We start from the raw sequence: 60,948 nt of genomic DNA, 5'->3' as shown, positions 1-60,948 counted from the left end.
TGATTCTCTTCCTAGAGCAAGGTTTTGAAGTCTCCATTCCATCTAGCATAGGTCTAGACTCATTACACCAGAGGCTAGGCGTTTGGATAGTGGGGGTGGGTGTTGTGTGTGAAGTGGGAGGTCCTGGACCCAGGGTCAATTGTTCAAATGAGTCCAAATCTCTTACATTGGGCCCTAACTCAATGGGTACATCACTGCCCAAATTCCCACCCTAAAGGCCTTCCTGTGTCACTCCTTAACCAGAATTTCTTATCTGTGTTGCCATCAGCCCAGGCCCATTACTTGAATCCCCCAATTCAAATCTAGACCTCCCTCTGTCTACCCGTTGAACTAGGTTTTCAATGTAGGAGTTAGGGGACTCAGGAATACATCCTTTCTCCTAACCATGGCACTGCATGACCTCTGGACGAGTCTCATTTAATCTATCCAGGTTGAACAGGATTGCAGTAGTATCACTACCTGATTCTAAGTCCATAAAATGTGGGTTAAAGCACTGTCCATTAGTGATGAAAGGATCACTGCCCTCTATCCAAGCCCATTGTAAATTAGAATTTGTAGGTGGTTGCCAGGATGTTTTGTTTGAGATGGGTGGTATGTTGGTGTCAACAGGGGTATTATGGTTACCCAGAATGTCATTTAAATGCTCTTGGTTGGATTCCATTATGGCAGGGGAGTTAACAGGGGTTTGGGGCACAGTGGGTGGTTCAATAGGTATATTCTGAGAAGGTTGGATATTTTGGTCCGTGATGTTAAGGTTCAGTACGTTAATTGCTGTCTGTATGATGGAAGTGGGATTGGCTTGAATCGGATTAGATGGTAAATTGGTTGCATGTTGGAAATGGGATGTGCTAGGTGTACTGGGATCAGGGTATTCATTAAAGAGATGATGATTATAAGCTTGATGAGGGTTTTAGGTTAACTGTCCGAAACGAACTTGAGTAGTCCATCTTCTCTGATGATTATGAAAAGCACGAAGTTCATTTGTGAATTGAGGTTGAAGCCCATCAAACCTGTACTGGACTTGATATAGTTCTTGTATTTGAAGCCTTTGTCTAAACAACATTACCTCCACATCATCCAAAATTGTGAGAGCAATGCCCCCTTGTATGCCTGATTAGCCCACATCTCGTACACGACTTGTGGAGACGCTTATAACAACACTGTATCCAGACCCTTGACCCATCATCCAAACGGAGCATGAACCCAGCAATCAATGGTAGCCACGGATTAATACGAACCTTGATCCTCATGAAACGAATATTCCTAGGAAGAGTATCTTCCCAATCCACGCGCTCTACTATGCCCATCATCTGCCCCATTCTTTCCACTAACTTAGGGTATTGGTACTCTAAAGGCAATCCGTGTAACTGAACCCACATGGAAATGAAGTTAATTTGCAAATTCCCTAATATTAGATTAGGTCTCCACCTTTCTACCACCAAAAGGGCACCATCCACAGCCCAAAGGTCCTTCATGGCAGATGTGGTGAAGATTCTCCAGAAACTCAAAATGGAAAATGTAGAAGTAAGAATCCCTACCAACAATAGTTACATTCCCTCTGATCCGCCATACATGGTTGATAATGTGTTGTAAATGATGAACGAAGAATTTTCTGCAGTCCATTATAAACCCAATGGCACAAAAGTTCTAGAATTCTCTTTGACTTGCAACATCCTCTGCATTAGGTATAACCAAAGGACCATGCCTTGCAAAAGGCACCTCATCTTCATCGCTTGATAGTAGATCAGACTCCATTTCTTCTTCAAACAAATCAGTACTGAAATTGGAGTCACTATTGTCAGTCCATCCATACTCTCTGACGTTGATGTTGTTGTCCATTAAAAGATGGTCACTTGGAGTTTTAGGAGGAAACTGGTTACATGCACAATCTCAAGACAGGAAGACACTGGTTACATGCGTAGTCTCAAGACAGAAGATAGTCATAGAATGATGCAGCTAGTGAGATATTAATACTTTAAATGAGTAGTAGTACGATTTAATTAATTTTAAATGAGTATTAATACATTTAATATATATATATATATATATATATAAAGAGAGTCACATTAATACTTATATATTTTGAGTAATGCTACAGACACAAACTATTTCACAACATTTTTACAAACTGCTGATGTGGCAAATTCTTACTCGTTCTAACATGGATCGATCCATCACTAACATCACATTTTTACTTATAATAACTATTTGGAAAATTCTAAAGCCATATTAGTAGTTTGTAATAATGTTGTAAAATAGTTTGTGTCTGTAGTATTACTCATATATTTTCATGAACATATGCTTTAAAAACTCATGAAATTAATGAGTTATATATGGTAGAATAAAAGTGAATATTATCATGAAAAAGATTAGACATTATTGTCTTGAGCTTTTAAACTTTTTTTTTAATATAAAAAAAAATGAGGTAGTCGATTTTTTTTTTTTTTTTTTTGAGAAAAAGGATGAAAATTCCATTCATATATGAGGTAAATATGCAAAAACAAAAAATTAATATTTTTTATATAAAATATGTGGGTGTTAATTGAGTAAAATTTAAACAAAATTTTAAATTTTTTATTAACAAATATAGGAGGGGGGGAGGGGGGATTTTTTAAAAAGGCCAAAGGGCCCTTTTTCTCTGCAATTTTATATATGAAAATAAACGGTTTTTTTTTTTCCCTTCCATTTTTTGAGAGAGTTTTAATAAAAAGATAGACGTATCTAAATGCACAAGAAAAAAAGAATAGCATGGTGAAAATTAGGAAACAAAGTGGCAACGTGTAATTAAAAATTTTGAGAGAAACCGTGTGTGTGGGACTGAATACAAATTTACCTTGCCACTTTTATGTTTTACTTTATACTGTATCATTGTGGTATGTCATGTGTGTGTTGTTGTTTTTTTTTTTTTTTTTTTTTTTTTTTTTTTTTTTTTTTAATTTTAAAATTTAGTTATTTTATATGAGAAGTAAAAAGAATAAATGATAAAGTTGTAAATGGAGTATGAAGTGGAATACAATTTTTTTTTTTTAAATTAAAGTGGAATACAAAAAGTGATACAAATAATTTGTATTATCATGACTGGTCAATCATAGAATGAAAATTCTCTATCCAATTTTTCATGTTCCACTTTTTTTAAAAAAATTTAATTTTTACTCTACTTTATATAATAAACTTGTTGCATACTATTTTTTCTTTCTTCATAAAATAAACAAAGAATAAAATGGAAAAAAAAAATGGGATACATATCATTATGCATTTTTTTTTTGGTTGAGAAAAATATCATTATACAATTAGTTTAGTATAAAGTAAAACATTAAATATTCAACAAAGTTATAGTTCAATAATAACGACATTCGTTATGGTGTCATAAGCATATGATTCAAACCTCACCCCCTCTCTTCCACTATCTATCCATCTGATAAATAAAGAGAAATTGAAAAAAAGGAATAAAAATTGTCTGCCCATAAAAGTTGGACCTATGGCATTTTACAATTGGTGGAGCACAACTTGATATAAATATATATGTATATATATATATATATATATATATATACCATGCTTGCTATATAAAAACTCCTATCCATAACTTCTCAACCCCTTGCATTTAAGTAAAGCAATTAAAGTAGAATACAAGAAATGAGTCGCTTTTGGAAATCATAATATTGTTTTATTTACTGTAACAAATATAAGACTACATACAAAATTAAATCTCTACCATATAGGCTAGTGCAAAATTTAAATATCTAACAAGGTTGCTATTTTTCTTTATAAGAATTTGATAGTTACAGAAATTATGATTAAAAAGAAAAGCAAAAAACATCACTAATTTGCAATAGACTTATCAATTAATAGGCTCTTACTTGGAGGATTTTAGAGCCCATAAATAAACTTGCTTTGAGAGCTTTCTCATTTCCATCAAAAGTCTTGTGTCCTGAAGCTTTAGATAGGTCAAAATATTGTGTTTTCGATTGGGATGGAGGATAGTGACTTCATAGAAGAAAGGTTGCACATTTTTTGACCCTTTAAAACAAAACCAGATTAACCTAGTCAATTAGCTAAGTGATTATTTAGTCAAATTATTCAAATCTAGGTTAACACAAATATATCATATCATTGTAAAGTGCGGAAAATAAATAACACAATGATATGATAACCCAGAAAAACCAAACCGGTAAAAAACCTGAGGAGGATTTAACCAAACTATCCTCAAGGTAAAACAGATCCACTATGAAAGAATTGAAGTTTACACAATAGCGACTTAGACCACTAACATCCTATTGCTACCTCAAGTAGGAAACTAACTACCACGACTACATGACAGCTTCGAGTCCACGGACTACTTCTTTCTTGGATTCACAACAAGTACAAGCACTCCCGCTTGTGTATCTTTGAGCTCTTTATGCAGCAACCGAACTAATCATCAAGTTCTTGACATAATCTTGATTCTTGATAACCCTAAGCATATGTGAAGGCAAACACCTCTAGATCTCATAAGAGATTCACATACACAGCATAAACAACAACTATAAAATGTGGCTAGGGTTTTTCTTTTTATACTTAAGGCAAAACATATAACCCTACATGTCAAATGGGCTTGGGCTGAGTTGGAAAATTTTGCAAAAAATCAATCAACACGAGCTTCGATTGATCGAGTTTAATTCTCGATCAATCGAGCCAGGTAGATTTACATAGTAAATCCTACAGTACACTCGATTCCAACTTTACACATAAATATACTTTTAACAAGTCTAAAACAAGACTAAATATTTTGATCATGGTTTGCCAACATTACAAAATGAAATTCTAATACATTTAAATCTACAATCTTAGAACCCAACAAAGGTCATAAGAAGAAAATAATGTAGAAGAAGAAGAACATGAACAAGAAGTTGATCAATTCATGGGACTGACAACAGTTTCAAATGTAGAAAACTTTCTAGGAAAAACCTTGTTAGACTTGACACTTCCGATCTGGAGGCTGATAGATTCACCTCCAATCAAGTCCCTAGATCTTCTCAGGTATTTTATTTCTCTCTCTCAAATTTTATTATTCTTACAATACACTACAAGAAAAAAGACTTAATACAATGAAAAAAGTCGTTGCAATAACAACTAATGTCGTTGTAATAGGTGTTATTGCAACAACAAAAAAGTCAATGCAAGTTGTTGTAATAAACTCCGAGGTAACATATTTATGCAACACTAGATTTTCATTGCAATAAATTCCATATATTGCAACGATTTACTTTGAAAATCTCGTTGCAATAGGTTCTTATTATTATTTTTTTTAAAAGCAATAAGTTTATGCAACACTAGATTTTCATTTGCAAAATTCCATATATTGCAACGATTTACTTTAAAAAATTCCGTCGCAATAGGGTATTTTTTTATTAAAAATGTTTTTTTCAATTTAAAAATAAATAAATCATTTATTTATTTGAAGTGTTTGAGCGCAGGCCTTGGATTGGGAAAGCATAATGAAGCTCGCATTTCAGAGCATTGGGGTTGTGTATAGTGATTTGGGCATGTTGCCTTTGTATGTGTTACCGGGCATTTTTCCTATTGGGGTTAAGCACAATGACGATATACTTGGTGTGTTGTCTCTAATCTTTAACTCACTCATGTTAATTACTTTGATCAAGTACGTTTTCATTGTGCTAACAGCCAACGATAACGGCAATGGTAATTGATAATCTTTTCTCATGCTTAGCAATTCGATTTAATAGATTAGTTATTGTAGTTCTTGGATTTTAATTTTTATTGCTAGATGATAATTAGAAATAAATTAATATTTCTTGATGATACCACTTGCACACAAAATAAAAATGACATTGGGTGATGCAATATTAGTGTGTCAATAATAATGCTTTGAACTTTGAATGGTGTTGATATGTTAAATATTGAATTGCTAGCAAGAAATACATTGTCATCAAACTATTCATTATTTTATAATGTAAATTATATTATTGCAGGAGGAACTTTCGCTCTATATTCTCTCATATGCCGCTATGCCAAGGTCAGCTTGTCACCCAACTAGCAAGTTGAAGACAAAAAAGTGTCTAACTACCGACTAGATGTGCCAAACCGACGGCTCAAGAGAGCATCCTTTATCAAATCTATGCTTGAGAGTAACCAAATACTAAATTATTTCATCTTGTTCATGACCACGCTTGGCACCTCCATGGTGATTGGAGAGATGGCATCCTCACACCATGTATATCAGGTATAATAGAGTGATATTCCTAAGTTCTACTTATCTCTTTACTGTTGGTTAAGATGGTGTAAAAATTAAGCTATTTATTCAATTCATTTAGCTTTGTTACAATTATTTATAACTTCACATTTCATGAACTCTTTGTATCTAATATTCTGAAAAAATAATTTACATTATGATTTCCTCCTTGGAGTAGTATTGTCAGCAATGAGGGGGAGTTAAGGAAACTACTAGTGCGCTTATTGATAATACGATCATGTGGATTTCAGTAGGAATCTTGATTATTTTGTTCCAAGTTCAAAGATTTGGGATAGATAAAATTGGCTAAAGTTTTGCTCCAGTACTAACAATTTGGTTTTTTTTTTTTCATCTAAACTATTGGCATGTACAACTTTGTGAAGCATGATCCAGGGGTTATAAAGGCAATCAATCCAATGTAGATTGTTGACTATTTCATTAGGAATAAGAAGAATGCATGGATTTCTGTTGGAGGAGTCATCCTATGCCTAACAGGTGTGTATCATAATCTCATCTCATTGTTTTAGCACTTTGAATGTACAGAAATGAGATGTAGTGACACAATTAGGCTGTTGCATAGCTATTCTCTTAGGATTTAGCTTTAGAAACCTTGTTAGACTTGACTATTTCGATTTGGAGGCTGATAGATTCACCTCCAATCAAGTCCTTAGATCTTCTCAAGTATTTTATTTCTCTCTCTCAAATTTTATTATTCTTACAATACACTACAAGAAAAAAGACCTAATATAACGAAAAAAGTCGTTGCAATAACAACTAATGTCGTTGTAATAGGTGTTATCGCAACGACAAAAAAGTCAACGCAAGTTGTTGTAATAAACTCCAAGGTAATATATTTATGCAAGACTAGATTTTCGTTGCAATAAATTCCATATATTGCAACTACTTATATATTGCAACAATTTACTTTGAAATTCTGGTTGCAATAGGTTTTTTTTTTTTTTTTTTTTTTTTTTTTTAAGCAATAAGTTTATGCAACACTAGATTTTTGTTGCAAAATTTCATATACTGCAACGATTTACTTTAAAAATTTCATTGCAATAGTTTTTTTTTTTATATTAAAAATGTTTTTTTTTAATTTAAAAATAAATAAATCATTTATTTATTTGAAGTGTTTGAGCGTAGGCCTTGGATTGGGGAAGCATAATGAAGCTAGCATTTCAGAGCATTGAGGTTGTGTATGGTGATTTGGGCATGTTGCCTTTGTATGTGTTACCGGGCATTTTTCCTACTGTGGTTAAGCACAATGATGATATACTTGGTGTGTTTTCTCTAATATTTTACTCACTCATGTTAATTACCTTGATCAAGTATGTTTTCATTGTGCTGACAGCGAACGATAACGACGATGGTAATTGATAATCTTCTCTCATGCTTAGCAATTTGTTTTAATAGATTAGTTATTGTAGTTCTTGGATTTTTATTTTTATTGCTAGATGATAATTAGAAAGAAATTAATATTTCTTGATGATAACACTTGCACACAAAATAAAAATGACATTGGGTGATGCTATATTAGTGGTCAATAATAATGCTTTGAACTAAGAATGGTGTTGATACGTTACATATTGAATTGCTAGCAAGGAATACATTGTCATCAAACTATTCATTATTTTATAATGTAAATTGTATTGTTGTAGGAGGAACTTTTGCTCTATATTCTCTCATATGCCGCTAGGCCAAGGTCAGCTTAACGCCCAACTAGCAGGCCGAAGACAAAGAAGTGTCTAACTACCAACTAGATGTGCCAAACCGACGGCTCAAGAGAGCATCCTTTATCAAATTTATGCTTGAGAGTAACCAAATACTAAAGTATTTCCATCTTGTTCGTGACCACGCTTGGCACCTCAATGGTGATTGGGGAGATGGCATCCTCACACCATGCATATCAGGTACAATAGAGTGATATTCCTAAGTCCTACTTATCTCTTTATTGTTGGTTGAGATGGTATAAAAATTAAGCTGTTTATTCAATTCATATAGCTTAGTTACAATTATTTATAACTTCACATTTCATGAACTCTTTGTATCTAATATTTTGAGTAATAATTTACATTATGATTTCCTCCTAAGTGTAGTATTGTCAGCAGTGGGGGGGAGTTAAGGAAGTTATAAGTGCGCTTGCTGATAATACGATCATGTGGATTTCAGTAGGAATCTTGATTATCTTTTTCCAAGTTCAGAGATTTGGGATAGATAAAATTGGCTTAAGTTTTGCTCTAATATACTAACAATTTGGTTTTTTTTTTTTTTTTCATCTGAACTATTGGCATGTACAACTTTGTGAAGCATGATCCAGTGGTTATCAAGGCAATCAATCCAATGTATATTGTTGACTATTTCATTAGGAATAACAAGAATGCATGGATATCTGTTGGAGGCATCATCCTATGCCTAACAGGTGTGTATCATAATCTCATCTCATTGTTCAAGCACTTTTAATGTACATAAATAAGATGTAGTGATAGACTTAGGCTGTTGCATAGCTACTGTCTTAGGTTTTAGCTTTAGAAACCTTGTTAGACTTGACTCTTTCGATTTGGAGGCAGATAGATTCACCTCCAATCAAGTCCCTAGATCTTCTCAGGTATTTTATTTCACTCCCTCAAATTTTATTATTCTTACAATACACTAAAAGAAAAAAGACTTAATACAACGAAAAAAGTCGTTGCAATTACAACTAATGTCGTTGTAATAGGTGTTATTGCAACAACAAAAAAGTCTATGCAAGTTGTTGTAATAAACTCCGAGGTAATATATTTTTGCAACACTAGATTTTCGTTGCAATAAATTCCATATATTGCAACTATTTATATATTGCAATGATTTACTTTGAAAATCTCGTTGCAATAGGTTTTTTTTTGTTTTTAATTTTTTTTTAATTTTTAAAAAGCAATAAGTTTATGCAACACTAGATTTTCATTGCAAAATTCTATATATTGCAACAATTTACTTTAAAATTTTCTTTGCAATAGGTTTTTTTTTTTTTTTTTTTTATTAAAAATGCTTTTTTTTTTTTTTAATTTTAAAAAAAATTAATCATTTATTTATTTGAAGTGTTTGATCACAGGCCTTGGATTGGGGAAGCATAATGAAGCTCGCATTTCAGAGCATTGGGGTTGTGTATGGTGATTTGGGCATGTCGCCCTTGTATGTGTTACCGGGCACTTTTCCTACTGGGGTTAAGCACAATGACGATATACTTGGTGTGTTGTCTCTAATCTTTTACTCACTCATGTTAATTACTTTGATCAAGTATGTTTTCATTGTGCTGACAGCCAACGATAACGGTCATGATAATTGATAATCTTCTCTCATGCTTAGCAATTTATTTTAAAAGATTAGCTATTGTAGTTCTTGGATTTTCATTTTTATTGCTGGATGATAATTAGAAAGAAATTAATATTTCTTGATGATAACACTTGCACACAAAATAAAAATGACATTTGGTGATGCCATATTAGTGTGTCAATAATAATGCTTTGAACTTTGAATGGCGTTGATATGTTACATATTGAATTGCTAGCAAGGAATACATTGTCATCAAACTATTCAATATTTTATAATGTAAATTGTATTGTTGTAGGAGGAACTTTCGCTCTATATTGTCCCATATGCCGCTATTCCATGGTCAGCTTGACGCCCAACGAGCAGGCCGAAGACAAAGAAGTGTCTAACTACCGACTAGATGTGCCAAACCGACGGCTTAAGAAAGCATCCCTTATCAAATCTATGCTTGGGAGTAACCAAATACTAAATTATTTCATCTTGTTCATGACCACGCTTGGCACCTCCATGGTGATTGGAGAGATGACATCCTCACACCATGCATATCAAGTACAATAGAGTGATATTCTTAAGTCCTATTTATCTCTTTACTGTTAGCTAAGATGGTGTAAAAATTAAGCTGTTTTCAATTCATTTAGTTTTGTTACAATTATTTATAACTTCACATTTCATGAACTCTTTGTATCTAATATTCTTAATAATAATTTACATTAGGATTTCCTCCATGGTTTAGTAATGTCAGCGGTGGGGGGGGGGGGGGGTTCAGGAAGTTACTAGTGCACTTACTGATAATAAGATCATGTGGATTTCGGTAGGAATCTTGATTATTTTGTTCCAAGTTCAAAGATTGGGGATAGATAAAATTGGCTAAAGTTTTGCTCCAATACTAACAATTTGGTTTTTTTCTTCTTCTTCTGAACTATTGGCATATACAACTTTGTGAAGCATGATCCAGGGGTTATCAAGGATATCAATCCAATGTATATTATTGACTATTTCAGTAGGAATAAGAAGAATGCAAGGATTTCTATTCGAGGCGTCATCCTATGCCAAACAGGTGTGTATCATAGTCTCATCTCATTGTTTAAACGCTTCGAATGTACAGAAATGAGATGTAGTGAAAGACTTAGGCTGTTGCATAACTACTGTTTCAGGTTTTAGTTTTAGAAACCTTGTTAGACTTGACTCTTTCGATTTGGAGGCTGTTAGATTCACGTCCAATCAAGTCCCTAGATCTTCTTAGGTATTTTATTTCTCTCTCTTAAATTTTAACAATACACTACAAGAAAAAAAGACTGAATACAACGAAAAAAGTCGTTGCAATAACAACTAATGTCGTTGTAATAGGTGTTATTGCAACGACAAAAAAGTCAATGCAAGTTGTTGTAATAAACTCCGAGGAAATATATTTATGCAACACTAGATTTTCGTTGCTATAAATTCCATATATTGCAACTATTTATATATTGCAACAAATTACTTTGAAAATCATGTTGCAATAGGTTTTTTTTTTTTTTTTTTTTTTTTTTTTAATTTTTATATAGCAATAAGTTTATGCAACACTAGATTTTCGTTGCTAAATTCCATATATTGCAATGATTTACTTTAAAATTTTCGTTGCAATAAGTAATTTTTTTATTAAAAATGTTTTTTTTTTAATTTAAAAATATTTAAATCATTCATTTATTAGAAGTTTTTGAGCGTAGGCCTTGGATTTTGGAAGCATAATGAAGCTAGCATTTCAGAGCCTTGGGGTTGTGTATGGTGATTTGGGCATGTCGCCTTTGTATGTGTTACAGGGCATCTTTCCTATTGGGGTTGAGCACAATGATGATATACTAGGTGTGTTGTCTCTAATCTTTTACTCACTCATGTTAATTACTTTGATCAAGTATGTTTTCATTGTGCTGAAAGCCAACGATAACGGCGATGGTAATTGATAATCTTCTCTCATGCTTAGCAATTTGTTTTAATAGATTAGTTATTGTAGTTCTTGGAATTTCATTTTTATTGCTAGATGATAATTAGAAAGAAATTTATATTTCTTGATGATAACACTTGCACACAAAATAAAAATGACATTTGGTGATGCTATATTAGTGTGTCAATAATAATGCTTTGAACTTTGAATGGTGTTGATATGTTACATATTGAATTGCTAGCAGGGAATACATTGTCATCAAACCATTCTTTATTTTATAATGTAAATTGTATTGTTGCAGGAGGAACTTTCGCTCTATATTCTCTCATATGTTGCTATGCTAAGGTCAGCTTGATGCCCAACTAGCAGGCTGAATACAAAGAAGTGTCTAGGTACCGACTAGATGTACCAAACCGACAACTCAAGAGAGCATCCTTTATCAAATCTATGCTTGGGCGTAACCAAATACTAAAGTATTTCATCTTGTTCATGACCACGCTTGGCACCTCCATGGTGATTGGAGAGATGGCATCCTCACACCATGCATATCAGGTACAATAGAGTGGTATTCTTAAGTCCTACTTATCTCTTTACTGTTAGTTAAGATGGTGTAAAAATTAAGCTATTTCTTCAATTCATTTAGCTTTGTTACAATTATTTATAACTTCACATTTCATGAACTCTTTGTATCTAATATTCTGAATAATAATTTACATTATGATTTCCTCCTTGGTGTAGTATTGTCAGTAGTGGGGGGGAGTTAAGGATGCTACTAGTGCGCTTACTGATAATACGATCATGTGGATTTTAGTAGGAATCTTGATTATTTTGTTCCAAGTTTAGAGATTTGGGATAGATAAAATTGGCTAAAGTTTTGCCCCAGTATTAACAATTTGGTTTTTTTTTTTTTCCATTTGAACTATTGGCATGTACAACTTTGTGAAGCATGATCCTGGGCTTATCAAGGCAATCAATCCAATGTATATTGTTGACTATTTCATTAGGAATAAGAAGAATGCATGGATTTCTCTTGGAGGCGTCATCCTATGCCTAACAAGTGTGTTTCATAATCTCATCTCATTGTTTAAACACTTTGAATGACAGAAATGAGATATAGTGACAGACTTAGGCTGTTGCATAGCTATTGTCTCAGGTTTTAGCTTTAGAAACCTTGTTAGAGTTGACTCTTTCGATTTGGAGGCTGATAGATTCACCTCCAATCAAGTCCCTAGATCTTCTCAGGTATTTTATTTCTCTCTCTCAAATTTTATTATTCTCCCAGTACACTACAAGAAAAAAGTCTTAATACAACGAAAAAAGTCGTTGCAATAACAACTAATCAATATATTACTAAAAGCTGAAGCGTGGCATTTATAGCTGCTGAGTTCCTGTTGCGCCACCTCATTACCACGTCATTTGCCACATAATTAATATTTATTCTTATTTTTTTTACAAATATATATATATATATATATATGTATAGATTATTGACTTTACATATTCATCTTTGTCGGTTTTAATATCTATATATAATTAATATTTATTCCTATTTTTTTTTACATATATATATATATATATAAATAGATTATTAACTTTACATATTCATCTTTGTCGATTTTAACATCTATATATATATATATATATTTCTTTTTTATTTCCAATTTTTCTATAATTTTTTTTTTTACATTCACTTATTTTTTTTAAATATTTACATTTTCTTCAACCTTTCTTCTTCCCTTACCTTTTCATCTCCCCACTACCCTCTACTTTAATATTGCTATTCATCCTTCTCTTCATCTTCCTTTATTTGTCTTTTCTTATCCCTTCCCTCTTACTATAAATTTGTCATTCTTTTCCATTCTTTGCATAGTTTTCTCTCACAAAAAGGTTCTCTCTCTCTCTCTCTCTCTCTCTCTCTCTCTCTCTCAAGCGTGGCATTTATAGCTGCTGAGTTCCTGTTGCGCCACCTCATTACCACGTCATTTGCCACATAATTAATATTTATTCTTTTTTTTTTATAAATATATATATATATATATGTATAGATTATTGACTTTACATATTCATCTTTGTCGGTTTTAATATCTATATATAATTAATATTTATTCCTATTTTTTTTTACAAATATATATATATATATATATAAATAGATTATTAACTTTACATATTCATCTTTGTCGATTTTAACATCTATATATATATATATATATATATATTTCTTTTTTATTTCCAATTTTTCTATAATTTTTTTTTTTACATTCACTTATTTTTTTTAAATATTTACATTTTCTTCAACCTTTCTTCTTCCCTTACCTTTTCATCTCCCCACTACCCTCTACTTTAATATTGCTATTCATCCTTCTCTTCATCTTCCTTTATTTGTCTTTTCTTATCCCTTCCCTCTTACTATAAATTTGTCATTCTTTTCCATTCTTTGCATAGTTTTCTCTCACAAAAAGGTTCTCTCTCTCTCTCTCTCTCTCTCTCTCTCTCTCTCTCTCTCTCTCTCAATGTTTTGGTGGATTTTTATTTTTTATTGTATCTCTGCTTTAGGTTGATAAAATTTTGTATTTTTAAGAACTCTAATTTATGTTGATACGATTTAGTTTTGTGTTTTAAGTTATTATTATTATTATTATTTTGCTCTTTGATTGTTAAATTTTATCCGATTACATTATAAAAAATTAAAGATAGTAGATAAAAATAAAATAGTATTCCATTACATAGCATAATTTGGATAATTTAGTGTTTATTGTTATATCTTTTAATTTTTCTTATTTTTTTCTTTTCTTCCATTTTACTCAATATTGAAATTCAACCACATCCTCCTTATCATTAAATTATTTATATTTTCTCTCTCTTTTTGTTTTAAAAAATAAAAAATGTAATATTTTACTTAAATTCAAATAAAAGAAAATTGTGCTCATCAAATTGTACTCATTTTTTTTTTTAACATTTACACTTTCTTCAACCTTTCTCATTCTCTTTACCTTTTCATCTCCCCAAAAATTCTACCTTGATATCACTCTTCCTCTTTCCTTTTATCTTCCTTTATTTTGTTTTTTTATATTATCATCCTCTTAATATAAATGTATCATTCACTCTTCTATTCTTTACATAATTTTATCTCACAAAAAAGTGGTTATTTCCCACTCTTTCTCCCTCAATTTTTTGGTAGATTTTTTATTTTTATTTTTCTTGCATCTCTATTTTAGCCTGATAAAGTTTTGTATTCTTTAGAGCTCTATTTTGGTTTATGGGATTTAGCTTTGTGTTTTAAGTTTATTTATTTATTTTTTATGTCTTTGATTGTTAAATATTATCATATTTCATTATAAATAATTAAAAATAGTATATAAGAATGTACTATTATTATATTACATAGAATTATTTGGATAAGTTAGTGTTTATTGTTATGTATTTTATTTTTATTTTTTTTCTCATATCATTTTATTTAACATTTAAATTCAACCACATCCCCCATATATATCATTAAATTATTTATATTTCCACTCCTTTTTTATTTTTAAAAATTTTAAATATAATATTTTGCCTAAATTAAATAAATAAAATTGTCCACATTAAGTGGAGTAATGATAGGGAAACACTCATTCTCACACCCAATGCATCAAAGGAAGAATGAAACACAAAACAAATCAAGTTAGAAACACTAAATAATAAATAAATAAAAATTAATAATGCATATTTAATGTCATAGAATCATCATCAAATTTTGGAAAACGATAGGTTGCCAGTGGAGAGAGAGAGAGAGATGGTATAGAAAAAAAAAACCAATACAAAGTAATAAAGAGTAGATAAAGAAAAAAAAAAAACCAAACGTCAATTAGTAATCGTTGATTGGAAAACAAAGAGGTTGTTAGGAGAAGTAAAAAATAAAATAGAGATTACCGTGTGGAGAACATTAAAAACTTTACAGTGTAGTAACATAAACTGTTTAATTCACTTAAAAAATTAAATCAACAATCAATAATTAAATACAATCATAGTACTAAATTTAAATTTAAAACTAATCAAATTCTAACTATGGAAACCATATTAATCATAACTAAAAAAGAGATGTTCTCTGATAGTAGTAGAAATTGAATAAGAAATAAATTTAGAAAATTTAAAAATCCATTTTTTGACATTTCATTGAACCTTATTTATAATATATATTTATATATATATAATTTTCATGCACTATTACTTTCGAAAATCTAATGAACAATGCTACCTCTCATTTATCGTTTTTGTTATGCAAATCATCAGTTAGTAAATAAATATATGATAATGGTAAGAAGCGTTACAAATGAGATCACTAAAAAAAATATAAAATTAATTAGCCACTATCATTATGGAGTAGTAGTCTATAATTTTACGCATCCAAAAAAGTGGAATATATAGAGTTTTTTTTTAAAGGTATGTGTAAAGATTCACTATGTGTGTGTGTGTAAAGGTAAAAAAAAAAAAAAAAGGGTATATTTAAGGTTTTTGTTAACTTAAAAACTAATGAAAATCAAATGGTTAATAACTAAAATTATAGTATTAATAAAATATTTAATGAGACCATCCTAAAAAAATTACCGCGCACAACGCGCAGGTATGCGACTAGTATTTTATAAACTTCGAACTTCAAGGTTGGACTATACATGCATAAAAAGAAGGGTTGCAGTAAGGTTCAATGAATGTGAACAAACAAACAAACGTGCCAAATTCACAATTCGCTTATGTAAAATGAAAGCAAAATTAACGGTCCTCTTCACATTCCCCACTCATGAAAAAAGAGACTAAGAATAGCTCCCATGAACACACACAATCTACTACTAGTACTAACACACTTGCTTGTCTTTTTCTTTCTTCCAATGGTTGCACTTTTTGGTTTGCTTTTGTCTTCAACAAATTATTTGTTTAATCATGTTGGGCAATCGCAATTTAAGCTTGTGAATTGAACCAATTTGCTGAGATCACCCTCAAACTCTAACCCCAAAGACAAACACAGAGCTATTATTGGAAAAAGATAGTTTGGAGGAAAGGGAGGTGAAGTTTTCTTTCCTCCAATAACTTGTGGTAATGACATTGGCAAGTAGGCATAGCAAGCAAAGCACACCTTTGCGTGAGCACTAGGTTTCTACTAGTGTCCTTTTAATAGCTGTTATTGCAACGACAAAAAAGTCTATGCAACTTGTTGTAATACACTCCAAGTTAATATATTTATGCAATAGTAGATTTTTGTTGCAATAATTCCATATAGTGCAACTATTTATATTCTGCAACGATTTACATTGAAATTCTCATTGCAATAGGTGTTATTGCAATGACAAAAAAGTCAGTGCAAGTTGTTGTAATAAACTCCGAGTAAATATATATATATATGCAAAACTAGATTTTTGTTGCAATAAATTCCATATCTTGCAACTATTTATATATTGCAACGATTTACTTTGAAAATCTTGTTGCAATAGTTTTTTTTTTTTTTTTTTTTTTTAAGCAATAAGTTTATGCAACACTAGATTTTCGTTGCAAAATTCCAAATATTGCTACAATTTACTTTAAAATTTTCGTTGCAATATGTTATTTTTTTATTAAAAATGTTTTTTTTTTAATTTAAAAAATAAATATATCATTTATTTATTTGATGTGTTTGAGCCCAGGCCTTGGATTGGGGAAGCATAATGAAGCTAGCATTTCAAAGCATTGGGGTTGTGTTTGGTGATTTGGGCATGTCGCCTTTGTATGTGTTACCGGGCATTTTTCCTACTGGGGTTAAGCACAATGATGATTTACTTGGTGTGTTTTCTCTAATCTTTTACTCACTCATGTTAATTACATTGATCAAGTATGTTTTCATTGTCCTGACAGCCAACGATAACGACGATGGTAATTGATAATCTTCTCCCATGCTTAGCAATTTGTTTTAATAGATAAGTTATTGTAGTTCGTGGATTTTCATTTTTATTGCTGGATGATAATTAGAAAGAAATTAATATTTCTTGATGATAACACTTGCACACAAAATAAAAATGACATTGGCTGATGCTATATTAGTGTGTCAAAAAAATGCTTCGAACATTGAATGGTGTTGAGATGTTACATATTGAGTTGCTTGCGAGGAATACATTGTCATCAAAATATTCATTATTTTAAAATGTAAATGGTATTGTTGCAGGAGGAACATTCGCTCTGTATTCTCTCATATGCCGCTATGCCAAGGTCAGCTTGATGCTCAACTAGCAGGTTGAAGACAAAGAAGTCTCTAACTACCTACTAGATGTGCCAAACCGACAGCTAAAGAGAGCATCCATTATAAAATCAATGCTTGAGAGTAACCAAATACTAAAGTATTTCATCTTGTTTAGGACCACGCTTGGCACCACCATGGTGATTGGAGAGATGGCATCCTCACACCATGCATATCAGGTAAAATAGAGTGATATTCCTAAGTCCTTCTTATCTCTTTACTGTTGGTTAAGATGGTGTAAAAATTAAGCTGTTTATTCAAGTCATTTAGCTTAGTTACAATTATTTATAACTTCACATTTCATGAACTATTTGGATCTAATAATCTAAATAAGAATTTTCATTATGATTTCCTCCTTGGTGTAGTATTGTCAGCAGTGGGGGGGAGTTAAGGAAGCTACTAGTGCACTTACTGATAATACGATCATCTGGATTTCAGTAGGAATCTTGATTATTTTGTTCCATGTTCAAAGATTTGGGATAGATAAAATTGGCTAAAGTTTTGCAGCAGTAATAACTATTTGGTTTTTTTTTTTTTTTTTTTTTTTTTTTTTTTTTTTAAATTTGAACTATTGGCATGTACAACTTTGTGAAGCATAAATCAGGGGTTATCAAGGCAATCAATCCAATGTATATTGTTGACTATTTCATTAGGAATAAGAAGAATGCATGGATTTCTATTGGAGGCGTCATACTATGCAACCACAAAAAAATCGTTGCAATAGGTGTTGTTGCAACGACAAAAAAATCAGTGCAAGTTGTTGTAATAAACTCTGAGGAAATATATTTATGCAACAATAGATTTTTTTGCAATAAATTCCATATCTTGAAACAATTTATATATTGCAACGATTCACTTTGAAAATCTCGTTGCGAAAGGGTTTTTTTTTTTTTTTTTTTTAAAGCAATAAGTTTATGTAATACTAGATTTTCGTTGCAAAATTCCAAATATTACAACGATTTCCTTTTAAAATTTCGTTGCAATAGGTTATTTTTTTATTAAAAATGTTTTTTTAATTTAAAAATAAATGAATCATTTATTTATTTGAATTGTTTGAGCGCAGGCCTTGGATTGGGGAAGCAGAATGAAGCTAGCATTTCAGAGAATTGGGGTTGTGTATGGTGATTTGGGCATATCGCCTTTGTATGTGTTATCGGGCATTTTTCCTACGAGGGTTAAGCACAATGGCGATTTACTTGGTGTGTTTTCTCTAATCTTTTACTCACTTATGTTAGTTACTTTCATCAAGTATGTTTTCATTGTGCTGACAGCCAACGATAACGACGATGGTAATTGATAATCTTCTCCCATGCTTTGCAATTTGTTTTAATAGATAAGTTATTGTAGTTTGTGGATTTTCATTTTTATTGCTGGATGATAATTACAAAGAAATTAATATTTCTTGATGGTAACACTTGCACACAAAATAAAAATGACATTGGCTGATGCAATATTAGTGTGTCAAAAATAATGCTTTGAACGTTGAATGGTGTTGATATGTAACATATTGAATTGCTAGCAAGGAATAAATTGTCATCAAACTATTCACTATTTTATAATGTAAATTGTATTGTTGCAGGTGAACTTTCGCTCTGTATTCTCTCATATGCCGCTATGCCAAGGTCAGCTTGACGCCTAACTAGCAGGCTAAAGACAAAGAAGTGTCTAACAACCGACAGTAACCAAATACTAAAGTCTTTCCATCTTTTTCTTGACCACGCTGGCACCTCCATGGTGATTGGAGAGATGGCATCCTCACACCTTGCATATCAGGTGCAATAGCTTCGTATTCCTAAGTCCTACTTATCTCTTTACTGTTGGTTAAGATGGTGTAAATATTAAGCTGTTTATTCAATTCATTTAGCTTAGTTACAATTATTTATAACTTCACATTTCATGAACTCTTTGTATCTAATAATCTAAATAAGAATTTTCATTATTTCCTCCTTGGTGTAGTATTGTCAGTAGTGGGGGGGAGTTAAGGAAGCTACTAGTGCGCTTACAGATAATACGATCATGTGGATTTCAGTAGGAATCTTGATTATTTTGTTCCATGTTCAGAGATTTGGGATAGCTAAATTGGCTAAAGTTTTGCACCAGTACCAACTATTTGGTTTTTTTTTTTTTTTTTTTTTTTTTTTTTTTTTTTTTTTCATCTGGATTATTGGTATGTAGAACTTTGTGAAGCATAATCCAGGGGTTATTAAGGCAATCAATCCAATGTATATTGTTGACTATTTCATTAGGAATAAGAAGAATGCATGGATTTCTATTGGAGGCGTCATACTATGCCAAATAGGTGTGTATCATAATCTCATCTCATTGTTTAAGCACTTTGAATGTACAGAAATGAGATGTAGTGACTGACTTAGGCTGTTGCATAGCTACTGTCTCAGGTTTTAGCTTTAGAAACATTCTTAGACAGGACTCTTTCGATTTGGAGGCCGATAGATTCACGTTCAATTAAGTCCCTAGATGTTCTCTGGCATTTTATTTCTCTTTCTCAAATTTTATTATTCTTACAATACACAACAAGAAAAAAGACTTAATACAACGAAAAAAGTCGTTGCTATAACAACTAATGTCGTTGTAATAGGTGTTATTGCAATGACAAAAAAGTCAGTGCAAGTTTTTGTAATAAACTCCAAGTAAATATATATATATGCAAAACTAGATTTTTGTTGCAATAAATTCCATATCTTGCAACTATTTATATATTGCAACGATTTACTTTGAAAATCTTGTTGCAATAGTTTTTTTTTTTTTTTTTAAGCAATAAGTTTATGCAACACTAGATTTTCGTTGCAAAATTCCAAATATTGCTACAATTTACTTTAAAATTTTCGTTGCAATATGTTATTTTTTTTATTAAAAATGTTTTTTTTTAATTTAAAAATAAATTTATCATTTATTTATTTGATGTGTTTGAGCCCAGGCCTTGGATTGGGGAAGCATAATGAAGCTAGCATTTCAGAGCATTGTGGTTGTGTTTGGTGATTTGGGCATGTCGCCTTTGTATGTGTTACCGGGCATTTTTCCTACTGGGGTTAAGCACAATGATGATTTACTTGGTGTGTTTTCTCTAATCTTTTACTCACTCATGTTAATTACATTGATCAAGTATGTTTTCACTGTGCTGGCAGCCAACGATAACGACGATGGTAATTGATAATCTTCTCCCATGCTTAGCAATTTGTTTTAATATATAAGTTATTGTAGTTCGTGGATTTTCATTTTTATTGCTGGATGATAATTAGAAAGAAATTAATATTTCTTGATGATAACACTTGCACACAATATAAAAATGACATTGGCTGATGCTATATTAGTGTGTCAAAAAAATGCTTCGAACATTGAATGGTGTTGAGATGTTACATATTGAGTTGCTTGCGAGGAATACATTGTCATCAAAATATTCATTATTTTAAAATGTAAATGGTATTGTTGCAGGAGGAACATTTGCTCTGTATTCTCTCATATGCCGCTATGCCAAGGTCAGCTTGACGCTCAACTAGCAAGTTGAAGACAAAGAGGTCTCTAACTACCTACTAGATGTGCCAAACCGACAGCTAAAGAGAGCATCCAGTATAAAATCAATGCTTGAGAGTAACCAAATACTAAAGTATTTCATCTTGTTTAGGACCTCGCTTGGCACCACCATGGTGATTGGAGAGATGGCATCCTCACACCATGCATATCAGGTAAAATATAGTGATATTCCTAAGTCCTTCTTACCTCTTTACTGTTGGTTAAGATGGTGTAAAAATTAAGCTGTTTATTCAAGTCATTTAGCTTTGTTACAATTATTTATAACTTCACATTTCATGAACTATTTGTATCTAATAATCTAAATAAGAATTTTCATTATGATTTCCTCCTTGGTGTAGTATTGTCAGCAGTGGGGGGGAGTTAAGGAAGCTACTAGTGCGCTTACTGATAATACGATAATACGATCATCTGGATTTCAGTAGGAATCTTGATTATTTTGTTCCATGTTCAGAGATTTGGGATAGATAAAATTGGCTAAAGTTTTGCACTAGTACCAACTATTTGGTTTTTTATTTTTTTTTATTTTTTTTATTTTTTTTTTTTTCATCTGGACTATTGGTATGTAGAATTTTGTGAAGCATAATCCAGGGTTATTAAGGCAATCAATCCAATGTATATTGTTGACTATTTCATTAGGAATAAGAAGAATGCATGGATTTCTATTGAATGCGTCATACTATGCCAAACATGTGTGTATCATAATCTCATCTTATTGTTTAAGCACTTTGAATGTACAGAAATGAGATGTAGTGACTGACTTAGGCTGTTGCATAGCTACTATCTCAGGTTCTAGCTTTAGAAACATTGTTAGACAGGACTCTTTCGATTTGGAGGCCGATAGATTCACGTTCAATCAACTCCCTAGATCTTCTCTTGCATTTTATTTCTCTCTCTAAAATTTTATTATTCTTACAATACACAACAAGAAAAAAGAATTAATACAACGATAAAGGTCGTTGCTATAACAACTAATGTCGTTGTAATAGGTGTTATTGCAACCACAAAAAAGTCAGTGCAAGTTGTTATAATAAACTCCGATGAAATATATATATGCAAAACTATATTTTTGCTGCAATAAATTCCATATCTTGCAACTATTTATATATTGCAACGATTTACTTTGAAAATCTTGTTGCAATAGTTTTTTTTTTTTTTTTTTTTTTTTTTTTTTTTTTTTTTTTTTTTTTTTTTAAGCAATAAGTTTATGCAACACTAGATTTTCGTTGCAAGATTCCAAATATTGCTACAATTTACTTTAAAATTTTCGTTACAATAGGTTATTTTTTTATTAAAAATGTTTTTTTTAATTTAAAAATAAATATATCATCTATTTATTTGAAGTGTTTGAGCCCAAGCCTTGGACTGGGGAAGCGTAATGAAGCTAGCGTTTCAGAGCATTGGGGTTGTGTATGGTGATTTGGGCATGTCGCCTTTGTATGTGTTACCGGGCATTTTTCCTACTGGGGTTAAGCACAATGACGATATACTTGGTGTGTTGTCTCTAATCTTTTCCTCACTCATGTTAATTACTTTGATCAAGTATGTTTTCATTATTATGACAGCCGACGATAACAGCGATGGTAATTGATAATCTTCTCTCATGCTTAGCAATTTGTTTTAATAGTTTAGTTATTGTGGTTCTTGGATTTTCATTTTTATTGCTAGATGATAATTAGAAAGAAATTAATATTTCTTGATGATAACACTTGCACACAAAATAAAAATGACATTGTGTGATGCTATATTTGTGTCAATAATATTGCTTTGAACATTGAATTGTGTAGATATGTTACATATTGAATTGCTAGCAAGGAATACATTGTCATCAAATCTATGCTTGAGAATTACCAAATACTAAAGTATTTCCATCTTGTTCATGACCACGCTTGGAACCTCCACAGTGATTGGAGAGATGGCATCGTCACACCATGCATATCAGGAACAATAGATTGATATTCCTAAGTCCTACTTATCTCTTTATTGTTGGTTAAAATGGTTTAAAAATTAAGTTGTTTATTCAATTCATTTAGCTTAGTTACAATTATTTACAACTTCACATTTCAGTTACTCTGTGTATCTAATAATCTGAATAAGAATTTACATTACGATTTCCTCCTTGGTGTAGTATTGTCAACAGTGGGGGGGAGTTAAGGAAGCTACTAGTGCGCTTACTAATAATATGGTTACGTTTTCAGTAGGAATCTTGATTATTTTGTCCCATGTTCAGAGATTTGGGATAGATAGAACTGGCTAAAGTTTTGCCCCAGTACTAGCTATTTGGTTTTTTTTTTTTTTTTTTTTTTTTTTTTTAAAACGAAAAAAGACTTTATACAACGAAAAATGTCGTTGCAATAACAACTAATGTCGTTGTAATAGTTGTTTTTGCAACGACTAAAAAGTCAATGCATGTTGTTGTAATAAACTCCAAGGTAATATATTTATGCAACACTAGATTTTCGTTGTAATAAATTCCATATATTGCAACTATTTATATATTGTAACGAATTACTTTGAAAATTTCGTTGCAATAGGTTTTTTTTTTTTTTTTTTTTTTAAAGCAATAAGTTTTTGCAACACTAGATTTTCGTTGCAAAATTCCATATATTGCAATGATTTACTTTAAAATTTTTGTTGCAATAGGTTATTTTTTTATTAAAAATGTTTTTCTTTTAATTTTAAAATAAGTAAATCATTTATTTATTTGAAGTGTTTGAGCGCAGGCCTTGGATTGGAGGAGCATAATGAAGCTAGCATTTCAGAGCACTGGGGTTGTGTATGGTGATTTGGGCGTGTCACCTTTGTATGTGTTACCGGGCATTTTTCCTACTGGGGTTAAGCACAATGATGATATACTTGGTGTGTTGTCTCTAGTCTTTTACTCACTCATGTTAATTACTTTGATCAAGTATGTTTTCATTGTGCTGACAGCCAACGATTACGGCGATGGTAATTGATAATCTTCTCTCATTCTTAGCAATTTGTTTTAATAGATTAGTTATTGTAGTTTTTGGATTTTCATTTTTATTGCTAGATGATAATTAGAATGAAATTATTATTTCATGATGATAACACTTGCACACAAAATAAAATTGACATTGGGTGATGCTATATTAGTGTGTCATTAATAGTGCTTTGAACTTTGAATGGTGTTGATATGTTACATATTGAATTGCTAGCAAGGAATACATTGTCATCAAACTATTCATTATTTTATAATGTAAATTGTATTGTTGCAAGAGGAACTTTCGCTCTATATTCTCTCATATGCCGCTATGCCAAGGTAACCTTGACGCCCAACTAGCCAGCTAAAGACAAAGAAGTGTCTAACTACCGACTAGATGTGCCAAACCGACGGCTCAAGAGAGCATCCTTTATAAAATCTATGCTTGAAAGTAACCAAATACTAAAGTATTTCATCTTGCTCATGACCACGCTTGGGACCTCCATGGTGATTGGAGATATGGTATCCTCACACCATGCATATCAGGTAAAATAGAGTGATATTCTTAAGTCCTTCTTATCTTTTTACTGTTGGTTAAGATGGTGTAAAAATTAAGCGGTTTATTCAATTCATTTACCTTTGTTACAATTATTTATAACTTCACATTTCATGAACTCTTTGTATCTAATATTCTGAATAATAATTTACATTATGATTTCCTCGTTGGTGTAGTATTCTCAGCAGTGGGGGGGAGTTATGGAAGCTACTAGTGCGCTTGCTGATAATATGATTATGTGGATTTCAGTAGGAATCTTGATTATTTTGTTCCAAGTTCAAAGATTTGGGATAGATAAAATTGGCTAAAGTTTTGCTCCAATACTAACCATTTGGTTTTTTTTCATCTGAACTATGACATGTACAACTTTGTGAAGCATGATCCAGGGGTTATCAAGGCAATCAATCCAATGTATATGGTTGACTATTTCATTAGAAATAAGAAGAATGCATGGATTTCTATTGGAGGCGTCATCCTATGCCTAAAAGGTGTGTATCATAATCTCATCTCTTTGTTTAAGCACTTTGAATGTACAGAAATGAGATGTAGTGACAGACTTAGGCTGTTGCATAGCTACTGTCTCAGGTTTTAGCTTTAGAAACCTTGTTAGACTTGACTCTTTCGATCTGGAGGCTGATAGATTGACCTCCAATCAAGTCCCTAGATCTTCTCAAGTATTTTATTTCTCTGTCTCAAATTTTATTATTCTTTCAATACAATACAAGAAAAAGGACATAATGCAACGAAAAAGTCGTTGCAATAACAACTAATGTCGTTATAATAGGTGTTATTGCAACGACAAAAAAGTCAATGCAACTTGTTATAATAAACTCCAAGGTAATATATTTATGCAACACTAGATTTTCATTGCAATAAATTCCACATATTGAAAAAATTTATATACTGCAACAATTTAGTTTGAAAATCTCGTTGCAATAGGTTTTTTTTTTTTTTAAACAATAAGTTTATGCAACACTAGATTTTCGTTGCAAAATTCCATATATTGCAACGATTTACTTTAAAATTTTCATTGCAATATGTTATTTTTTTTATTAAAAATGTTTTTTTTTTTAATTTAAAAAGAAATAAATCATTTATTTATTTTAAGTTTTTGTTTGCAAGCCTTGTATTGGGGAAGCATAATGAAGCTAGCGTTTCAGAGCATTGGGGTTGTGTATGGTGATTTGGGCATGTCGCCTTTGTATGTGTTACCGGGCATTTTTCCTACTGGGGTTAAGCACAATGACGATATACTTGGTTTGTTGTCTGTAATCTTTTCCTCACTCATGTTAATTACTTTGATCAAGTATGTTTTCATTATTTTGACAGCCAACGATAACGGCGATGGTAATTGACAATCTTCTCTCATGCTTAGCAATTTGTTTTAATAGTTTAGTTATTGTAGTTCTTGGATTTTCATTTTTATTGCTAGATGATAATTAGAAAGAAATTAATATTTCTTGATGATAACACTTGCACACAAAATAAAAATGACATTGTGCGATGCTATATTAGTGTCAATAATATTGCTTTGAACATTGAATTGTGTAGATATGTTACATATTGAATTGCTAGCAAGGAATACATTGTCATCAAACCATTCATTATTTTATAATGAAAATTTTATTGTTGCAGAATGAACTTTCGCTCTATATTCTCTCATATGCCGTTAGGCCAAGGTCAGCTTGACGCCCAACTAGCAGGCTGAAGACAAAGAAGTGTCTAACTACTGACCTGATGTGCCAAACTGACGGCTCAAGAGAGAATCCTTTATCAAATCTATGCTTAAGTGTAACCAAATACTAAAGTATTTCCATCTTGTTCATGACCACACTTGGCACCTCCATGGTGATTAGAGGGATGGCATCCTCACACCATGCATATCAGGTACAATAGAGTGATATTCCTAAGTCTTACTTCTCTCTTTACCGTTGGTTAAGATGGTGTAAAAATTAAGCAATTTATTCAATTCATTTAGCTTAGTTACAATTATTTATAACTTCACATTTCACAAACTCTTTGTATCTAATAATCTGAATAATAGTTTACATTATTATTTCCTCCTTGGTGTAGTATTATCAGCAGTGGGGGGAGTTAGGGAAGCTACTAGTGCACTTACTAATAATACTATCATATGGATTTCAGTAGGAATCTCGATTATTTTGTTCCATGTTCAAAGATTTGGGATAGATAAAATTGGCTAAAGTTTTGCTCCAGTACTAACAATTTGGTTTTTTTTTTTTTTCATCTGAACTTTTGGCATGTACAACTTTGTGAAGCATGATCCAAGGGTTATCAAGGCAATCAATCCAATGTATATTGTTGACTATTTCATTAAGAATGAGAAGAATGCATGGATTTCTATTGGAGGCATCATCCTATGCCTAATAGGTGTGTATCATAATCTCATCTCATTGTTTTAACAAATTGAATGTACAGAAATGAGTCAAAGTGACAGACTTAGGCTGTTACATAGCTACTGTCTCAGGTTTTAGCTTTAGAAACCTTGCTAGACTTAACTCTATCAATTTGGAGGCTGATAGATTCACCTCCAATCAAGTCCCCAGATCTTCTCTGGTATTTTATTTCACTCTCTCAAATTTTATTATTCTTACAATACACTACAAGAAAAAAGACTTAATACAACGTAAAAAGTTGTTGCAATAACAACTAATGTCGTTGTAATAGGTGTTATTGCAACAACAAAATAGTCAATGCAAGTTGTTATAATAAACACCGAGGTAATATATTTATGCAACACTAGATATTCGTTGTAATAAATTCCATATATTGCAACTATTTATATATTGCAACAATTTACTTTGAAAATCTCGTTGCAATAGGTTTTTTTTTTTTTTTTAAGCAATAAGTTTACGCAACACAAGATTTTCGTTGCAAAGTTCCATTTATTGTAACGATTTACTTTAAAATTTTCGTTGCAATAGGTTTTTTTTAATTAAAAATGATATTTTTTTAATTTAAAAATAAATAAATCATTTATTTATTTAAAGTGTTTGAGCACAGGCCTTGGATTGGGGAAGCATAATAAAGCTAGCATTTCAGAGCATTGGGGTTGTGTGTGGTGATTTGGGCATGTCGCCTTTGTATGTGTTACCAGGCATTTTTCCTACTGGGGGTTAAGCACAATGACGATATACTTGGTGTGCTGTCTCTAATCTTTTACTCACTCATGTTAATTACTTTGATCAAGTATGTTTTTATTATTCTGACTGCCAACGATAACGGCGATGGTAATTGATAATCTTCTCTCATGCTTAGCAATTTGTATTAATAGTTTAGTTATTGTAGTTCTTTGATTTTCATTTTTATTGCTAGATGATAATTAGAATGAAATTAATATTTCTTGATGATAACACTTGCACACAAAATAAAAATGACATTGGGTGATGCTATATTAGTGTGTCAATAATAATGCTTTGAACTTTGAATGGTGTTGATATGTTACATATTGAATTGCTAGCTAGAAATACATTGTCATCAAACCATTTATTATTTTATAATGTAAATTGTATTGTTGTAGGAGGAACTTTCACTCTATATTCTCTCATATGCCGCTATGCCAAGGTCAACTTGACGCCCAACTAGCAGGCTGAAGACAAAGAACTTTCTAACTACCGACTAGATATGCCAAACCGACGGCTCAAGAGAGCATCCTTTATCAAATCTATGCTTGAGAATTACCAAATACTAAAGTATTTCCATCTTGTTCATGACCACGCTTGGCACCTCCATGGTGATTGGATAGATGGCATCCTCACACCACGCATATCAAGTACAATAGATTGATATTCCTAAGTCCTACTTATCTCTTTATTGTTGGTTAAAATGGTTTAAAAATTAAGCTGTTTATTCAATTCATTTAGCTTAGTTACAATTATTTTCAACTTCACATTTCAATTACTCTGTGTATCTAATAATCTGAATAAGAATTTACATTATGATTTCCTCCTTGGTGTAGTATTGTCAACAGTGGGAGGGAGTTAAGGAAGCTACTAGTGCGCTTACTGATAATATGGTCATGTGGATTTTAGTAGGAATCTTGATTATTTTGTTCCATGTTCAGAGATTTGGGATAGATAGGACTGGCTAAAGTTTTGCCCCAGTACTAACTATTTGGTTTTTTTTTTTTTTTTTTTTTTTTTTTTTAACGAAAAAAGACTTAATACAATGAAAAATGTCGTTGCAATAACAACTAATGTCATTGTAATAGGTGTTTTTGCAACGACTAAAAAATCAATGCAAGTTGTTCTAATAAACTCCGAGGTAATATATTTATGCAACACTAGATTTTCGTTGCAATAATTTCCATATATTGCAACTATTTATATATTGTAACGAATTACTTTGAAAATCTCATTACAATAGGGTTTTTTTTTTTTTTTTTTTTTTTTTTTTTTAAAGCAATAAGTTTTTGCAACACTAGATTTTCATTGCAAAATTCCATATATTGCAACAATTTACTTTAAAATTTTTGTTGCAATAGGTTATTTTTTTATTAAAAAATTTTTTCTTTTAATTTTAAAATAAATAAATCATTTATTTATTTGAAGTGTTTGAGCGCAGGCCTTGGATTGGAGAAGCATAATGAAGCTAGCATTTCAGAGCATTGGGGTTGTGTATGGTGATTTGGGCATGTCACCTTTGTATGTGTTACCGGGCATTTTTCCTACTAGGGTTAAGCACAATGATGATATACTTGGTGTGTTGTCTCTAGTCTTTTACTCACTCATGTTAATTACTTTGATCAAGTATGTTTTCATTGTGCTGATAGCCAACGATTACAGCGATGGTAATTGATAATCTTCTCTCATTCTTAGCATTTTGTTTTAATAGATTAGTTATTGTAGTTTTTGGATTTTCATTTTTATTGCTAGATGATAATTAGAAAGAAATTATTATTTCATGATGATAACACTTGCACACAAAATAAAATTGACATTTGGTGATGCAATATTAGTGTGTCATTAATATTGCTTTGAACTTTGAATGGTGTTGATATATTACATATTGAATTGCTAACAAGGAATACATTGTCATCAAACTATTCATTATTTTATAATGTAAATTGTATTGTTGCAGGAAGAACTTTCGCTCTATATTCTCTCATATGCCGCTATGCCAAGGTAACCATGACGCCCAACTAGCCGGCTGAAGACAAAGAAGTTTCTAACTACCGACTAGATGTGCCAAACCGACGGCTCAAGAGAGCATCCTTTATAAAATCTATGCTTGAAAGTAACCAAATACTAAAGTATTTCATCTTGCTCATGACCACGCTTGGGACCTCCATGGTGATTGGAGATATGGTATCCTCACACCATGCATATCTGGTAAAATAGAGTGATATTCCTAAACCCTTCTTTTCTCTTTACTGTTGGTTAAGATGGTGTAAAAATTAAGCAGTTTATTCAATTCATTTAGCTTTGTTACAATTATTTATAACTTCACATTTCATGAACTCTTTGTATCTAATATTCTGAATAATAATTTACATTATGATTTCCTCGTTGGTGCTGTATTCTCAGCAGTGGGGGGGAGTTATGGAAGCTACTAGTGCCCTTACTAATAATATGATTATGTGGATTTCAGTACGAATCTTGATTATTTTGTTCCAAGTTCAAAGATTTGGGATAGATAAAATTAGCTAAAGTTTTGCTCCAATACTAACAATTTGGTTTTTTTTCAACTGAATTATTGGCGTGTACAACTTTGTGAAGCATGATCCAGGGGTTATCAAAGCAATCAATCCAATGTATATTGTTGACTATTTCATTCGGAATAAGCAGAATGCATGGATTTCTGTTGGAGGCGTCATCCTATGCCTAAAAGGTGTGTATCATAATCTCATCTCATTGTTTAAGCAGCTTGAATGTACAGAAATGAGATGTTGTGACAGACTTAGGCTATTGTATAGCTACTGTCTCAGGTTTTAGCTTTAGAAACCTTTTTGGACTTGACTTTTTCGATTTGGAGGTTGATAGATTCACCTCCAATCAAGTCCCTAGATCTTCTCTGGTATTTTATTTCTCTGTCTCAAATTTTATTATTCTTACAATACAATACAAGAAAAAAGACTTAATACAATGAAAAAAGTCGTTGCAATAACAACTAATGTCATTGTAATAGGTGCTATTGCAACGACAAAAAAGTCAATGCAAGTTGTTGTAATAAACTCCGAGTTAATATATTTATGCAACACTAGATTATCGTTGCAATAAATTCCATGTATTGCAACTATTTAAATATTGCAACGATTTACTTTGAAAATCTCGTTGAAATAGGTTTTTTTTTTTTTTTTTTTTTTTTTTTTTAAAGCAATAAGTTTTTGCATCACTAGATTTTCGTTGCAAAATTTCATATCTTGCAACGATTTATTTTAAAATTTTCATTGCAATCGGATATTTTTTTTATTAAGTTTTTTTTTAATTTAAAAATAAATAAATCATTTATTTATTTGAATTGTTTGAGAGCAGGCCTTGGATTGGGGAAGCATAACGAAGCTAGCATTTCAGAGCATTGGGGTTGTGTATGGTGATTTGGGCATCTCGTCTTTGTATGTTTTACCGGGCATTTTTCCTTTTGGGGTTAAGCACAATGACGATATACTTGGTATGTTGTCTCTAATCTTTTACTCACTCATGTTAATTACTTTCATCAAGTATGTTTTCATTGTGCTGGCAGCCAACGATAACGACAATTGTAATTGATAATCTTCTCTCTTGCTCAATTTTTTATAATAGATTCGTTATTGTAGTTCTTGGATTTTCATTTTTATTGCTAGATGATAATTAGAAAGAAATTAATATTTCTTTTTGACAACACTTGCACATAAAATAAAAATGACATTGGGTGATGCTATATTAGTGTGTCAATAATAATGCTTTAAACTTTGAATGGTGTTGATATGTTACATATTGAATTGCGAGCAAGGAATACATTGTCATCAAACTATTCATTATTTTATAATATAAATTGTATTGTTGCAAAAGGAACTTTCACTCTATATTCTCTCATATGCCACTATGCCAAGGTCAGCTTGATGCCCAAGTAGTAGGCTGAAGATAAAGAAATGTCTAACTACCGACTAGATGTGCCAAACCGATGCCTCAAGAGAGCATCCTTTATCAAATCTATGCTTGAGAGTAACCAAATACTAAATTATTTCCATCTTGTTCATGACCACGCTTGGCACCTCCTTCGTGATTAGAGAAATGGCATCCTCACACCATGCATATCAGGTACAATAGAGTGATATTCCAAATTCCTACTCATCTGTTTACTGTTGGTGAAGATGGTGTAAAAATTAAGCTGTTTATTCAATTCATTTAGCCTAGTTACAATTATTTATAACTTCACATGTCATGAACTCTTTGTATCTAATATTTTGAATAATAATTTACATTATGATTTCCCCCTTGGTGTAGTATTGTCAGCAGTGGGGGGGAGTTAAGGTAGCATCTAGTGCGCTTACTGATAATACGATCATGTGGATTTCAGTTGGAATCTTGATTATTTTGTTCCAAGTTCAGAGATTTGGGATTGATAAAATTGGCTAAAGTTTTGCCCCAGTACTAACAATTTGGTTTTTTTTTTTTTTTTTCATTTGAACTATTGGCATGTACAACTTTGTGAAGCATGATCTAGGGGTTATCGAGGCAATCAATCTAATGTATATTGTTGACTATTTCATTAGGAATAAGAAGATTGCAAGGATTTCACTTGGAAGCGTCATCCTATGCCTAACAGGTGTGTATCATAATCTCATCTCATTGTTTAAACACTTTGAATGTACAGAAATTAGATATAGTGAAAGACTTAGGCTATTGCATAGCTACTGTCTCAGGTTTTAGCTTTAGAAACCTTGTTAGACTTGACTCTTTCGATTTGGAGGCTGATAGATTCACCTCCAATCAAGTCCCTAGATCTTCTCAGGTATTTTATTTCTCTCTCTCAAATTTTATTATTCTTACAATACACTACAAGAAAAAAGACTTAATTGAACGAAAAAAGTCGTTGCAATAACAACTAATGTCGTTGTAATAGGTGTTATTGCAACGACAAAAAAGTCAATGCAAGTTGTTGTAATAAACTCCGAGGTAATATATTTATGCAACACTAGATTTTCATTGCAATAAATTCCATATATTGCAACGATTTACTTTAAAAATTTCATTGCAATAGTTTTTTTTTTATATTAAAAATGTTTTTTTTAATTTAAAAATAAATAAATCATTTATTTATTTGAAGTGTTTGAGCGTAGGCCTTGGATTGGGGAAGCATAATGAAGCTAGCATTTCAGAGCATTGAGGTTGTGTATGGTGATTTGGGCATGTCGCCTTTGTATGTGTTACTGGGCATTTTTCCTACTAGGGTTAAGCACAATGACGATATACTTGGTGTGTTGTCTCTAGTATTTTACTCACTCATGTTAATTACTTTGATCAAGTATGTTTTCATTGTGCTGACAGCCAAAGATAACGGCGATGGTAATTGATAATCTTCTCTCATGCTTACAAATTATTTTTTATAGATTAGTTATTGTAGTTCTTGGATTTTCATTTTTATTGCTAGATGATAATTAGAAAGAAATTAATATTTCTTGATGATAACACTTGCACACAAAATAAAATTGACATTGGGTGATGCTATATTAGTGTGTCAATAATAATGCTTTGAACTTTGAATGGTGTTGATATGTTATATATTGAATTGCTAGCAAGGAATACATTGTCATCAAACTATTCATTATTTTATAATGTAAATTGTATTGTTGCGGTAGTAACTTTCGCTCTATATTCTCTCTTATGCCACTATGCCAAGGTCAGCTTGACGCCCGACTAGCCGACTGAAGACAAAGAAGTGTCTAACTACCGACTAGATGTGCCAAACCGACGGCTCAAGAGAGCATCCTTTATCAAATCTATGCTTGAGAGTAACCAAATACTAAAGAATTTCATCTTGTTCATGACTACGCTTGGCACCTCCATGGTGATTGGAGAGATGGCATCCTCACATTATGCATATCAGGTACGATAGAGTGATATTCCTAAGTCCTACTTATCTCTTTACTGTTTGTTATAATGGTGTAAAAATTAAGCTGTTTATTCAATTCATTTGGCTTTGTTACAATTATTTATAACTCCACATTTCATGAACTCTTTGTATCTAATATTCTGAATAATAATTTACATTACGATTTCCTCGTTGGTGTAGTATTGTCAGCAGTGGAGGGGAGTTAGGGAAGCTACTTGTGCGCTTACTGATAATACGATCATATGGATTTCAGTAGGAATCTTGATTATTTTGTTTCAAGTTCAAAGATTTGGGATAGATAAAATTGGTTAAAGTTTTGCTCTAGTACTATCAATTTGGTTTTTTTTCATTTGAACTATTGGCATGTACAACTTTGTGAAGCATGATCCGAGGGTTATCAAGGCAATCATTCCAATGTATATTGTTGACTATTTCATTAGGAATACAAAGAATGCATGGATTTTTGTTGGAGTCATCATCCTATGCCTAACAGGTGTGTATCATAATCTCATCTCATTGTTTAAGCACTTTAAATGTACAGAAAATGAGATGTAGTGACTAATTTAGGCTGTTGCATAGCTACTGTCTCAGGTTTTAGCTTTAGAAACCTTATTAGACTTGACTCTTTTGATTTGGAGGCTAATAGATTCTTCTCCAATCAAGTCCCTAGATCTTCTCAGGTATTTTATTTCTCTCTCTCAAATTTTATTATTCTTACAATACACTGCAAGAAAAAAGACTTAATACAACGAAAAATGTCGTTGCAATAACAACTAATGTCGTTGTAATATGTGTTATTGCAATGACAAAAAAGGCGATGCAAGCTGTTGGAATAAACTCCGAGGTAATAGATTTATGCCACACTAGATTTTCATTGCAATAAATTTCATATATTGCAACGATTTATTTTGAAAATCTCATTGCAATAGGTTATTTTTTTATTAAAAAAAAGTAGTAAATTTATGCAACACTAGATTTTCGTTGCAAAATTCCATATATTGCAACGGTTTACTTTGAAAATCTCGTTTCAATCGGTTATTTTTTTATTAAAAATGTTTTTTTTTAATTTAAAAATAAATAAATCATTTTTTAAATAATAATTTTTTATTAACCTGTGTTGCAATTCAAACACCATATTTAGGTACTATTCTAACAAATTAAAGATATGCATAAAAGATGAAAATTTTGAAATACTTCATTTCAATACATATGTCAAAAAAGACAAATATATACATAACTTGTTGAATTTATATTCAAACACATAGTTTAGTGGCATTGTGTTGTGTGGATTAAGAAACCAAGAATGAATTAAAATTATGTGTGGAAACTGTGTGTGTGACCCTAGTAATTCAATGTGGCTTATCACAAATGTACTACTTGATATCATCATGCAAGCCATAAATAAAAACTTCTATCTTTAACCAGGCCTTTCTTGTCAGTCCCTTCCACGAAGTAAAGCAAATACAACTAAAAGAAACTGGATAAGCCTTAAACTTAAATAATAAATAAATAAAAAAATACGAAATTCAATCCTCTACATTAGAGAGAGAAAAAAAAACTTTTAATTATTCTTTTGTAATTTTCGAAAATATTTGATTGTAATATTTATCCTTCTGTTTAGATAGTTGATGCATGTTCAATAGTAGATTTTTTAGGCAAAGATTACTAGTAGTAGTAGGACTAGAAGTCTAGGACTTACCAGTTACTTGTAGGATATATATTTAAGCTTTCAACGGTATAGAGATTTTAATTTTAATTAAAAATTTTTTTTTGGTGGAAACTAATCAGCAATTAGAGCCTGTAAATTATCTTGCTTAATTAAAGGCTTTCTCATTTCAATTTTAACTCCTGAGTTTAGATAGGTCATAAGATTGTAAGTTTGAGTGAGATGGAGGGTGTTGATGCTAAAGAAGAAGAAAGCTCACAAGAAAAAAATCATGTAGAAGAAAAAGAACAAGAACATGAAGTTGATCAACCAAGGATTTACAATGGTCTCAAATGTAAAAAACTCTCTTGGAAAAATATTGTTAGATTTGATTCTTTTGATTTGGAGGCTGGCAGATTCACCACCAATCAAGCCCTTGGATCTTCTCAGGTATTATTTTTTTGTTCTCTTTTTAACTTTTTGTTTATCTTGTTATTCTTATGATATATATAGCCTATTCTAAAAATTATAGGAATAATATAATTTTAGATAAGCAATAAACTAATAAGTTAGTCTAGAAAAAAAAAATAATCCAATTATTATTTTTGTTATTATTTCGTTTCAAATATGATATTTGAAGTGTTTGAGTGCAGGCCTTGGATTGGGGAAGCATAATGAAGCTAGCATTTCAAATCATTGGGGTTGTGTATGGTGATTTGGGCACGTCGCCTTTGTGAAAGTTTTGCGGAAGCAATATAAAACAAAAATTTATATCTTCATTTAAAGATTGTTGTAACACACAACCATGGATTCTAAATATAACAAAATTGCGTACCCTCTCTTAGCAACACAAGTGTGCTGCCTCCCATGGTATTCATGTCTCTCCCTCTGTTTGTTTTTGAGTTTTCAGAAGACTATAGTATCACTCAGTAGTTAGAGATATTATCTTTCTCTCTAGTGATTTCAAAGTTGTAATTTCTCCCATGTTAAACGTGTAGGCAATTCAGTTGCCCATTTGCTAATTCTAGCAATGAGCTACAAGTTTGGATTGATTCCTGTCCTGATGACATAGCTCCTCCTGTAATTCGTGATGCTTTGTAATTTTCTTTCTTGAAATAAACTTGACCTGCTGGGTCTGGATTCTCAAAATAATAATAATAAGAAGAAGAAGAAGAAGAAGGGAAAAAAAAAAAGAGATATTAATACTTTAAATGAGTATTAGTACAATTTAATTAATTTTAAATGAGTATTAAATATTAATACATTTTCAATATATAAATATATATATATATATATATATATGTGGGGACATTAGAAGGCTTTTGTCCGCTTTGGGGAGCCAGTCCCTCACGGTTTTGTCCTCGTCCCCGAGTGTGGTGCTGGGGGTTTTTGCCTTTGAGGTGATTGACACCTAGGCTCACCTTAGTCCCACATCGGTTAGAGAACCCTCCCACTCAAGGTTTATAAGCTTCTGGAGCAACCAAGAGTGTACCACTACTACACACCAGCTAGCAACTTATAGTAGTGGTACTCCGAGTTATAGGCACTCCGAGTTGAATAGGAGCCATTGGGAGTTGGAAACCAAATCTGCTTATCCTCTACTACCTGGCAACTTAAGGGGATGCCAAGAATCATGTTAGCCTCATGTGGCAGAAACTCATGCCTAACTAAATCAAACCTCTAGGTATGAGTACCCTCGTCAATGAGTTCACTAACTTTGCATTCTTGTGGGAGAACACCAATAGGTGATACAATCCTAGCAGCTGGGGTTTTGGGCAGCCACCTATCTTTCGGAATATGGACTGATTTCCCATCACGGATTCTCCAACCTAACCCTAATTCTATCACATGCCGAGCTTGAATAATACTTCTCTAGGCATAAGATCCTTTGTTAGAGCCATCACATTCCATAATAGAACAGTTAAGGAAGAATTTCGCTTTAAATACCTTATGCAGCAAGGTGTTCTCACATGTATTGATTCTCTAAATTTGTTTTTCCAATAAATTGTCATTAAACTAACTCAAATCTCGAAACCCCATACCTCCTTTGCACTTTGGAAGACATAGCTTCTCCCAACTCACCCAATAGATTTTTCTCTGCTCACCTCTATACCCCCACCAAAACTTCCTAATCAGAGATTCAATTTCATTTATAAGCCCTTTTGGGAGCTTGAAGCATGACATAGTGAATGTGGGGATTGCTTGAATTACTGCCTTAATGAGAATTTCCCCCCTTGCCTGTGATAGCAATTTTTCCTTCCACCCTTTCAATTTCTTCCAAATTCTCTCTTTAATTTAACTGAAAGACTTCTTTTTTGCCCGACCAACTAAAGAAGGTAAACACAAGTATTGCTCGTATCTCTGAATTACTGGGACCCCTAAGAAGTTTGAGATGGCTTCATGAGTCTTGTGAGAAGTGGTAGTGCTGAGAAAAATGTTTGTTTTCCCCCTATTAATGTTTTGACTAGAAGCGTACTTGTATAGGTTGGGAAGAGCTTGGATTTGTATGCATTCAGGAATAGAAGCCCTACAAAAGACCAGGCTGTCATCTGCAAATAAAAGGTGAGAAATCTTAGGTCCAGCAGCATAGATGGACACACCCCGTAATGCCCCTTCCATTTCAGCCTTAGCAAACAAAGCATGCAATCCTTCGGTAACCAATAAGAAGAGGTAAGGGGATAACGAATTACCTTGGCGAAGCTGATAAGACTCTCTTGGAATTAGGATTTATGGTATGTCACTTCAAGGTGACCTAGGCCTCCATAGCTAAAAAGGTGATGAGGAAGGTAAAAGAAATAGAGAGAGATATGTAAAGGAAGTATACAATCAGAATCTTCTTATTATTCAATAGATACAATCAATGCCTCTTATATACACCTTACACACCCTAACTAACTACCCAGATTATTAGCTGGACTAACTACCACTAACTGCTAGCAATACTACCTTACAATACGCCCCACAGTACAATAGTACACCTACAACTCATGCTACAATACAAGTCTAATGCAATAGCATAGATACAATACAAAATTGGATGCCTAACATACCCTTCCCCATTTAACACATCTTGGTCACAAGGTGGGGAAACCTGGAATGCAAACAGTGCAAAGACTCCCAAGTGGCCCCTTTAGGAGGATATCCTAGCCACTGCACCAAAACTTCAGTGATAACCCAGGTCCTCAAAGTCTTAGTTCTAGTCTTCAACACAGTAATGGGCTCTGTAGCAACCTGCCCTTCATCATCAACAGGTGGCAGAGTTGGCAAGGGTGTGACATGTTAGCCTAGCTTCAACTTCAAGCAAGAAACATGGAAAATAGGATGGATTTTGGACTCAGGAGGTAAATCCAGCCTATAAGACACCAATCCCACCTTTTGCAGCACCTTAAAAGGCCCAAAATACCTTGGAGACAACTTCCACTTCCCTTTGTAAGCCAAAGTTTTCTGTCTATAGGGCTACAGTATCAAGTAAACCCAATCCCTCACCACAAATGATCTATCTTGCCTATGTTTATCAGCTTGAGACTTCATCCTTTCTTGTGCAACATGGAGATGACCTGTGAGAATAGACAGAACTTCCTCCCTTTGGCTCAAAATTGAATCCTAGGCATCTACCCTAGTTGTGCCAGGAATATAACTCTGCAACTTTGGAGGAGGAAAACCATACAAAGCTTCAAATGGTGACAACTTGAGGCTAATATGGTAGTTGGAATTAAACCAAAACTCTACAAATGGCAACCATTCAGCCCATTTAGTTGGTTTGTCACTAGTAAAGGCTTTAAGGTACTGCTCCAAATTTCTGTTGACCACCCCAATTTGGCCATCTAACTGAGGATGATAAGCTATAGACATGGACAACACTGTACCCTGCAATCTAAACAATTTAGACCAAAATAATGAAGTGAAAGTTGCATCTCTATCACTTACAATAGAGGCAGGCATGCCATGTAGTTTGAATATGTATTGGAGGTATAAAGCAGCAACCTTAGCAGCATTGTAAGGGTGAGACAAAGGCACAAAATGGGCATACTTGGTCAACCTATCCACCACAACTAAGATCACTTCAAACCCTTGAGATTTAGGAAGTCCCTCAACAAAATCTAAGCTCACATCAATCTAAGGAGTAGTAGGAATGACCAATGGTTGTAGCAAACCAGTTGGGGCAGACGTCTTAGACTTGATTCTCTGACAGACATCACACTTTTTAATGAATTTCTTCAAGTCAACCTTCATGTCATGCCAATAGAACTCCCTCTTAGCTCTTTGGAAGCACTTTAAAAACCCTAAATGGCCAGCAACAGGAAAATTATAAACCAACTGCAAGACTTGTGATTTTAAAGGGCACAAGGGTCCTAAAAAGAATCTGCCCTTGTAGAAAATCAGATCATTCTAAAAGGTAAAGCCTTTGGGAGGAGCACCAGATTGAATTGAAGAAATAAGCTGCTGAACAGAAGGGTCTTAAGAGTAGCTATCCTTGAGAATAGCCAACCATGTGGGATCAGGGATTGAGAGAAGGAACAAACAACTTGTTTTCTGTTGTAGGGGCAACTGTGAGTCCACAAGAGCAAGGTCAGATTTCCTAGAAAGTGCATCTGCACCTTATTCTTAACCCCCTTTTTGTATTCAACCACAAAGGCATATCCCAAGAGCTTAGCCAGCCATTTTTGCTAAGCTGGCGTGGCAATCCTCTACTTCAACATAAATTTCAAGCTCTAATGATTAGTCTTCACAATGAAGGGTTTGCCCACCAAATATTGTTTCCAACTTTTAATAGCAGTTGCTAAAGCCAGGAGTTCAGTCTTATAGGTAGACAAATGCTGGTATTTACCCTTCAAAGCTTGGCTGTGGGTCTGTTATCTTGCATCAAAATAGCCCCAAGACCAATACCAGAAGCATCACACTCAATGGTGAAAGGTTTGGAGAAGTTGGGAAGAACCAAGATAGGTGGGTGACTCACTACTGCTTTAAGAGTATTGAAAGCCTTCAAAGCTGTATCAGACCACAGGAAGCCATCTTTTTTTAGAAGATCAGTTAAAGGTTTAGCAATGGTGCCATACCCTTTGATGAACTTCTTGTAATAGCCTATAAGACCTAAGAAACCCTTTAAAGCCTTGACAGAGGTTGGAATTGGCCACTCCTGCATTGTAGCAATCTTCCTAGGGTCTGCCTTAACCCCCTTACCAGAGATAATATGGCCCAAATACTCCACCTCAAAACTCCCAAAAACACACTTAGACCTCTTTGCATTCAAGTGATGAGTCAACAATACATTCAACACAGTTTTCAAATGAGCCAAATGATCTACCAAACTCTAACTATAAACTAAAATGTCATTAAAAAAAAAAAAAAAAAAAAAAAAAAAAAAAAAAAAAAAAAAAAAACCCAGAACAAACCTTCTCAAATAAGGCTTGAAAAGTAGATGAGGCATTGGTCAAACCAAAAGGCCTGACAAGGAACTTATAATGTCCTTCATGAGTTCTAAAGGCTATTTTGGGAACATCTTCTGGCTTCATACAGATTTAATGGTATCTTGACCTCAAATCCAACTTGGAAAAGATAGAAGCCCCTGCAAGTTCATCTTACAGCTCATCCACAACAGGAATAGGAAACTTATCCTTTATGGTTGCCTTATTTAGAGCCTCATAATCAATGCAAATCCTCCAACTCCCATCAGCCTTCCTAACAAGTAACATAGGTGAGGAAAATGGACTTTGGCTAGGTTGAATGGAACCAAGTTCAAGCAACTCATGTACAATCTTTTCAATTTTTGACTTCTGAAAATGAAGGTACCTTTAAGATCTCTCACAAACTGGTGGAGTACCATCTTGGAGTATGATTTGATGCTCATGTCCACAAAATGGGGGTAGGCCTGAGGGCATGTCAAACACCTTAGAAAATTGGTCCAAAAGGTCAGAAAGAGCAATAGGCAGCAGTGGTTCATCAGCTGAGGTAGCGATGATTGCTAAAATCTGGAGAACCAGCCTTTTCCTTGTAGTAGAATCATTAAAGAACCTGTAAATCTCTGAAAAGACAGACCCTTTAGGATGTAACCCCTTTAACAACACCCTATTACCCAAGTAAAGAAACTTCATGGTCAATAACTTGAAGTCCCAATTGATTTCCCTAAGAGTACTTAACTAGTGAGTACCTAAAACCACTACACAGCCCCTAAATGCAATACATTCAAATCCATAACAAACTTGGACCCTTGGATTGCAAGAGTGACTTCATGACATATTCACAAAGTCCTAATAACACTACCGTTAGCCACCTTTACTTCCAAAATCTAAGATGTATCCAAGTGTAAATTCAGCATATTCAAGTCTGACACATCCAAAAACTTATGTGTACTGCTTGAATCAATAAGAGCAACTACTTCATGGTTTTTAATCATACCTTTGACTCTCATGGTATTAGTTGAGGGGTTGCCTATCAATGCATATAAGGTGATTTCAGTAGGAGTATCTACATGCTCACTCCCTTGGACCTGATCTTGGGTTCCCAATAGTCCCCCATCATCATCCAACTCCACCAATTGCAATCTAGACTTATGCTTAACCTCCTCACATAACCCTTCCAACAAAAATACCTTTGCTCCCTTACACTTATGGCCCAACTGCCACTTTTCATCACAATTATAACACAGACCTTGTTTCCTCCTTTCTTGCATTTGTGCATTAGGTAACCTTTGCATAGGAAGTTTAATCCTTGAATTAGTCTTGGTCTCTAACTTAGGTAATCCCAGAATTGAGGGCTTCCCATTATCCATAACACTGTTGAAATTTTTCTTGCTACTTAGTAAATATTCTTCCTAAATTTTGGCTAAACCAAAAGCTTCATTAAGGGATTTTGGCACTAGCATCCTAACTGGTAATCTTATCTCATCCCTTAGGCCACTCAAAAAACAGCTCAATTTATGAGACTCAGATAAACCAACAATTCTATTAGACAGAATTTTGAAATTACCTTTGTAAGCAACCACAGTAGAAGTTTGCTTGAGCCTAGTAAGTACTTCCATTGGATCATCACAGGCTGTGACCCTAAAACAAGTCTGAAGAGCCTTCACAAACACCTCCCAACTTGCAAAACCTCCAATTTGCTCAGCATCTCGGAACCAAATCAAGGCCTCACCATCCAAATGGTAAGAAGCCATAATGACCTTTTGATGGTTTAGGGTATTATGGTATGAAAAGAATTGGTTTGTTCTGTAAATCCAATAAGTTGGGTCTTTTCCCTAGAATCTAGAAATTACCAATTTCAGGTTCTTGATTGGATTCGTGATGGGAGATTCATGAACTCCCCGATTGCTACTTTGAAGCAAAGCTCGTGTCCCTTGAATTGGAGATTGTCTTTTATCTTCAGCTTCAACTAGTTTCTGCTTGAACCCAGTAAGAGTTTGCAATTGCTTCTGAATTTCTTGCAAGCTTTGTTCATGGTTCTCTACAATCTTGGACAGCGCAACTATCTTTTAAGAATTTTATGTATTCGAACATGTTTCAGTCATGGTGGTGGACTGGATCAAATTGCTCTGATACCACTGATAAGACTCTCTTGGAATTAGGATTTATGGTAGGTCACTTCAAGGGGACCTAAGCCTCCATAGTTAAGAAGGTGATGAGGAAGGTAAAAGAAATAGTGAGAGAAGGGTAGAGAGACATATGTAAAGTATACAATCAAAATCTTCTTATTATTCAACAAATACAATCAGTGCCTCCTATATACACCTTACACACCCTAACTAACTACCCAGATTATTAGCTGGATTAACTACCACTAATTGCCAACAATACTACCCTATAATACACCCCACAGTACAATAGTACACCTACAACTCATGCTACAATACAAGTCCAATGCAATAGCACAGATACAATACAAAATTGGATGCCTAACAAAAGTCCTCTCTCAAGTGAGATAAGGCCATGGGGCTGACCATTCACCATAATAGAATATATGACAGATCGAATACAACTTGATATAAGAGAAACCCATCAAAGGAATCAAACTTTTTGAAGAAACTAGTTGAGTGTGGTACAACTTATTATTAGTTTTCTCCAATATTTCGATAAGTTTTACCAAAAATCTTGTAACTTAACTAACTGACACCTCAAATTCCAATAGAAACATTTAGGATTCAAATCCCCACTCTCAACTATTGATGTATGAAAAAGATATTTCAATAAATTTCATTGTAAAAAATTATAATCTTTAGTTATTTTATATATAGACAAAATAGAAATACACTAAGAGTAGTATAGTGATTTGATCATACTATATATATGTGTTTACAAATTGAAAATTGCATGATATCGTAGCTAATATAGATAGGCATGTTTCATTCCTACTAAATAATGCATATATCCTTCAATTTTTATTTTTTATTTTTTTTACATTCTTGATTGTGTGTTACTAAAAAAAATTTCCCCTTTTTGTTGGACATGGTTTCAATAGTGGCAAAAACAACTAAATTTGAGTAAAAATGCCATATTTCAAATCAATTGTTTCTCACATAAAAAAACCAATTGTTTCTCATATAAATCTTAGAAAAATAATATTAAAATTTCATTATGCTTAAAATAATTAATATAACAAAATAAATATATTTATTATATTAGTAATCTTTCTAATTACATAGAATACATATTATAGTATTAGTTCCACACACATACACACACGCGTGCGCACACGCACACACAAAGGAGTTAGGAAATTTAAAAGATTAAGATTAATTTTAGTGAATTCACAAATATTTAATTTTTTATGGCTTTTGTGACAATTGTTGTCAAAGCAACTAAACATAAGTAAGAATGTCATATTCTAAATTTATTATTATTATTCCAACTAAAAATTATTTTTTATATAGAGTTTATAAAAATAATCATATAAATTCATTTAATATAAATAATTAATGCACAACAATAGATAATTAATATATGCATTTACTCTATTGGCTAATTCAATGAACTGATACTTTAATATAAATGCAAATTTTGTTGAAGTAGAAAACTAAATAAAGAAAAGTTCAAGGAATGTGCCACATGGCACAACCTCATATTCTCCAACATGAGATTTTTGATATTTTATGTAAGACGGTTTTGGATAATGTTTTACATATATTAGAAGAAAAGGTACTAATTTAAAGTAAAGAAACATATACATTTTGAGATATTAAAAATTAGTTTAGTATTTTCACTACATATTTGTAGCCTTCTCAAGGTAAGATTAATTTTTTTTTAAATCATGAAACCAAAGATAAATGTAAAAGAGTAACGGGACAATGAAAATCAACTAATTTGTGTTGTATTCACATATTTCATACCATGAAATGAAAGTATGTCCAACTCTCTCACCGTCTTTTACTCATCGATAGTGTGACATTAAAACATGATATGGGCAAGTGCGTGTGCATATATCTTATAGATATGCATTTACTCTATTGGTTAATTCAATGAACTAACACTTTATTATAAATGCAAACTTTGTTGAAGTAAAAAACTAAATAAAGAGAAGTTCAAGGAATGTGCCACATGGCACAACCTCATACTCTTCAACATGAGTTTTTTGATATTTTATGTAAGACGGTTTTAGATAATGTTTTACATATATTATAAGAAAAGGTAAACTAAGCTTGGGTTAGAATTAAAAATTAAAATTATTTCACTATTCAACTTATTTTTACTACTATTCATGGGCTCCATTACATTTTTTGGCACTATTCATAGGCTCACTGTACTATTTCAACTAACTTATACATTTATTTACAGTACTTTCAACAATAATTTTTCAGTTTTAGCAAAATAAGAGGTATCCAAATACACCCTAAATTAGAGTAAAGAAATATATACATTTTGAGATACTAAAAATTAGTTTAGTAGTTTCACTGTATATTTGTAACATTCTCAAGGTAAGATTAATTTTTTTTTAAATCATGAAACCAAAGATAAATGCAAAAGAGTAACAGGACAATGAAAATCAACTAATTTGTGTTGTATTCACATATTTCATACCATGAAATAAAAGTATGTCCAACTCTCTCACCGTCTTTTACTCATCGATAGTGTGACATTTAAACATGATATGGGCAAGTGTGTTTGCATATATCTTATAGATGATTTAAAATTAAACCATGGTAGAATATGGTTTTACATTGCGCACCAAATATTCTCTCTACTTATATACCCAAAATAAAAACTTCCCAACCAAATTAACCAAACCTAAATCATATTTAAGCCCCTAATTTTAAAATGAAAAAAGAAAAAATTACCCGTAGGAGTTTTGGCGTCTTGATGGTAGTGAAAGACCTATATAATAGAGGTGGTGACCCCCTTAGATTCCTCTTTCTCTTTTTCAAATGTTTTGTCAGTCTCAGGTCTTTTATTTTGGTAATACAAGTGAAATAGTGTGTTTTATTTAATAATCCACAACATTTTTGTGTCTTTCTATCTCTCTTCAGGGCCTTATCTAGTTAGTTATTACTATTAGTCCTTAATTATTACTTTTTTGCTTTTTTTTAAATACTAAAAAAGTGGGTATGCTAAAAGACATGAAGAAAGAAGAATAAAGAAAGGTGTGGCGTAAATTTAGTCAATTAATGAGACATTAATGAGATAACAGTAAAATAAGTTAATGTGAACTTTTAGGTAACAATAAAAAAAAAATAAAAAAAAATAAAAAAATTTAACGAAAGAGGTAAAAAAAAGCTTAAATGCAAAATTAAAGTGCCACTTGGCAGGACCTCATGCACTCCCGCATGAGGTCTCTGCTTATATATATATATTGATGATTGATTGATTGATTAGCTATAAACTATGCCTATAATTGGTTGAAAATGTGTGTAAGGCAAGCAGATGAAGTTATCATTATTCCTCGCAAGCAACTTCTCAAGGTGGGGATGATTTATGAGGTCTAGAGATTATGATTAGTTTGCTGTGATTATCTTTCAACTTGGTTTGCTAATAAAATTTCTCGCATGGAAAATCTTTTCAAGTATCATATGGTGTTTGATGCTACAATAGTTTTTAAGTATAAAATAGTGTCTATCTTTCATATAAAAATAAAATATGTAACTAGCTATTATGTGCTGATTCAAGGCATAATGGGAACTTATTCATAATTCAATAGTTACCATGAAGGAGAGGGAATTTGACCATGAATGTCTTAGTTGGAAACGTTAAGAGGTGTTAGTTGAACTACAAAACTCTTAGTAAAATTCATTGATCTTATACTTTATCAATGATGGATTAAAAAGTTTGAGTTTGGCATTTTAAGTGGACTCATATAAGCCATACCATGATATATAAGTAATAAATTATAAAAGATCCTGGCTAGTTTAGAGAGACTGATATCTAGATATATAAGTAGGGTGTAATTTGTACTTACAACCTAAAATTTAATTCGAATCTAAATTAGCTTCTAATTGTAGTTTAATGTTGCACCAAGTGCTTGATTTAATTTTCTTAATACTGGTGCCAAGTGACCTTTAAGGTTGACTTATTTATTGGAAACTCTTGGGCATCACACCCAGAGTTCTTCCATTAACCCATGTTCTCCAATCATGGGAATACATCCTGAGAATCTCTCTAGCTAGTCTCTACCATTAACACCACTCCTCCCATCACACTTCCTATATGGAAAGAGGCTAAAATCATGGGAAGATGATCAGATCTAGACCACTATATAAACTTCAGGCTTCCTCCACTCCAAGGTATGAAACAAAAAAACCTTAAACTATTGATCTTATTTGGGTTCATATGAGTCTCTAACTTAAGTATCAAAGAAGCTTAAGCCGACATCCCACTAGTGCCCTCCAGTAGCGTTCTTCCTTCTTGTAGGTCTTCCATAGCCTCTTGAGTCTCGACGGACAAGTGGCTCACTAATTTTTCATGCATCATCATTAATATAGTTGCTAAATCATTTTCTTGTATTTCTTTTTCGCATGTTATTAGATCGTCAAATTGTTTAGCCCGTACCCTTGCTGCTCTCCTTTTGTAATTGTCTTAGTGTCATCCCCATCTCCTCTCTCCCCTTAATTTGTTTTACAGGTTGAGAAGACAGATGGTTGTGGCCCCAGTCTTTTTCTTAATAAATTTTGTATAATTCAACAAAAAAAAAAAAAAAAAGCAACATTTTCAGATACTTCACTTAAGCTACAAATTGGCAAGTACCCAGAAATCAAGTGTCCTACTAGTGCAATAAATCGAGTTAGCATCCAACAGGTAGGTATGGTGGAGTACAAGTGTACAACTTGATATCATGCAAGCCATAAATAAACTTGTAACTATAACTACGTTGGTGGAGTACAACTTGAAATCCTGCAAGCCATAAAGAAAAGTTCTTTCTATAACTAGGCGTTCCCAACCTCTTTCATTGAAGCAAGCAATTAAAGCAGATATATATACAAGAAAGGGACTCTTTGAAACTCGTAGTAGTAATATTGTTTTATGTACCGTAAGTCTGTAAAATTTTTAGGACTAGATACGGAATTCAATTTCAACCATTAAGGAAAAGTAGACAGTGTCACTGCAATACTCTTAGGCATTAATAGGTTGTTATATTTGGAGGTTAAGGGTTTTAGAGCCTATAAACTAACTTTGAGAGCTTTCTCATTTCCATCAAAACTCCTGAGTCCTGAGGCTTTAGATAGGCCATAATATTGTGCATATGAGTGGTGATGTTATTAAAGTAAAAAGGCCAGAAGAAGAAAATAATGTAGAAGAAAAAGAACAAGAAGAGGAAGTTGATCAACATGAGATTTTCAATGGTCTCAAACGTAAAAAACTTTCTTGGACATAACCTTGTTAGAGTGGATTCTTTCGATTTGAAGGCCGATAGATTCACCTCGAATCAAGGCACTGGATCTCCTCAAGTACTATATTTTGTTTTTTCTTTTCCTCATTTCTTTTATTGTTGTTGTTATTGTTAAAAAATATTATATAAGTGACTCTAAAATTTGATGACTAATTAGAGTGTGTTTGGATTAATTTTTCTTGGGCATGTAAACGCATGTTAATTTAATTGTTGTTGTTGTTCTTTTTTCTTTTTCTTCTTCAAAAAACTTGTTTATTAGAATTAAAAAAAAAAAAAATTTCTTGTATTTTCAAAATCAAAAACATGTTTGATTAGTTGTAAACACACACAAAAAAAAAAAAAAAAAAAAAAAAAAAAAAAAAAAAAAAAAAAATCTAAAACGAAATACAGAAAATTCGTTTGGATTGATAACTATTTTTTTTTTTTTTTACCTGTCCTGAGCATCCCATTATATTTGAGGCTTACCATGTGAAATTGATTGTGCAAATGCTCAATAATATGCTGCAAATTCTAAAAAAAATAATTCTTAAACCCAAAGAAATGTACAAGCAGTAGGCCAAGGATAAAAGTGTTGTCATTTTGGGGAGAGAGGAATAAGAATCACTATTTTTTCAAAATCGACAAAAGTAACTGAAAGGTATTATAAACAAATAGTAATTCAATTAGCAAACAAGTTGACGAAAAAAAAAAATCAATTATTATTATTATTTGGTTTCCGATATGATATTTTGAAGTGTTTTAGTGCAGACCTTGGATTGGGGAAGCATCATGAAGCAGGCAATTCAAAGCAATAGGGTTGTGTATGGTGATTTGGGTATTTTCCTACTGGAGTTAAGCACAAAGATGACATACTTGGCATTCTGTCTCTAATCTTTTACTCATTTATGTCAATTACTTTGATAAAGTATGTTTTCATTGTGCTGTCTGCCAATGATCAGAGTGATGGTAATTAGTTAATTAATTTTCTCTCATGCTATTAATAGTTTTGGAAATCTCTGTCAACTTCCATCTTGTATTGACTATATATAGTGGCATGCAAGAGGCTTTTAATGTAGTTAATAAAACTGGGGTTTGGCTTACCTCCAATACTTTTTTAACTAGAATCTCCTTTTGTTTTAATGAAAAACTGCCATATCACCCACTAACTAAATAGAAAGTGAAAATTAAAACTCACTGCCACTTGCTATTGTATATTTAAAACAAAAGAAGACTTTCAGTTAAAAAAATAATGGAGGTAAGCCAAACCCATAAAACTGAAATCGTGAGTTTAACTTATCACGTTTATAGTGTTATTTACATTTGTGTGAGCATCCACACAAGTGTGTAATAAGTTTTAGTCTTATGTTTTTAACCACGCATGGGAGGCAAGTGGCCTCACCCTAATTACTCACCCTAATTACTGGATGTTTATCTTCATGTTGTTTTTAAATTAAGGAAAATATTATAAAGTTATTACAAATTTTAGTTCAAAATATTTGTTATATAATAATGGAATAATTGTTTTGTTGTAAGAGTAACTTTTGCTTTATATTCCCTTATATGCTGCTCTGCGCAGGTCAGCTTGACGCATAACTAGTAGACTGAAGATAAAGAAGTGCTTCACTATTGACTAGATCAGGCGCGACTCAACCATTAGGTGGTTTAGGTAATGGCTTAAGGCCCCCAAATTGAAGAAGACTCCCTAAAATAGAATATATTTTATCCGTTTGTCTTATAGTATTACACAAAAATAATAATAATAATAAAAGTAAGGTCTCACAAAAAAAAAAAAAAAAAAAAAAAAAAAAAAAAAAGACATCTTCTATTGGCCAATTTAAAATATAAGACTTTTTTTTTTCAAATGTTCAACATTTTATTAATACATTTTACTATATATGTTTGCGGTAATTTAAAAGTGTAAACTTTTTAAATTTTTCAAAAATTTTACTTTTTTATTCTCTCTCTATCAAAATTAAAATTAGAATTAATAGTTTTCGAGATAAATTCATTACTGAAAATCCATTGTTCAATAACTAAGGTTCAATATTGCCAAGAGAGACAATGACCATTTAAAATATAGGATTTATTCTAATACTAATTGGTTTGATATTTTTAGAGTTTTTGAGATTGTGCACTGTGAAACTAATCGACTTTGGAAAACACATACACAACCACACGTGCATGCACACACATATACATGTATTTAGAGTTTACGTTTGTGAAAGTGTTTGTTATATATTGTAATTTCCCTATATTCTTAATAAAAAAATTAATTCTTCTCATCACCACCCACGGATGTAGGCCTAATACCAAACCACATAGATTTTTGTGTCACGGTGCATTTTTTTTTTTCTCCCTATTTTTCTATCTATGTTTTGTGTAAAACCACTATAATTAACTGTGGGGGGACGAGAATCCAAATCAATTGATAAAGTAGGAAAGGGCATTTCCAAGGAGGGGAACTCCACGAAGTATCCCTAGAAATGACTTGTTTAATTCATAAGAAGTTCGAAAGGTTGCAGTTGATGGGGGTGCTAAGGTCTCTTACTTAACCTCGGGAGGTCGAGAATCAGGAACGAAGGGAGCATGGTGCAATCCCGGGGGGACAAAGGTAACTTGGTATTAAACAAGGAAGAGAAGAAAAAGAAAGGACAATGTAGCCATCCCATCCACATTAAATGCATTGCAACCACTTAACTAGCTGCATTAATGGGAAAGATCCAGATGCATCCTTGCTAAGTTAAATAAAGCCAAGAAGCACCTGGATCAAGGGGGGGAGGTCTAGTTTTTGAGAGAAGAAGAAGAAGAGAGAGAAAAATCATCCAATTGTAATACCATCCTCAGATTAAACCCAAGGACAAACACTTAGCCATTACTAAGCTCTATTCAATCGAATATTAATCACTACACACGTAGTTTAGATCGGATTTCCATCTTTTGTCTTGTAACGAGCATTTAAAGGTTGACTTTGTATCTTATCTCTATAAATTCATTGTGTGAGTGAATAGTAATTGGATCACGATTATTCTATCTGTTCTTTGTTTCACTTTTTGCCCCTCTACATTAACTACACAAAGAACAAATGAATAAGTTTTTGCTATCTCAACAAACATGTTTTAGAGAATGGGTTCTTTGTTTGGATTGACAGGCTATTTTAGTTTTTATTTTGGGTTCTTTGGTTAAGCAATTGATTGTTCCAATCTCCACTAGATCTTTTTTGTTGTGTAATCATCTATTTACTTGGGTTTTTTTGGAATGACATCAAACAATTCGTCAGTAGAAAATTTTGATGGGAAGAATGATTTCATTCTATGGACTGTAAAGATGCGTGCTTTGCAAGTTCAACAAGGATTATTGAAAGTGTTGTACAAGGATATGCTTTGTCAACAATGCTCTCAGATGAGGAAAAGGAAGATCTCTTCGTAAGGGTACATAGAGTAATTCAGTTATTTTTGACAAATGAATATCTAAGAGAAATTGTAGAGGAGAAGACAATTGTAAGATTGTGCATTAAGTTAGAAACTCAATACATGATTATGTTTCTCTCAAATTTCCCATACATGAAGCACTTGACATACACCATTATGATGAAAAAATGTACACGTGTATTTGATCATATATATAGATGAATTTAATATGATTTAAAAAAAAAAAAAAATTATTGATTGTAATGTAGGTGATGAGGATCAAGTCTAATTTTGTCATGTTCATTATCTTCTTTTTCAAAGCACTTTGTTGATAGTTGATACCACGATATAAAAGATGTTTAAAAGTCCAAGTAGTTAAAATGAAGACTTTTGAAAACTGGGGTGAAAGTCAGGCTGAAGGTCTATTTACTAGACGTAGATCCAATGAAATTAAATCTAGTATCAACAAAGATAAATCTAGATCAAAGTCTAAATCTAAAAAAGATTAGATATTTGCACTGTTAAAAAAGAAAGGGCACCAAAAAAATTTAAATTACTCTAAGCAAAAATATTAAAATAAAAAAATTCATTATACTAATGATACAACTAGTGTTGTGGAGGATATCCAAATTCAAATAATAATAGTTTGTGGCATATGCGGCTGGGGCATATGAGTGAGATTGCATGACAATATTAAGCAAACAGGTTGATCGGAAGGTCAAAAAATTGGGAAGTTAGACTTCTATGAGCATTGTGCTTTTGTCAAGGAGTGTAGATCAAGTTCAACACAATGAAACACAAGACTAAGGGCATAATAGATTATATCCTTTCAGATATTTGGAATCATTATCTTATATGTTCAAATAGTGTTTATTGGCACTTATTAACTTTCATTGATGACTATCCAAGGAAAGATTTGTTATATTTTGAAAACATAGGAACAATATGTTTGTCACCGTTTGGCCTTATAAGAAGACCCTTGTTAAGAAACAGGCTATTAAAAAGATCAAGTGACTTAGAAATAATAACAATTTCGAATATTACTAATGTTTTTCATGGTATCTGATTATATCATTAGTTGGAAAACAACATTATAGTTGACGATTATATTGCTTTGTTTACTATTGAGGAAGAGTATAGGAGTGACGTATAGACTGTGAAGAAGCTATGTGGCTAAGAGGTTAGTGAATTAGGTTTGTAGCAGGATGATATTGTTGTATTTTGTGATCACCAAAGCGTAATACATTTGACTAACAATTAGATGTATCATGAGAAAACCGAACACATTAGCGCCCAATACAACTTTATTCACAATTAGAAATGCTGCTGTGACTGATAATCCATCGAACATGATACCAAAGCTGGTTCCTCTGCACAAGTTCAAACACCACTTGAACCCTATCGGTGTTTGTAGTCTGTGATAATCCTTAGGGGTTTTGGTGAAGGCAATGAAGAAGTTTCATTTATGAGGTTTGATCAAATTCAAGTCAATGTGGAAATTGTGGAAATTTGTTATAGTTGGCTCGAATTGGTGTAGCACTTGTAGTGCCACGTTGTCTATCAAAAAGGCATTAAAGCCATGTCGACTTAAGAATTCAAGTTCTACTTGGTTTTTGAGATTGTGCACTGCAGCACTAATCAAATTTGTGAAACACACACGTATATCGAAATTGCAGTATTCTTTAACACACTCACAACTTTGGTATCTGGCATGCCAGGTTAAGAAGATTAAAAATACTGTGGCGTACAATTTCTAGTGAGAGAAAGCTCTTTGGCGCATAGGATTTCTATGAGTGTCTTTGTGCCATATTTTCTAATTTTCCTAATTTCTTAGTAAAACTCTTTCTTCGCTACTACCAGTAAATATAGACTTAATTAAGCTGAACTACGTAAATTTTTGTTTTTCTTATGTGATTATTTTATCTTTTTATTTCTATTTTCAAATAAAGTTACTATATATAATTTACTACAAATTTGTTTTCCGTTATTTGATCAACCATGACAAACAATATCATCAACAATATTCCTTCTTTCCGTATAAGGAGTTTTAACATGTCTACTTGATACAAATTATCTTAGCCTACAGTAACAATTTTCTTCCTTTACAAGACATTATCTTAACACTAGCAATGCAACTGTTCTTCCTTTTCTTTTTCTTTTTAAAAATTTTTTTTCCCTCAAAAAACCCTTCGGAAAGTGTTACCAAATACTTTGGTGAAGAACATATATATGATTACCTAATTCGAGCTGCTCTGCAGTTAATATATTATAGGTCCACATTCATTACTATGAGTTGTCCTAAGCAATGTCACATGCGTGTGCACTAACCAAATAGGAACTAAAAACAGTAGTAGTTCTTTTGCTACAGATCTACATCAATGTGTCTTATTTTCCTCGTTTTGTTCAGCTACAAGAAACAAATATTGAGGGAGCCACACGTAGAATAATGATAATTAGGTTACCAAGTTCTTTGGAAGCTTTTAAACTCAAATGGGATGGTTACAAAAATTTCTATTCTAGGATGTGATATATAATGCTTCACATTGCTCACTGTTGATTAATTTTATTATTTTGGAGCTAAAATATTAAGGAAATGGATTAACAAAATGCACCAAACTTGGTTTTTTTTTTTTTTTTTTTTGGAGGGGGGTGGGGGGTGTTAAAAGACCGAGTATATATATCAAACTAGCTAATACACACTAAAATCAGATATGAGCTTCCATTCATGTTGTGCATGGTGTATTGCATAACTGGCAACATTGTGCTTCAAATCTATGCACTAATACATATTCAACCCTCCTTAAGATGCTATTAATACTACAAAATCTATGCTTAATGGAATTCTTGCTACTCATAATTAATGGCATTTACTCATTAAATATAAAAAGATATATGTTAATATTGTTGGTGTCATCAATAAAATTCTCATCCTAGAAGGATATACTCTCACACTGTACGGAAAATGGAGTATGGAATTGTTGGATGTTTTCTAGGTTTTAGGCTTGTCCTTCAAACTGTCTCAATCTAATCCAGAGAGTTGGATGAAGTAGTACTCCAACAAAAGTCTTAAACATTATAAAGGAATATCCCAAGTTGCACAGGTAAGGAAACTAGAAAAACCCTAAATCCTAAAACTTTAAAAAACCTTAAATGTGAGAGAAACCTTTCAAACCCTAACTCTTGTCCTCTCTCTATCTATTTGTCTTCATGTTTATGAGACTGTGGCTTGATACAATGAACCTGATCAACATTACTCAATATAATTTTTTTTGGGTATTTATTTGGCGTTTAGTGGATTAGGTATTGGGTCATTGCTGAAATGCATGTGGTCCCCAACTCACAAAGCTGTGGGTTAAAGAAAATTAAACCCTAAACCTAAAAAAAATTTACTTTAACCAATCTGGTCAACATCCACCCTCATACAAAATATATACTAATTGGATGTGGACTACCAACTCTATTAATGGAGACTTCATAACAGTATATGTTCTGTATCGGCGGCGTGAAAGCTAGGGCCTGCCCTTAAACAAGTTGAGATGGAGAGAGATTTAGAATTGCTATGTAGATGAACTCAAAATTAAACACCGTTTAGATTGGTAATTCGTAGACTTAATAAACATTTATGACTAGATTGCTCATGCAGGTGATGGAGATTTAAAAAAAAAAAAAAAAAATGAGTGTGTATATAGACAAATCGTAAGCAAATTCCTATATCAGCATCATATTTATCAATCAAAAGTTGACATGATAGTGATTTACTAACCTTTTGTGGTCCATCTTGTTGCGCGACGATGCTGGAAAGAATTAATGCTTAATCATCACTATTTTTCCAGATAAAGAACATTAAGATCAAATTAAACACCCCCAAATTTCCACTCCCTATTCTCACATACTAACTAATATGAATTTGTTGACAATTGCAAACTATGTAATTCAGGGGAAAAAAAGAGAGCAAAGATTCACAAATCTAAGATGTGTTATAAAAAGCACGCAGATAAAAAATTAAAGGTAAGAATCCATAAACCATAATCTTCTTCATTAACAAATAAAGATTATAAATTTAAATCATAGTGCTTTCTAGTGATCCTTTAAGCCTTAAAAAGGCTTTGAGCTGAAGCTATTATACTCCTTTCAATCACATTGACTTTCTTGGAGTAGGAGCTAAGCGAGAGCATGATTGCTTGGTTAGGACAGCAATTTCTATATGAAAATGGTATTCATGCTTCTCTTTCATTGTCTCTAACCCTGTCTTGGTTAGCTCTTTCTACTTCTAGTTCTCTATATCTGTGCAAATACCTTCTTATTGGCCCGGAATAGTCATCGAAACCTAGTGCTTCCAGTGCCCAGCAAACATCATCTCCATTCAGAGTCTTCCGCCTTTCCTTTCTGCACTTCTCAGATGCCTCACTGGTGACAAAGCTAATGAACTCAGACACACATTCTTGCATAGTTTCCTTGGCTTCCTTTGAGATTTTTGCATTTGATGGCAAACTTTGCTTCATGATCCTGCCAACGTTGGCTATTGGAAGCAACCGCTCTTGCTCTTTGATGTTGTTATTATCTTCATATGGATCATTAGCTCCAACATTATCGTCCATTTTCTAGCATAGAACTTGTCCTTGACAGAGAGTCACAGACTGGTCCTTTCGGATGTCAAAAGCTTTCTTTATATACATATACACATAAAAAGCTGTAACATATGTCTTCTCGTTTAAAATGACATGTGGCTATGCCGATCACATCAGCATCAATGGTGGGCCTCTTGCTAGAGCTCCATCACAAAATACCATGAAAGTTTTTGAAATATTAGACCAAGTCTCAAGTAATACCAGAGATACCCAAAAAATTCCAACTATTTTTTTTTTTTTTTCATTCCCTGTTGAACTTATAAGTTTTGATTGATGCAACATCACTTTCATAAAAAAAAGATTATTTAGTCATACTTTCGGAGTACATCAACATAATACTTCATCTTCTCACATAAATAATGGATCCAATCATGAATTTAAATTAGAAAGACCTAAAATTTACATGAGAGGATGGGGTAGTAAATAATTACTCATCTTATCAACACATATTATTAATACTACTTTTATGAGTAATACTACCGTCACAAACTATTTTACAATATTTTTACAAATTATTAATGTGGCTAACTTCTCATTGGTTTTCATCTAAGCCCACCATTAATATTTATTTTTTATTTACTAATAATCACTCATCATATTATTAATTTGTAAAAAAATTTCTAAAAAAGTTTGTATCTCTTGCATTACTCTACTTTTATTCACTTGCATCAAGAAAATTATTTACATCAACATAACACTTCATCTTCTCATATAAATGATGGATTATATCATAAATTTAAATGGACAAAACTTAGAATACAATACCTTAGGTGTTAAGATACTGTTCCTTAAGTTTTCCTCTTAAGATTTAACCATATGGCTTAATAATTAAAAAAAAATACACTTTCATCTCATGACAAAAAATTCACATAACAGAATTTTAAGAGGAGAACTTAAAGAACAACACTTAAATACTGTATCTAAGTCTTGCCCAATTTAAATTAGGGAGACCTAATGTTCACATGAGAGGAGGAAGCATAAATAATTACTCCTTTTTATTGACACATATTATTAATACTACTTTTATGGTATACTAATCACTGCATATCATTTATTTGACTAAGTCCACCCCCACAGTGACAACAACATACAAGAATATACCTTATGGGTAATTTATTATTCAACTGCAATTGTAACCTTTCAAAATGGCCTAAAGGCTCCAAGATACACAGGAGTCATTAACTTTTTTTTTTTGCTGAATCACAGGAGTCATTAACTTGATGAATTTTGGTAAAGTTCACTGATGAGCTCAGACTAATCAGCATGCTAAGAATAATGAAAAGGTGCGACTTTTGTAAATGCATCATGTCGTGGCATGGAACCAACAATCCGTATACCTTAAAAAAAGGATTAAAAATTTGAAGAGAAAAAGAAGGAGAGCTAATTTATTATTAATTGCATAATTTTGCTTGAGATTTCGTCATTCTATACGTCAGCAAAGCATTTTTTTAAAAAAATTAATTATGTAAGGTTGTAATCTGAATTATTAGTAATTTAAATCCGTACATGTAATGCTACAAAGACATGGCTAACTGTCCAAGAGCTCAAACTTTTGCCGACACTTTCCACTTCAGTCACATATATATATATATATATATATATATATATTGAAAAGTCAGAATCGGATATTGGCATATCCACTTTCATGATGAGTTGCTTTCATTTTTCTTGTTAAATCAAATAATTTTGCACTTAGCTATAATCTATTGTCAAAGCACTGAATAATTGACATAGTTATTGCCCCTGAGATCATCATAAGCTTCGTATATAATTTGCCTGATGCCACCATTTGGCTTATACTATAAAAATTATATATATATATATATATATATATATATACATTTGGCTTATACTATAAAAATTTTATATATATAAAAGTTTAAAAAATCATAACATAAATATGTAAATTAACCAAAAAAAAAAAAAAAAAGGCATACGCCTAAATTAAACTCGCTATTATAATTCAAAATCAAGGTTTTACAAGTAATAGCATTAAAAATTCTATAACATTCACAAGCAAAATAAACCAATGTTATAAGATTGCAATAAAGTTTTTGCTAAATAAAATTTTATTACATGTATTTAAATTCTACATATTAAAATAATAATAAAAAAATCTCAAACTATGTAAATAAAGGAAGAGGAAATTTTTTTTTTAAAGACTTAAACTTAAAGCAATAAACAAAAGAAAAGAAAATAAGGTTTGAACAATAAACTATATAACATATATTGTTATACTCATACCTATGTGCTAATTAGCTAAGTGAAACTAAAAAGTGATGTAAAACAAACAGCACATGTCTTCCTAGAGCAACAGGGGCGTAGGAAGTCACAACGTAAGATCAAAGGAGATGTCAGTAGAGGCCATTGGGGTGATAGTGTTAGAATTGCATTAAATTTGGTAAGTTGAAGGGAAACGACATTCTAATCTAGACTCATTAATATGAGTATCGCCAAAATTTAGGTGAATTCCTTCGTGAAGGCCCCTAAAAACAGTGTTTTTGCTATTTATAGTAATATTTGTTTTTCCTTAATAACTTTTAATTTAAAAGTCAGAATAAGATCTTGTTTGTTTTGGGACGACTCTTAAGGTTAGTAGTTTATGATTCTGCATTTAACTCAATTTTGTCATTTTTGGTAAATTTCAATTTTTGTCACCTAATCGCATAATTAGTGTGAATTAGGGTTTTAAACGTTTTTCTTAGTATTTATATATTTTGTAGCCGTCAAAGGCAAAGTAGACTATTATCAATAAACACAAACGTTTTGTCAAATTTTCTTCTGGTGGATTCCAGTTTTTATCTCCTTGTGGATTAAGGGAAACCCCTCATGGATTCGAGGTTTACTACCAAAAACTAACAGTTTAGTTTCTGCTCCATCAAGAGAGCATCTGTGTACTTTCTTTAGGCTTCCGTGACATCAAAAAGTGATTTGTTTATAGCAGAAAATTGATGCACAGTTGCAAGTTTGGGGAACTGAAACTATGAAAAGTGATGGGTAGAGTAGTGTGAATCGGCAGAGAAATGATAGAATGGTGCATTTTTTATCTCTTTAGGTTTTCCCTTATTTAAATTACTAAATTATCACACATTAAACAATAAAGAAGCTAATAGGATGGACCTATTTATGTAATTTTGCACAGTTCACAAACCTAATCGGGTCATTAAAACCCAGTTGGGTAACATGATTTGCTTAAAATCCGTCGGGTTTTACCGGTTTTGATTGGGTCTTGTGCACATCTGATCCAATTGATGACCCGGACCGATCTATGTGCTAGGTCACCGAGTTACTAGTCTAACCGGCAGGGCCAGGCTAGGTTTAATAACACTGGCTTATAGAGGTTGATTTTCATTTTTTTTTTTTTTTTTAAACAGTCTTCAAAGCTTGAATCATCAAAAGTTCTTACTTGTCACTACTTTCTATTTGCTTGCTTTTTCAGCAAAACAAATGGAGGGTTGGTGAGATTTTTGGTATGATATTAAGTTGGAATTTGGAATAGAATCATTTCCATATTTTACGATTTAAATTTTATTTATGATAACTAATCATGTATATTATGTCATCTTTCTTTTTTTTTTTTTTTAAATTGTATATTGTATCATGTTATTTAAAAATTTTAAATCAAATTTAATTTTAAATTTATAGTATTTAACTTGAACTATAAAATATATTTATTTAAATAAATTGCAAACTGAATTGAGCTAATTTGAACTAATCTTGGGAATTATTCTACAAAATTGGCTTACATTTTTCTTTCTCCTTTAGAACAAGTTCAAACTCGATTATCATTGGCTAATGGCCTAACTTATCATTTTCACAAAAACCTGATATTTTCTTGAAACAAAAAAAAAAATAAAAAAATAAAAAAATAGCACTTTTCTAATTTAAAATGAAAATTTTGGCAGGGAAAAAAAAATTGTGTCCTTGTATATGTTACTAATTACCATGCCTTGACTGGAAAACAAATTAAGTTGTGGCAAGCCAGACTGATTCTCAAGGATATAGTACCATAATTATTTTTCTACAGAAATGATTCTTCAAGCTTATAGTTCTGTCTATAAATTCAATTTTCTAGTGCAAGCATTTGAGAAGTCATTCTCTTTCTTCTCAAACTGACCAATCATGTTATGGTCATCCCAAAAAGAATACTCTATAAAAATAAATTCGTCAATATTTTTTATATATGAACAATTCCTCAATAATCTTGTTTTAAACTATTATTTAGATTAATCAAAATTAATTTTATAGTCATGATTATTATGGAACAGCACTAATCTGCATCTTTGACAATCTTGATTTTCAGACAACATTGTGCCACCAGAAAATTGTATGATTATAGTACGTTATAGTGGTCTGTACTACTGCGCACACTGCTAGCTTTTTGCTTCCATTAAAATCGAGAGCACTTTAGATTCAAGTAGCTCTGCTATCTGGGGCAAATGAAAGTATGGTGGAAGCAATTATAAACTAAGCCTGAATGTAAATTGAAAACTAGTATAAAATAATACTAGGAATGTGTATGCATGTCTTTTGAGAATCTACCAAGCAAATAAAAATAGGAAGTACTTATAGAATCTTGAGGAATATCCTGTTGTCTCCCTGCTATTTCGGCAAAGAATCTTCTCATCCATCTTCCTCTTAAATCTACTTTGAATGAGAAATTTTAAGAATATAAAATTTGTCAC

At 32.2% G+C, this 60,948-nt stretch overlaps 1 protein-coding gene and 3 pseudogenes across 1 annotated transcript; 3 read left to right on the top strand and 1 right to left on the bottom strand.

Annotated features, from left to right (window-relative positions):
• The first annotated feature begins 5,477 nt into the window (after nt 1–5,477).
• Nucleotides 5,478–7,609, top strand: LOC126690273 (potassium transporter 1-like; annotated as a pseudogene).
• A 13,044-nt stretch (nt 7,610–20,653) lies between these two features.
• On the top strand, nt 20,654–21,409 carry LOC126690272 (potassium transporter 19-like; annotated as a pseudogene).
• A 2,578-nt stretch (nt 21,410–23,987) lies between these two features.
• Nucleotides 23,988–26,098, top strand: LOC126690271 (potassium transporter 19-like; annotated as a pseudogene).
• A 29,532-nt stretch (nt 26,099–55,630) lies between these two features.
• On the bottom strand, nt 55,631–56,469 carry LOC126689085 (nuclear transcription factor Y subunit B-5-like). The gene has a single exon (XM_050384119.1). The coding sequence runs from the start codon at nt 56,231–56,233 to the stop codon at nt 55,853–55,855; it is 381 nt and encodes a 126-aa protein (XP_050240076.1). The 5' UTR covers nt 56,234–56,469; the 3' UTR covers nt 55,631–55,852.
• Between the last annotated feature and the right edge of the window lie 4,479 nt (nt 56,470–60,948).

The sequence above is a fragment of the Quercus robur genome, chromosome 6 (assembly GCF_932294415.1).
Source record: "Quercus robur chromosome 6, dhQueRobu3.1, whole genome shotgun sequence".
Taxonomy (NCBI): Eukaryota; Viridiplantae; Streptophyta; class Magnoliopsida; order Fagales; family Fagaceae; genus Quercus; species Quercus robur.
The sequence above is the reverse complement of the archived record's forward strand: the minus strand, read 5'-3'. Positions and strand labels throughout refer to the sequence as shown.

What these genes read in the sequence shown, in the direction of transcription:
- LOC126689085 (XM_050384119.1), bottom strand. Translation starts at nt 56,233, where the DNA reads ATGGACGATAATGTTGGAGCTAATGATCCATATGAAGATAATAACAAC.